This window comes from Helianthus annuus, chromosome 1 (assembly GCF_002127325.2).
Source record: "Helianthus annuus cultivar XRQ/B chromosome 1, HanXRQr2.0-SUNRISE, whole genome shotgun sequence".
Taxonomy (NCBI): Eukaryota; Viridiplantae; Streptophyta; class Magnoliopsida; order Asterales; family Asteraceae; genus Helianthus; species Helianthus annuus.
Window position 1 is genome coordinate 88,251,987 of NC_035433.2, and position 72,089 is coordinate 88,324,075.

Sequence of the window (72,089 nt, forward strand, 5' to 3'; positions counted from 1 at the left end):
TCGAGGAATGGTCTGAAGTCAGAGTTCAAAGGCACACTTTGCCAGTCAAATGTCCTGGTCAGCCTTGGATGTTTGAGTATGATGACTTTTTCAATTCGATCAATGTTCAAGCCGTTGAAGAAAGTGCTGCGGCAAGGATCTTTTTCGAGAGTGACAATGCAACAGTTTCACCGATGGTTCGTCCAATTCTTGTCAATCAAGAACCATCTTCGGTGAACAACAACGCTCTCGACAATGAGGATTTTCACGATGCTGCCGAATTGAACGAATCTTCAGAGGATGATGAATTTCTAGATGCAGATCAAGAAGTCCCTACAACAGCAGTTCATGGTACTTCAGAGGGTACTCCTCCAGTGGATGCCCCTAGAACAGCTGAAGCTACTGCATCATCCTCTTCGTCAATTCCGGGCATTGATTTGGTTGTTAATCTCAATCTCAACAACCCGGGTACAAATATTCCAGTTCGAGATAATCCTGAAACAAGGATTCATAATACCCATCCTCAACAAAACATCATCGGAAATGTGCAAAGTGACATTCAAACGAGAAACATGTTGCGGAACAACAACAATGCAGGTTTATATGCAGCTATTCGAGAATCCGGGCAACAAAATGATTGGTCTTTCGCGTGTTATGTTTCACAGGAAGAACCAAGAACTTGGAAAGAAGCCATGAAAGATAACTCTTGGGTGGAAGCAATGCAGGAAGAATTGCAACAATTCCAGAAGCTAGGTGTCTGGAAACTCGTAGAGAAACCTGCTGGTTACAAGAAGATTGGTACCCGTTGGGTGTTTAAATGCAAAAAGGATGACCGCGGAGTTGTTATCCGGAACAAAGCACGCTTAGTCGTTCAAGGTTTTCGTCAGATAGAAGGAATCGACTACAACGAAGTGTATGCACCAGTTGCACGTCTTGAAGCAATTCGAATCTTTCTAGCCTATGCGTCCTTCAAAGGATTCAAGGTTTATCAGATGGACGTGAAAAGTGCATTCTTACATGGTGTGGTTGAAGAAGAGGTGTACGTCGAACAGCCTCCAGGTTTTGAAGATCCTATCCATCCCGATCGGGTTTGGTTGCTCAACAAAGCTCTCTATGGTCTTCATCAAGCACCGCGAGCTTGGTACGCAACCTTATCAAATTATCTACTGGAGAATGGTTTTCGAAGGGGTCTTATCGACTGTACTCTTTTCATCAAAGAACAAGATGGAGATCTTCTTCTGGTACAGGTATATGTTGATGATATTATTTTTGGTTCTACTAATGATGTTTTGTGTAGGAATTTCGAGCGCATTATGCAGGATAAATTCGAGATGAGTGCTATGGGGGAAATGACCTTCTTTTTGGGCCTACAAGTGCAACAAACTGAGTCTGGGATATTTATCCATCAGACTAAATATGTTGGTGACATCTTGAGTCGGTTCCAGATGTCTGATGCAACGCCCATTGGTACCCCATTGCCCCAAAATCACGGAATTACTCCAGACTTGAAGGGTGAAGCTGTTAACCCCTCTTACTATCGCGCGATGATCGGATCTCTTATGTACCTCACAGCATCAAGACCAGACATAATGTACCCCACGTGCCTGCTGGCCAGATATCAAGTCAATCCGAAGGCCTCACATCTTGCAGCTGTTAAAAGGATTTTTCGTTATTTGAAGGGTTGCCCTGACACCGGTCTATGGTACCCTAGGGATAATAACTTCGACTTGATCGCATTCAGTGATTCTGATTTCGGCGGATGCAAAATCGACGGCAAATCCACAACGGCTGGATGTCAGTTTTTGGGAAATCGCCTAGTCACATGGCAGTGCAAGAAGCAGACATGCGTCGCTACATCAACATGCGAAGCTGAATACATTGCTGCCTCAAGTTGTTGCTCCCAAGTCCTTTGGATCCAACAACAATTACGCGACTACGGTTTTGAATTCCTAACTACTCCTATTTACGTTGATAATTCTGCTGCATTACAGATCACTAGAAATCATGTGCAGCACTCAAAGACCAAACACATCGAAATCAAATATCACTTCATACGTGATTGCTTTGAGAAAAGGCTAATCGATGTTGTTAAGGTCCACACCGATGACCAACGTGCCGACCTTTTTACCAAAGCATTTGACAAATCAAGATTTGACTTTTTATTATTGGTAAACGGCATCAAGGTCAAGCAAGAGTAAAACCAACATCGGAAAATCATTTTTGTAAATACCTTCGTGTTTTTAAATTTATCTTAGTTTATTGATTTTAGGGGGAGTAAATCCAAAATTTGAAAAATCCAAAAACATTGAAAAATTTGAAAAACACAAAAACAATAGAAAAACAAAAATGAGTTTCCTGGCGAGCAAAAGAGAAAATGATAGTACATCAGTGGTCTATCCAAACCTCTTTAAACCTTAAATGAAAAACGATAAGCAGCTCTATATAAGATGTATCGGTAGGCTCACAATCATTTTAAAGTGTGCAGGGTGATATAAATCTTAAACCGACTGAAGACCAGGTGGGAACCATTCATTGGCATATGGTCTTAGTACCGAAATTTCGTTTGAGAGATTGCCGAGGTTCTGAGATATTCGGTCTTTATGCTGCTTATCATCTGGGTATCATGGTTGTATTTTTTACCGAAAAATAACGGGGACGCAAGTCTAGATCTTCCATGATACTATACATACGTGTACATATTGCATTCGACCTCAATAAGTGATAAACAATCACATGTCCAAACAAATAAGTGATAATATATCACATTTATCCGGGAGTCAAGTTCGTCTCTCTGTTGTACGAAAGTACTGACCTGTTCACGGACTTGCTCCTGTGCCCTCATGCATCGAAATTCAAGTTCCTCATCAATAAGTGATTATATCACATAGGGCTTGTTTTCAAATCAAAATAAGTGAGAATCTCACATCATATACGGTCAAACAGATGATAATCGGTATACTCACCGGTAAGATGAACCCTCGTGCATACCTTGATACGGGAATGTGTCGTGATGTGGATGAACACCGGTCGGTAAGTATAAATCATACCTTAACGTATCCCCTCGCCATGATTACATCTGATAAGTTGAGCTTAAGTGGACAACAATACCGATAATTGTTATAGGATGCTTATCTTAATGTTAATTAATTGAACAACAAGAGCGTTTTGGCATGACCGTACACTGATATGATTCTCTTACCCTCAAAACTCGCAAAAAGAATGTCTTTATATATTTATTTACTGCTTTCCGTCTTTACATTTGAGATATTCAAAAATACCAAAAAGATTTTAGGTGTGTTTTAATATAAACTTTCTAAAAGCCAAAAAGATTTTATTTTTATTTTATTTTCGATCGTACGATGTTGGATCTCGAGTCTTCGTTACCTGAAACCTGAACGAAAACCGAATTGACTAAATCTTTATAAACGGTCGAAATTTGCAAGTTTTTGAAAGTTAGAATCTAAAATTGACAAATTTGTTAAACTTTCAAACTGTCGGACGGTGTTTGATTGGAACATGGTCATACGTGTGTCATTTGGTTATACTAACTATATTCCAAGCAGTTGTTCTCATTATGCGTTTAGATTTCTTGCATGTGCAGATTCTAAAGGCAAGGAGAACATGGTCGATGACAAGCTTTGGAATGAAGACACGACGTGAAGGCACTCAAAAGATAAAGATGGTCGAGTTGCCGCTGACCATCATCAACACCACAAGGATCTCAAGCACTAATGATGAAGTCATTCACGAGCATAACTCAAGGGGGAGCTTATGTTAAGGGGGAGTTTGTCAACACATTTTCTACATGATACGGGTAGTTTGTTGATACACTTTCTGCTTTCAAGACGTGAAGACTTTGAAGATCCTCCGACATAGAAGACATGAAAGATGAACCTCACGAGTAGCGTCCAAGGGGGAGTTTGTTGATACATGTTTGTGGACGCGACTCGACTCGGTTCGACTTGGCTCGGTTCGACTCGGTTAGGTTCGGCTCAAGCCCGACGTCACGACATTCCTCCGTCGTGCGCCCCAGAGTTCGACACGTGAAGTACAGGGAGCCGAGAACGTTTCCCGCTTGACACATCATCATGACATCATCATGATGATGTCATAACTTTGACTATCACAAGTTGGACTAGCTTTGCAATCTGAACTTATGGATTCATGGACGTGCATGTGGTTTTCTTTGGGCCAATCAGAAACAAGCAACATGGGCTAAGCAGCTTTGGCGAAACTCACCTTTGGGCCCAAGCCCAGTTTGGCGAAACAGATGTATCTTGGCGAAACAAGACTGTTTCGTCAAACTTGATTGAGTTTCGTCAATGACTATGTGTTTCCTCAAGCTCCTGATTCGCCAAGCTGTGATTCGTCAAGTGAGAGTCTGATTCGTAGTGTCTGTGCTATAAATAGTCTGTCTGTGGATAAGAAATGTAACAGAACACATAGAGAGAACACAGAGAGCATTCTGTTGAGAGCACACACACGAGTGTTTTAGAGGGTTTGCAAAACACATTTGTAAACATAGCTTTGTAACCGAACCTTTCATTCGTATTAATACAAGTGGTGTTAATCGGTGAAGATTGTGTGTTGTGTTTGTGCGTGTTCTATCTCGGTTTGCCTTTCCGGTTGGATTCCGCACAACCGGGTTGGTTAGTATACAAGGATTAGGCGACTAGATCCTCCTAGCCGGACCTACAACGTTTTCTGAAACGTTCGATGAAAAAAGAAAGTATTTTAAAAAATTACAAGAGTCTTCGAGAAAGGATATCGAGAGGTGTTTTGGGGTTCTACAACAACGATGGCATTTTCTCAGAAATCCTTGTCGCATGTGGCATAAGGATAGAATACGAATGACCATGTATGCTTGCATCATTTTGCATAATATGATCATTGAGGATGATGGAAGAGCGATATGCCAAAACTATATTCCCGAAGATTTAGTCGAAGGAACCCAAGCAACAATGGAAGAGAGACTCGCAAATGCTCAGCTATTGCGATCTAGAGAAATACATAACACGTTGAAGGCGGATTTGGTTGAGCATGCTTGGGCGATTCGCCCAATTCGATTCAACAGTGATCACGACGAAGATTCCGAGGAAGAAGAGGTTGAGGAATTCGAAGACAGGAACTTTGAAGACGTAGGTTTGGATGCTGGAGAAAACGAAGAGTAAGAAGGAGAGAACGAAAATGAAACCGAAGAATAAATTTATTTTTTAGGTGTAATTTTTTTTTCTTTAACTTTTTTTTAATTTTAATGTATTGTTTTTTATTTAATGGAATGTTTTTTAATTTTATAAAACTTATAAATTAATTAAAAAATGAAAATTAAATTAATTGAGTAATGATGACAAATGGGCTTTATGACTACGGCCTCAAATTGCATAACGCCCCATAAAGCCCCTTGCTGACGTGTCATGCCACATGTCGCATAACGCCCCCAAAAGGGCTTTATGACTACACATGGCCTTAAAAGAGCACCCAAATTTGAGTAATGACCTGACGATTAATAAATAACATATCCAATCGAGACACTTAATATACCAAAGAAAACACTCAAATTTACAATACAAAATAACAATACTAATTTCATTTTCAGATACGGCTCCACAAGAATTGGAAGGTAAGGTTTATTAATAGCATCAATCTCTATATTACCAGTCATTATAAATTGTCTTTTAAAAATAAAATAGCAAATTAGCAACATGAAGTTAAGTAATTTATGACCATAAGTCAAAATTTTGGAGATTGTAATGTAACGAACATGAGAGATATACACGTGTCTAATACTCATGATGTATTGACGTATTGTATATTACTTTTTGTTACTTGGTTATTTGTATATTATTTTACAAAGAGTAAATTACAAGTTTTGTCCTTTATGTTTACATCAAATTTTACGCGCTGTCCTTTAGTGCAAAATTTGACAGGCCCTTTCAAAATCTTGCACGTTTTGTCCTTTAACCCAAACCCAGTTAGATTTTTTGGTTAAATCTAGTCATGTGCAAAGCACATGAGGGTACTATTGTAATTTCACCATTTAAGGGACTATTGTGTAATTAATACTTAGATTGGGACTATTTTATAAAAATAGAAAAGATATTAAATTAAAAACCACTCTCTCTCTTCCTCCCTCACTCTCTCTCTCTCGCTCTCTTCTCTCTCCATCTGTGGTCCACAGACTGTGGAGGAAAAATATTAAAAACCACAGACTGTGGAGGAGATGCAGTACTCCGGTGGAAGGGTAGGGGTACTCCGGTGGAGATACAGTACTCAGCAGCGGGACTCCGGTGGAAGGGCAGGGGTAGTGGTGTCACAGGGGTGGTGGTATACGATGGCTTGCGGCAGAGAGGAACGAATCCGATGGATCGTCTTCCATCTTCTAAATCCCTTTCGAGTTTATCCTTCGCCTTCGGTTCAGTTCTCACTTCGTCAAATCTGTTCTGTCCCTTCCACTTTTCCCTTTCCAGTTTGAATTTAGGAATTAGGCATTTGGGCTTATGTATTGGGTATAATGATTTGAGTATTATTGAGTTTTATCTGGCTCAACTTAGCTAATTTGTAATAATGGTTATTAATTATTGAGGCTAAGAAGCAATACAGAAGCCTACATATAATCAAGAAAATTGGCGATGGAGATATCGGAACCGTTTATCTTGCTGAACTTATCGACTCGAATTGCTTTTTTGCTTTGAAAATTCTGGATAATGAGTTATTGGGCCTCAAGAAAAAAGCTACACGGGCTCAAACCGAAAGAGAGATTTTGCAATTGCTTGATCACCCGTTTCTTCCTACTTTATTTTCGCATTTTACGACAGATAAATACTCGTGTTTGGTTATTGAGTATTGTCCCGGTGGCGATTTACACGTGCTCCGACAAAAACAGTCGAACAAACGTTTCTCTGAACAAGCAAGCCAGGTAAGAACTTAAGGTTTTCTTTGTTTGGACTTTCGATTGTTTCGTTATATGATAATTTTCGTTTTGGGTTCTCAATGTAGGTTTTATGTTGCTGAAATCCTTCTTGCTTTAGAATACTTGCATACTAATTACACAATAGCCCCTTGAATGGTGAAATTACAATAGTACCCTCATGTGCCTTGCACATGACTAGATTTAACCAAAAAATTTAACTGGGTTTGGGCTAAAGGACAAAACGTGCAAGATTTTGAAAGGTAAAGGACACCGCCTGTCAAATTTCGCGCTAAAGGACAGCGCCTGAAATTTGATGTAAACATAAAGGACAAAACTTGTAATTTACTCTTTTACAAATGTTAATTGTTATTTGTTGGGTTGGTTAGGTGATTAATGAACGGTATTCGTATACTATTTTACAAATATTTATTTTCGGTTATAGTTGTTTTATTCGTATATGGGTCGGTTCCATTTTCACCAATAACCGTATCTGAAACCACCAATTTGTTTTAAAGGATTTTAAAGGCGATCGATTTTTGTTAATTCAGTTTGCATCAACCCCGCTGATTCCCAACCCGTCTACCCATACATCTTACTTCCTTTATTTACAATTTGCATCATATATTACCTATGCATAATATCATACTTTTCATTAAATAATAACGGAAAGGTAATGGGAGTTCAAAATATTAGCAGAAGTTGCTTGCTTTCTTTCAAATGATACTAAGAAATTATAAAATCAATAGCCAGCACAATTATTCTTTTGTATCATAAACCTAAAGTTATTTTCCAGTGCGTACATAGTAAAAATAAAAGTGGCAAATAAACTATAAAAATACAGCATAACTTACCTGATAATTACGTCCGTGTTGGTGCTGCGCAACTGGGAAAGAGTGGCTCCTTCTCTAAGTACCTCAAAATAATGGCAAATGAAGAATAAATGCATTTGTTAATCCAATTTTATACTTTATTTCAGCAAATTGCACAAAGGCGGGTGGGGTGTATTTGAAATTGCTTGAATTATATTGATTATAAGACCAAAATCAGCTCAGCTAAACTCTTTTGGAATTGTTAATCTCATTATTTTTTTAATGAAAAAAGCTAAAAAACACCCAAACCAACTAAAAAAGCACTAATTTTCAAGGAAAATTACCTGTTTATTTTTTACATCGACTTGCTTTAAACCAATCTTTCATCATTTTTCTCCTCTGTCTTTCAATCTATTTCAACCTCCGCCTCCTTCCAGCAGTACTCTGCTCCCGTCTTCGCTGTACAGGCATTGATTGGATGGCTGAAAAGCTCAAAGACGCAATCAGGATTGTCTAATACAGTGGGTTTCTTTCTCTTCAATGGTCATTAAAAACTATATCTCCTCCTACTTGTTGATTTGAGGCAGGTCAGGAAGAAACCAATGATGCAGATGCAAGTGGCGGTGTTTAAAAGGAACAGTCATAGAACTCCAACCAACTAAAACCTAATTAAGCATTCCCCTTTATAAAGCCTTACTGAGCAAATAAAATATTACCCATTTGCACTAAAAGCACCGCTAATTAAGAGGTCTAGAAAAGCAAATGTACATGTTTGTCCGCTCTTTGAGTTCTGACACCATCTCCAGAGCTCGAATCTTCATCTCTTCAACCTGTTTAGCACATAAAAGAAAATAGATGAGTTTATACCTCGTCACATCTAGGAGCAACAAATGGAATCCGTCTTTCAGTCACATATCGAGCTTACCCATCTAATCCGTTACCCAAACTGAACCATGTAGCCACATATTGTAGCTTCATAATCAGCCTAAGCACCAGCAATGTTGACCCACTTGTGAGAAAAACAAACCATTTTGAATAAACGCATTACAATTTTTTTACTCCAAAACAAATTTTAAATAGCTAACCATAATTACCAGGGTCAATTTTATTTTCCTTTAAGCAAAACCTCTATAATTCAGCAGCTAACGTCAAACAAAGTGCACATCAAATTACTATGAATGTACGGAATCGATATTCATTACTGGAAATATAAAACAACAAAAACGGATCAAATCAACTGAACATGTAATTATCCTTAATTAAACATAAAAATATAAAAAAATAATACCAAAGTTTAAACAAAGTATACCCCAAAGTTGAAATGAAGCATAACCCAATAACATCAAAAGCACCTAAACAATAAAAAAGATCATCAAATACAAACATCCGAGTGTAATCTAATGTTGGGAATGTCTAAAAAACAATGCGTACACACCTGAATCTAGTGAACTGGCATCTACGATGGGATGACGTTTCTTTACCTCATTCTTTTAGAGACCAAGCTCTTTGCTAAACCTAGATTCAAAATGCTTCGAAAAAAACTTATCTAAAATGATCGTTATTCACGAAACACGTAAGGAAACAGGAGAACATGACCATAATGAAAAGCTAATCAACAGTGGTCACCTGTTGCCATTCTCCATCAATATTTCCGTTCCATAAAGTCACATTATTATTGCCAGCAGCAACCACCAAGTCATACAACACCTTATGATTTGTGCTAAACAAACTATAAAAATTAACCAAATTAGACTCTCTAAACTAGACACTACAAAGCTTTAATTCTAGACTCGACCTAAAACCACACAATCGGCAAGTGTACCGATCAATGTAGTATAACCCTAGGAAGTCCGGATATCGAACCACAGGACTCTATGTATCACGCAAATTAGACTCTAACAGACACTGACAGACACGACTTAACTTGTTTAATTGTTTGGGGGGGGGGGTTACGGAAAATCTAGGAAATCTAAATTAAACTACTAACTTAAACTAGAATTGAACTAATACGAAATAAGACTGAGGACTTTCCTTATAGAAAACGAGACCACCTAGACAAGACTCCTGGATCGTTTTTAAGAGATTACCAATTAAATTAACTGCATGAATTATGGAACCGGGATCATATGATACTAAACCTATTAAGAACCAACTAAGCCCCTCGACCCTTCTCAAGGAGAAACCTGTGGAATTACCTAGGCCGTTAATCCTATCGGTTATTAGACTTCTTCCCAGTTGTCTAATTATTGTGTAAGTACCCTAATGTTGACCTACTCTTTCCCAATCATAGATCTAGGGTAGTTTGGAGTAATTAATTTGACTTGATAGACTAATAAAACCGACAGGTAAACCAAGACATGACCTTTTCCAAGGACTATCTAAAGCAATTCGCCGGGTAAGACCTACCAATAGTCCTTCACTTCCCAGATATTAGGACTAGTAGAACACTAAGACTTAGCAAATTATTACCATTTACTTCTAGAGATTACCGGCCGATTCTCCCTAAAGAGCTAAGGTTTTCTTACGTGATATAGACACTCACCGAAATCCTAAACCCTAATATGACTCTATGTTGTGATATAGACCGTCACTAAGAATCATATGAAGCAAATAATGACAATAAACCGAATCAAAGCACTCATGTACATCAAATCATTAAACCAAACCGTTTACTAAACACAATTAATCCATAAAAATCATGCAATTAATAAAACCGGTAAAATCTTTACATCAATCCATTCATCAAGTCTAGGTGGCTTAAATGTTTGGCCAAGCATACTAAAACGTGAAAACAAAACAAAGATGTCTAACAACAAATTCATCATAACAAGTTTCAAAGAAAGAAATCGACAAAACAAGGGATTAGAAAACCCGATAGATCCTTCGATTCTTCGCCCTTGACTCGTACCGATGATTCCAAAGCCTTGAGATCTCCGATTGTGTGCCAAGAATGCTCCAAGTCGCCCCAAAGAAGTCTGAATTCGTAATTAGGGTTTCAATTGAGTTTTCTTCCGAATTAATCTTCAAACCCTAGCTGGAAATCAATAATTCTCGAACTTACACCCCTCGCGCGACGCCAAGGAGGTCTCGCGTCACGCGGCGCCTCCAAATCCTGATTTTCTTATTTTTTTTATTTAATTTCGATTTCCAGCTTCTCCGACGCGCGTACGAATCCCGGTTTTCTTCTAAACTGCTCGTTTTTACTCGTTTTTCATCACTTTAAGCTACGGGACCTGAAATCAAAGCTTAATTTCAGCAGTATCACAATTCTAACCTAAAACAGACTCAAAACGACTGAAAACTGACCAAAATATACACTATAAACATATGTACTTTACAGTACATCACCTTACCATTCCAATTGTCACCTTCTTTTCCAAATTGCGAACCAACTGAGACCTAAAACCCTAGCAATCGGAACTAAAACAAAGAATAAATACGAAGATTTATTAGAACAAGAAGCTTTTAAAATTCATCCAAACACCGTCTCATCTCCTTGAAGCTTTTAAAATTCATACAAACACGGTCTCATACTGCCTTTTTTACAAGCCAAACAGAAATTTATTCATAATCAAAACACAAGGTCCTCTTTAACCAAAACCTAATCAAGGAACCCCATAATACATCAAAACAATACAACCACCAAAAAAAGTCAACAACAAACAAATTACAAATGAAAATTTATAACACCAAAATTTATCTGGTCACCAAAGGCTAACCCTTGCATCTTGAATCTCTTGGTAACCCACCAGTTAGTCGTCTCCTTGGCATCTTCAACCACCTTAAACGTTAAAGTGTTTGTGCCCGTAAATAATGCTGTGAAGAAAACTGGACAAATGGGTCAAACGGGTTGAAGTTATTTAAAGTGATGATGCTATTAAGATTTTAATACTTACCTGCAGCATTTTTAAGGGTAAAAATCATTACTTTCATGTCCAGTTTTGGTGCTATTAAGGTGAATAAATGAATATTAACAATTAAAAAGACCTGATACAAAATATACACTATAATGTTACAGAAACAATGAAATCAAAGAAAAGATTACCTATATTTTAACCAGGAGAAGCATGATCATCCAACGACGCTTCATCAACGAACATTCGAACAAAATTTAACAAAAAGCTAATCTTTTTAGGGTTCCTCATATATGAATCTAGCACAATTCCAGAATGACTTATCTGCAAATCTTAACAGAAATAGAGTTGAGAAAACGTTGGTGATAAGAAATTAGGGCCTAAATTGTTGGAAATATGCATAAGCTTGTACACAAATTGCATCAGTTTCAAGAGATGGGTTTAGGGATTCAGGGCTCACCTAGGGTTCATCAATTTCAGGAGTCATTCTCATAATGGTGAAATAACTGTAACAAACTATACCAGATTCTGAATTAGTCTTTGAAACGCTTCAATTTGTCCTGCTACACCTGCGACTCCATTAACAACTTCATCCTTTGAAGCTCCAAATCCTTGGTAAACCACATCCTCTGCTTTTAAACTCCACCATCCGCCATTGTTTGGCCTTTTAACCCTAGCAGACACCTTTAAAATCTCTCAATCGCCATTGTCGGTTAATGCTACGGATCGTCGCCCGCCTCATCAAGTTCCCCTTTTCATAAGGGTTTCTGTTCGGATTCCTAAAGATTAATACGTTTAGGGAATTGACTGCCCATCAGACAGAGAGAAGATGAATGAATTGTCTAAATTACCCCCGCCAGCGTCTTAAATTATGTGCACTTGACCACTTTACCCCTCCCAAATGCCTTTTACTCTTTTGTACATGTTGTTTCGAAACTTGTACGTATGGTAAAATTACCATCTTGTACATCACTTCTCCTTTTTATAATAGTATAGATTATTATACATATTACACATATTAATTTGAATTCTTTATGAATAGTACTTCAAATTTGAATTTGAATATAATTTCATCGTAAATTACTATAAGCCTTCTTGATTATATATTGTACATATTAATTTGAAGTCTTTATGATAAACATTTCAAATTTGAATTTAATTTAATTATAAACCACTATTGGATCGCTTAGATCAAACATTATTTAAAAAAAAATTAACCTTCCAAATGAAAAAAGTTAACTGAGATTCACCATTAATACAATATTTATGAGATAATTAACGTAAGATGCTTTCTAAATATTTAGTTGTTCATTAAAAACAAACTCATATTTTTATGTTTTTGGTTTTGATAATACTTATATAACTTCTTCTACGAAGATATATCCGATATTTATATCAATACCATAATGAATCCAATCAATATCATCTTAACAACATCAGTACTAGTACCGGTACTGGTGTTCGTTTTTATGGTTCCAGCTGATGTAAAAAGTGTGTTGATTGTTATACCGAGTGCATGTATCGTATCAATACAGTAATGAGTTGAACCGATATCAATTGAATGCCAGTGGTAACATACCGCCGCAATGCGGCGAGCATATACCCTAGCTTTATATTATTAACAACAAATTATTAATCATAATTCATAAGGGAAAATACCCTAAAACTCTTATACTTTCTCATTTTTCCTTCAAAAGTCCATAAAAAATTTTGCATTTAAAAAAAACCAACATACTTTATGTGTTGTCTCACAAAAGTCTCTTCATATGTTACATTTGAACAAAATTATGACAAAACTTTTTTTTTAATTGCTACATGAAGTTATGTTTCAACCTAAGATGTAACACCCCAAATTCCATGAGATTTTAATTTAAGCTAACTATAAATAAGCAAGAATAGTTTTGGTTACATTAATATAAATAGTAATCTTGAAGGGCCAAACATGTAAAGTGGTAAAAACTTAAAACATTAAAAGAAAACAAAAAATTAAAACACACACGCATGTGTGTGTGTTGTGCGATCGAGCAGAGGCAGGAGGAAAGGGGTGAAACCCTAGTTTCACCAAGTTCATCAAATTCAGTAGAAGTCTCAAGGAAAATCGGATGCATGAACCCCAAATTGCAAACATCTAACCTTGTTCAGTAAAGTGGTAAGTCGAATTCTTTGATTTGGTGATCATGAAATTATGAGAACATGTGTGTGATTTGAAGTTATGAATGCAAGATAAGACAAGAATCATGTATGATTTTAGCATTTTGATTGAAATATAGGAAAAACCCATTTGGGTAAGAAGTTAGCATGAGTAGAATGATCAAGTAGGATTAGGTATGTGAAGTTTTGATATATGATCTTGATTATAATACAAGAATGATAAGTAAATTGGTGTAGAATAAAAGAATCATGTAAACTTAAATGATTATTGAAAATAATCATGTTCAATTAGTAGAATGTCATGTTTTATATGCTTGTACAATATTCTTTAAATGCGAAACCCGCCAAGTGTTCGATGAAATGCTCAAGAGAACAAGTTTGTGGGTTACTAGTAAGAATGATGTCGGGTTCAAGGTTAGGGTTAAAATAGCTAATTTTTAAGGATGTTGTTAATCGTGAATTATGAGTTGACTAGTACGGAAGGAATTGTTTGTGTTGTGTGCATATATGATCTTGTGGTTGTATATGTGTTACTATGTGAGTAGGGAATGAAAAGATATGATTCTAGTTCATACTTTGTGTTGTTGGAAATTGAACATGTATATATGTTAGATTCGCCATATAGAAGGTGTCTTATGCTTGAATTTGAATGTATTGAAGATTTGAGGAGAAACCCACTTGTTCAAGTAGCGTGGTAATCTTGTAGTTGTATAAGTTAAGTAATTTTGATGAATGAATGATTATGTACTAATGTATCGTTAGCTAATCATGTTGTAGGATGTATGAATCATGTGAAATTGGTTGAATGATTGAGTTTTTGTAGTTTACTAATGGGTTATGCATAAAACTCATGTACATGATGCTTAAAATGTTGTATGCCCATCAAGTGTTTGACAAAATGCCTCAATGATAAGCCATGTAGTTTTGAATAGATTGGGAAGTGATATGATGCATAAGGATAACATAATATACATAAATTATGAAACATGGTATGAAGTAGGAATGATGCGTGAATGTAATTGTTATGTAAATAAACGGCGCAATCTAAAATGAGATTGGATTATATATAGGATTAAGGTTAAAAGGTAAATTTTGTATGCAAGAACTTATGTGTTATGTACTAGCTAATTTACGTGTCATGTACGCTAGTAATGAAGTATGATGATACATATCCTATATGTGCACTAATAAACTAATGAAAGTCAAATATTGTATGCTTGATAGCCGAACGAATGAATGTATGTAAGCTAACCGTGTTACGAATGTGATGACATGTACGGATAGGAGTCATGTCAACAAGAGCACAAACGAGGAAGTGCCACGGGTCGAAGGTAAACATGGAAGCTATGTGCAAATTCGGACGCACGAGGTAAGTAAACTCCCGGACTCCCTCTCTAGTAGTAAAAGAGATTAATTGTATGATAATTGTTAGAAGTTATGTTGAAATGCGTTATTGATGATGATATCAAGTAAGTAGTATTAAGTAAGTGATTTCCGAATCACTTCTTACTTTATTTAAGCAAAGTTATGTGCTAGTTACTTAAGCATGATAATCGAAGCCTATTAAGATTTGGTTATTTAGAAGCAAAGGTTTTCGCTATGTAGATCAACGGGTCAAAATAAGGAAGTTTTACTAATGAAGTTCAATTACGTATAATTGATTGAAATGAATGAGATTAACGCATACCGGGAAGCGGGTTCAAAACCCCATGTATGGAACTCCGGATAGTGTAAACCCTTTTATAGTTATAATGTTCATGTGAGTTTTGAGTATAAACAAGTGAGTTGTTTGGTAAAAACATGAACGGGTCAAATAATTAGTAAATGAATATTAAGTCGAAAGCATATAAGTTAAGAATTTCCTTAATCCGTGTGTTGGATTTCAGGTTCACCTGATAGAATGTTAATTTACAATCATGTAGGAAGAAACGTGACGCAAAACGGATGAAAAATGAGAGAGTTATGTCCGTTTCGGTAAGAATTAATGGCTAGGAAAAGTGCAGAGCTAACACGGCCGAGTGGTGAGCTGACACGGCCGGGTGAAGGTTCTGTCAAAAATATTATTTATGTGATTTATGCAGCGTAGGCTTCAGTATATTATCCGTGGACTACGGTGGGCCTCCCAAACATGATTTCGAGTGTTCCCTTGACGATTATAAGTTGTAAACCCAAGTCTAAGCCTCATGTAATTTATATAAGAGTATGATAGATGTATGTAATGAAGTTGGACATGTATTACATGTAAATGGTATACAAGAATGCATACGGAACACGTATGTATGAATACATGATTGTAGGTATGATTGAATGTATATTAGGTATGTAGATGTGTATGATTGTAAATATGTATGTGTGCAAGTATGTGCGAATGCATGATTTGGATGCATTTGAGAATTAACGTTACTAACAATGCCCTTGAGTTTGGGATGTAATGCAGGAATGAGAATGTCGGATTCTTATGAAGTTGAAGCCGAACTCGGAACAAGAGACTTAGAGAGAATAGTCGAATGAATCGAAGCTATATTGTCGAATATTATACGAAAGTTAACTGTGTGAGAATAGTGTTGTATGAGGTTGTCAATGACTAATGATTAAGTTGTATGTGATGTTCACAGGTACCATACGGATTTCTTCTTCTACTAACGAAGATGAGCGGACGAAGATCGAGTCAAGAGCAAGGATTGTACGGGAAGGATCAGTCACATAGTTTAACAAATGTAGGTCCGAAGTATTAATATAATGGAACGTGGTAAATACTTTTTAATGAGTGTATGACATTTGGTATTCGAACTTTCCTGTAAGTACTATGTCTATTAAAGAACGAAATTTTGGGTTCATATTTTCCGTTGTGTTGTATTTTTAAGTTATTACAAGTTAGTCTTACAGGGAATTGTTCATAATACGCACGGGTCATGCCCGATTTTTGTTAAATTATAGTATGATAATATCACATTTAGGAAGGTGAAACCTTGGGCGTTTCATAAGATATGTTTGAAAATTCATAGGTCATTGCTAAAAATCCGAAAACAATTAAAAAACGAAAAGTGAACAAAGAAACGATTAAAACCGAACCGAATAAAATGAATTCGGTTTATATGTAGCCCAATAAAACGAGTAATCAAAGTAAACCACACTTTATATTTAGTCGAATGAATCCAATTATATGAATTCGTTGTATTCGGTTGAAACCGAAAACCAAACCCAATTCAAATGCGGTTTGTAATATAGTTTTAAAGTACTTAAATTCCGTTTACTCTGGTTCGATTTTGGCTTAACCCAAAAAGTTTCAGACTGAATAAAAGGAACCAAATAATCGAAAAGAACCGGACCTGTCTAACAGTTTCAAGCTGTTTAAATTATTATTATAACTTTGTTTAAATTTAACATGTGAAGAGACTTTAATATCCAAAGAATTATTAAGAGGATTTTGTGATACGAAAAAGAAAGTATGTTGGTTTTTCGTATTCGAAAAATGAGAAAACATGTCTATTTTTTTATGATAACATTTGAATGTTTCAAAGTAAAAACAACCTTTTGAAGAGACTATTTCTCATGGGCCTAAACCACAAACACGGCCCATAAATCATATTCCCCGGTCCACACTCCACTCCACACCACCACCCCCAACCAACACCCACACACCCTCTCTTCATCACCGAACCCTAGCTAACCACCAACCGATCACCATGGCTTCCGACGACGAACACCACACCACCACCGCCTACGAACAAGATCTCGACGACGAAGAACAATCTGACGACGAAATCGACGAACAACAACAACAACAACAACACCACCAAAACATCGACGAAGAAGACGACGTCGTTTCAATCGACGACGACGAAGAAGAAGAAGACGACGCCGTTTCCGACGATTCCACCTCCTCCGCCGCCGGCGAGGTCACGATCGCCGTCGCCGGCAGTCTTCCTACCGTAACCACACCGATCGCCGCCACTCCTACCACCGCAACCACCACAACCGCCTCAATCGTACGGTCAGATGCAATTATAGAACCGAAAAAACCGTTAGATGATTCCAGACGGTTATTTCAACGGTTATGGACCGATGAGGATGAAATTGAGCTGTTACAGGGGTTTTTGGAGTATACGACGCAGCGAGGGGCAAATTCGTCACATCATCATGATACGACGGCATTTTATGACCAGATTAGAGGTAAATTGCAGTTAGAATTTAATAAGAATCAGTTAGTTGAGAAGCTTAGGAGGTTGAAGAAGAAGTATAGGAATGTTTTAGCTAAAACTAGTGGTGGTAAAGAGTATGTGTTTAAAAGTCCTCATGATCAGGCTACTTTTGATCTGTGTTGTAAGATTTGGAATGAACCAGTAGCCGTTTCAGCCGTTTCGGTCCCCGTTATGGCTGATGGTGGTGGATTTGATGATGATGAGGCTCAAAACCCTAACCCTAACCATAGCACTGGTTATAATTTGAGTGAGCATAATGGGAATGGAATTGGTGATCCGAATAGCTCGGAGAAGAAAGCGCCTAGGCCGCGAAAGCGATCACGATTGTCTGCGATTAAGATTGAAGAGAATTATACTCAGCAGCAGCAGTATGGGCAGGGAATGGGAGCCGGAGCCGGAGCGGGGGCTGGGGCGTCGAATTCGAATGCGGCAGTTTCGAATTTGGTTGAAGAGACTGTGAAGAGTTGTTTGTTGCCATTGTTTAAGGAATTGGTTAATAATTCGCCAAATGGGGGGTTAGGGTTAGGGTTAGGGTTAGGAGGAATGGGTGGGAATACTTTTGGCAGCTCGATGAATTTCCCGATTGGGGATATGAGTGATGAGAAATGGAGGAAGCAACACATATTGGAATTGGAGGTTTATTCAAAGAGGTTAGGATTGATGCAGGACCAAATAAAGTCTAAGTTGGAGGAGCTTAGATCAATGGGGAGTATATGAAATTCTGAACATATGGATGCTATCAGTGAGTGCTTTCTAGAGGTCATATATTTATTTTTCCGCTTTTAAGTTTATTAGTTTAATGGTCATATAAATTGAAGCATGCTGAGGTTGGCTATTCTGATATGTTTAGTGACTATCTTCTCTGCTTATAAGATTTCTTGTTAAATAATGTTAGTTTAAATGTTTAGCCTTTTCTTTTTTAACTGTTTTATGGAATCAATGAAAACAGCAAAGTTAAAGAGATTGAACAGAGTTAACATGAGAAATGTGCATCAATCTTCTTCTATGTGCCTTCGCCTTTGTTTAAACTCTCATGCATTGTATAAATATTTTGTGCCTTTGTTTGAACTTTTATTACAATACATGTGTGTGTGTGTGTGTGTGTGTGTTATCTTCTAGTCAGAGTGGTAGGTAAAGGGCATGTTTGGCTAAGCTTTTTGAAACAACTTATTGGCTTTTTGGAAAGTCAAAGCTCCAAAATGATGTTTGGCAATGAGGGTGTATGTGAGGGGAAAAGTCAGTATGGAGTGACTTATTGGCTTTTTCCCCTCAGATACACCCTCGTTGCCAAACATCATTTTGGAGCTTTGACTTTTCAAAAAGCCAAGAAGTGAATAAATTGTTTCAAAAAGCTTAGCCAAACACCATAAAGTTAAAGAATTTATGTTCTTGTCACTTTTCCAAAATATCTAAAAATATTGTAACTTGACATTGCCTCATCAGTAACGTAATGAAATGAAATTCATCAAATTATTCTCTAAAATGTAAACATGTTTAGACTTTCGTACACTATTTCTGACTACATACTGTTTCCCTCATAAAGCCATACCTCAGTTATTCCATGAAATTGAAATCCAAAACTTGCCAAAAGTGGGAAAACAAAGAATCTAGAAAAGATTTCTCCTTTTTGCCCATTTTTGCTTTTTTACAACATAAGATCAACCATCATATCATCTTTCCACTCATAAATGGAGTGAAAGATCAAGCTTTTGAGTATCTTTACTCTCACTCATCACAACCATATTTCTTGGTGAATTCAAGAACTTTTGATGCTCATCTTCTTGATCAAACTGATGATAAGTATTCTGATGGAAGTAGTTGTCTCTGTAGAACATAACATTATCGAATCGAGTCGTATCCGATCCAAACTGTTGACCTTGAAACTGACAGAAGTTATAAAGAGATGGATTAAGATACCCAATATGATTTGTTGGAGCAAACAGCAATGGAGGTTGAGGAATCAAAGAAGTAAAATTATTGCATCGAATATTATTCGCCGCTCTTTTAGCTTTTCTTGTTGCTGTTCTTTCTTTCTTGTGAGCATTTTGATGTCCCCCCAAAGCTTGAGAGCTGTAGAACTTTCTAGAACAAAATTGACATGGGAACGACTTCATCGTTTTCTGTTCATCATTGACAACAACATTTCCACCTTCCATTTGTTTTGGCCTGAAAAAATAAGAATTCACTATTTTAAGCAAAACTCATAAAAGAGATTAAATTAAATCAAAGATAGTAAAAAGTGAGACCTTTGAAGATAATAAAGTGTGATCAGCAGGGAAAATGAAACAAAAAGATACAGTTTTTTTCAGAGTTAAAGATGGGTAGAAGATGAACAAGAGTGAGTTCAGAAACTAGTTATTGTGATTGGAAAATGTGAAGGTGAGTAGTTAATATATATACATGCATGTACATACATATATATTTATATATATCTAGAAGGAGATGGAGCACAGAGAGGGGTGTTCTGTATGGGCTTGGGAACAGAAGAGATAAGAGAGGGATAGGTGAATAAGTGTACACCGATACGTTTCTGCATGCAACTGCGAAGATATCTCTCTCTCTATATATATAATATTATACATATACACACAGTGAGAGAGAGAGAGAGGGGTAAAGAAGGGAATTGGGAAGTGGAATCTAACGTCTTCGTTCTTTATTCACTTAAAGTTTCTGACAGTTTATGGGTTTACATGGGCACTTGGCTCTCTTTTGCAGTATATAAGTTGTGTTTGTCAAAATAAATAAAATTAAATTTATAAAGTTATATATTTTATAGATGTCTTCTTAGCCAGGTTTTCAAACCTGGACGGAGTCCGGTTTAGTTCAGGAACAATGGACTGCCATAGTGCCATACTGCCATGTGATGTGCCACCAGGGGTGGATCTACCTTGTTAGAAGGGGTAACCTTCGTTGCCCCTTGACACTCCGGCGGTAGTGTAACTTTTTTCGATCTCGTTACCTTTTTTTTTTAAAACGTTGCCCCTATAATGATTTTTTAGATCCGTCACTGTGTACCACACAGGTTCTTTTTAGTTTCACGTTAGACTGTGTGTTGTAGGGGGCTCCAAACGTAAAGAAGGTGGAGCCACGTAGATGTCGTATAGCGTTCCCTGTTGTGGTTACCACGCCGCTAGCACCCTCCTCACCTCCACTTGTTTCGATCACCTTCTTTGTATAACATACGTTCAATGACTGATTGATTTTTATATTAAAATTGGAGTTAATTACTGTTTTCGTCCCTGTGGTTTGTCAAAAATCACTATTTCAGTCCATTAGTTTAAAAATTGCGATTTCAGTCCCTGTAGTTTCACTTTCGTAACCATTTCAGTCCACCCCGTAACCATTTCAGTCCCTGTACTTAACAGAATAATGGATTGAAATGGTTACGAAAGTGAAACCACATGGACTGAAATGGTTACAAAAGTGAAACAGCAGGTACTGAAATCGCAATTTTTAAACTAATGGACTGAAATAGTGATTTTTGACAAACCACAGGGACGAAAACTTAAAATTGAATGGTTAAAAGTTACCTTGTCTATGATATTATTTTTTTATAATAATTAAAAAACCTTAATCTTGGCTTAAAGTTTTGATTAAAAGATTTGCTTTGGTTGTTGTGGAATGAAAGAGGCTACAATCCTACTTTGTGAAGCTAAAGCTTAAATAAACACCAGCAATTCATTAATTGAGATTTCAGTTTCATCTTTTTGGGGATTTTTTATTTTCAAACATAACTTTGAGTTGCTCAACCATTTCTCATAGTGTCATTACAACTATCATCAATAAGAAAATTATTACATTTTAGCATTCAAACTGTTAAGGTGTATCGTAAAAGTTTCCCTCCTTAAGTGGGTTAGTGAGTGTTCTAGTCCCATGGTAAATATTAGTATAGATTTACAAAGTGCGTAATTTTTTCTTAAAAAAATATTAAATCACATAAAGAACAAATAAGAGTCCAGTTCGTTCGAGAAACCGAATCATTTCTCACGGAGCGATATGAAAATTGTTTTGAGTTTATTTATCTGTTTGTAAATGCCCCAGACACCCTTTATAATATCTACGCCGTATAATACATCCTTTGGTTGGGTTGCAAATTGTTTTGAGTGGATGAGAAGGATATTTATTTAAAGTATGTGCTTTAGATTATGAGTTGGAAACTGCAAAAATGACAGGCTTCCTCACCGCTATTGTCTTGCAACTACTGGTTCTCAACTTCTATTGGCTGCCTGCTCTCTTCTGCCGCCCCTTCATTGCAACTGTTTTCTGTCTTGCTTTTAATCTCTTATTACTTTTTTTCTTTTTTTTATTAAATAATCAAATATATAAAAAGAGAATCAGGGATGTGTTTTTTTGTTAATCAAAGTTACGGGAGCTACTAGGGATCGGATCGCTAAAAAGCTCAAACGAGCCGAGCTGTGCCTTAACGAGTCTTAGCTTGAACCTGAAATATGACTTGTTTAGTTATTGAGCCCGAGCCTGAGCTTTACAGACAAAGCTCGTTTAGGCTCGTGAGTCTAAACGAGCCCAAACAATTTTTATATTATTTTTTATATATAGTATACCTACTATTTAACTTTGGTGAGCCGAGCTTTGGCTCGTTTAAATTTGTTTTCAGATTACCTCTAGCCGAGCCAAACTCGAGCTCTTGTGTTTTACTTTCGAGCCGAGCTCGATCTCGAAACAGTAGGTTAGAACTGAGCCAAGCTTGAGCTTCATAAAAGCATGACGAGCCGAGCTCACTCCTAGTAGGGCTCGGGCTCAACTCGTTTACACCTCTAATCAAAGTTACATGAGGTTGAATGTAACTTAGGGTAATACCACCTGTGTTTAAAAAAGCGCGCTTGAAGCGAGCTTGAAGCGATGAAGCGCTGGAAAAAACGCTTTTTTGGCTCTGAAGCGTTACATTACGTGAAGCGAGCTTTAAGCGGCGAAGCGATGAAGTTGTGAAGCGACGCTCCAGCCAATCAGATCACCATTTGGGCCATTTTTTAAGCCCAACAGTCTTTACAAGGTACATATCGACCTTATATCGACGATATAGCGACTTCCTATGTGAAATCCGGTGACAAATTCCGGCGACGGAGTTGCTTTCAGCCGGAAACAAGGAAGAAGGGGGAAGAAGAAGAAGAGAGATGCGGCTGCGTATCTTTTAGGCTGTTAGGGTTTTTATAAGTTAAGGTTTTTAAACATTTAACCTCTCTATCTTTCATTAGTTTACATTCAGTCCCTGAAACTTCTAACTTTTTACTTAAAAAGTGTAAAGATAGTTTGTCTATTTAAACATTTAACCCCCTCTATCTTCAGTAGTTTACATTTGGTCCTTAAACTTTTTAATTTATGCATAAAAGTACAAAATTAACATTATAAAATACATATATTTAATATGGATAGCTATCTTTTATACATATATATAAAATTAACATTATATATAATTATATATAATATGGAGCGCTTCGTATACGTGAAGCTCTCGCTTCGAGCTTCTTGAAGCTTTGCTTAAAGCTTTTGGAACCAAAACGCTTCAGAGCGCTTCGCGCTTTTTTAAACCAAGAATACCACGTAAAATATAAAGAACTACGTTAGGTATAAATAGATGAGTGAATTCCATGTTATCCCTTTTCAAGACTACATGGAGTGCCACATGGAGAGGGAAGGGCAAAGCCCCTCCACGCAATCTACACCACCCAACCGCCATTAGCTAAGGGCGTTGCCCCTTTCCATTGCCCATTGCCTTTCACTACCCCTTTCCCTTTTTGATGTAGAAGACAAAACTCACATGGTCTACGTGACGTCTATGTGACAGAATGGGAGCTTTGCCTTTGCCCTTGTACTCGTGACACCGTATAGTCTAAACCTTCTTAATTTTATATATACCAAACGAATTTAAAAATATTAAATATAAATATTTCTGTTCACAATACTTATTTAGAGAGTGGTTAACATACATTAGGCGTAATCGTACATTAAGTACGGGACAATCCTGACCGTCATATCAGGGATTAAAAGCGTGATTAATTGGATGCGTGATTATTTAATACATGCGTGATTATTTTCAGTAGCTTATATCCATGCGTGATAATCTGATACATGAGTTCCATGCGTGATAAATCAGTTCCATGCGTGATAAATCAGTCCCATGCGTGATAATCAGTTCCATGCGTGATAATCGCATATATCTGACGGTCAGAAATAGTCGCGTACGTGAAGTATGATAAGGGCTTTTGTACATTATACTTTCTCTACTTATTTAAAAGTAATATAAAATTATGTAGGTTTAGAATGGTGTATATAAAACTTCTCAAAAAAAAAAAAAAAAAAAAAGGTAACCGACTCGATGTTTTACAAAAAGGTACTCAAAAGGGATATCATATAATAATTGGAGACGTTTCGAGGTGTCGAATATCTAATTTTATGTAATGTTATAATCTATTTGGCTATCATAACGAGGTGGCTGGCTTAGTAGCTTAGTAACCATTTGAGTATGTAATTTGTGTAATGAGACTTTTGGGTGATGAATGAAGTTTTTTGTCGTTCAAAAAAAATTAACCACTCATATTCCAAAAAAATGTGTGTAAACCCATGAGTATCCATTTTAGAAGTATGAATCATAAACCGAAAATGTTCCCAAGAAACCTGTTTTGATCCCTGTGCATAATCAACCTAGTGTTTATTTAAATACAATGAAAATGATTCAAAATACATCTGGACTATACAAACAACACAACAAATTAGCGCACACAAATCCAACAACCAATGTTATTCCTATGACGTGAAAACGTATACAAATGCATACATACCTGCGACCATGTATCGAGAGACAAAGACACATCATTTAATCTGGATTTTGGAGTTGGGAACAGCCGAAACAACTCAATATTGAAAATGAACTTGGATGTTGGGGTGGTTGTGGAGATGATTGTTTGGGAGGTTTTGGATATGGTTTTTTGGTTTGTGGAAGCTTTGTGTCGGACACTTGTTGGGGAAGATGTTTTAAGAAGGCTTTAAGCGCACTTTCTACCCCGTCCTCATTCTCCACTGCCTATGCAAGTTCCACCGCTTGCCAGTTGCTCCTTCACCTGTAACATTTCAAGAATCGGCAAACTATGAAGAAAATGTCTTTGAATTGATTATGAAAGAAAACGATTTCAACCTATAACATGTTGACACTTCATCAAAGATGTTTTCCTTTTTCGAAAAGTTTAAGGGTATTTTTTTTATTCTCCATATTTTAGACTGAGTTGATATAAAGTAGCCCTACATTTATTATCCCTTTTTAGTTTTTACTCTACAATACAATGTTCCATTTATTATCAACTACATATGCTCTTTCTTATGAATAGGTATGAATAGGTCAAACTAGGTTATCTTTTTTCTAACGCGTCAAATGGGTCAAATGGCAAATTTAGCTAAAATGTGAATGGGGCAAATGGTAATCTAGCTAAAATGTAAATAGGGCAAATGGTTCAAACGTGTTGAAACTAACACTAGACTGTAGTTTCAATGCATACAAAGTCCTTAGATTATTATGGTAAAATTTAAGGTCAAAGAGCATAGAACACTAATCAGATATGTAAAATTTCTATCAGGGTTAACCAACATTTTTGTGCCACAAAGATAATGATCATTCATAAAAAAACGTACAATAACTTATATAACATAACAAAACTTATAACTTTTTATTACTAAAAAACATTATTTTAATACTGCGATAAAGTAACTTAAATAACATACAAAACCTAATACTAAACTCCTTTTAGCCATACGGTGACTATATTTTTGGTTCTCTCTTTTGTTTGCTATAGTAAGTGCACAAAAACCAACCGAGTTCCCACTCGTCGCAACGTACGTGTCTCATGCTAGTTACTATATAAAGGTTTTTTTTTTTCTCCATTATAATTTCACAAAAAAAATTAAGATACCTAACACAAGTTTTAATGTGTAATATACAATTTATTAAAGAATGAAAATGATTTATTCCTATTTAACCCCTATTAATTAATAGCTTTCAAATCTTTATTAATTTCACTCATTTATAGCATGTGTAAGGTACAATTTATATGAATTAAGTTTAATTTTATAACTTTAGATAAAACGGGGGTAGATACACCGTTGGGAACAACTAAGCAACAAAATAATATTCTTTCGGTTATGAAATTTTCAAAAAACATGTAATAGATGTCAAAAACGCTGCAGTATAAATGATGGGCGAATCTCGTGGATATGGGGCAGTGGGTCTTCTTTTACTCAATCAGAAACAACAAAGGTGTGGGAAGATTGTGTAAAGTTGCTGGAAAATGTAAAGTTAAATATGAAACCAGACACGTGGTTATGGAAAAATGATGTATAAACCCAAGAGTATCGATATGAACAATCCTAAAAGAATATGTATAAACCCAAGGGTATCGATATTAGAAGTATAAATCATCATCATTAAACCCCACCAATAGCAAAGCTAAGGTAGAGTCTGAGGAGGGTAAGATGTAGACAGTCTTACCTCTACCCCGTAGGAGTAGAGAGACTGCTTCCAATGAGACCCCGACTCGATAGTAGTTTTGTATCAAGCCTTAGACATGAGGCATATAATACTCGGCAATCAGGACAAAGGCCGATTTGTGCATGTACCCCTTGTCTTCGGCTATCAATGCCACAACATGATGCATAATTAGTCATCCGCCGCTTTTAACGTTATTTTCACGAAATCAGTAAAATAACGTTAAAATTAGTGCAATTTCACTTTTGCCCCCTGAGGGCCCACACATTGTCAACTACGACAAAGACCAATGTCGTCGGCAATAGTGCCTGCCGGCTATTGGGTCACATGGGCGGCAGGGGGAATAGTGTCAGGCAGCGCCTGACACTCCTCTATTGGCCCAACAAATTTACGATTTTATCCCGCTTTAAAATTACGCTTTTACCATCAGTTCAAAAAATATACCCCCACTAAAAAATAAATTTGCGTTTTTGCACCCAGCTAAATATTTCGATTTTGCCCCCGGTTCAAAATTACGATTTTGCCCCGTTTCAATTTACAGTTTTGCCATTAGCTTTTTTCCCTTAAAAATACGATTTTGCAATCAGTTCAAAATTATGTTCTTACCCCCATTTAAAAATAAATTAGCGCTTTTGCTCCGAGCTAAAAATTTCAATTTTCTCCTAGGTTCAAAATTACGATTTTGCCCCGTATAAATTTATACTTTTGCCATTAGTTTTTTTCTCACAGCCAAGTTACGATTTTGCTCTCAACTTATATTTACATTTTCTCCATCGTTTTTGTTTGTTTTCCTGGTGAAATTACAATTTTGCCTCCAGTGGAAAATTACAGTCATGCCGGCAGCTTCCTGGCACTCCCCCATAGGTCCATTTAATTTACGATTTTATCCCTAAATTAAAATTATGATTTCGCCCTCAGTTAAAAATTACGTTTTCCCCATCGTTTTAGTTTTTTTAGCAAAATTATAAAGGTTTTTTGTTTTAATTGGTTTACTCGATTTAATTTTTTTCCGTGTCAACGAGCTGCCTAACACTGGCTCATTAGTCCTGAAAAATTACAGTTTTGCCCTGAGCCCAAAATTACGGTCTTATCATCGTTTTTTTTTTTTTTCATAGCAAAATTATAGTAGTCTTTTTTTAATTGATTGAGAATTATTCGGCCATCGCCCCGCAACACGGGTGGGGCATCCACTAGTATAAGTATAAATCATAAACCAAAAATGTTCCAAGGAATCTGTTTCCATCCCTGTGCATAATCAGCCTAGTTATTATTTAAATACAATAAAAATGATTCAAAATACATATGGGCTATACAAATAACACAACAAATTAGCACACACAAATCCAACAATAAATGTTGTTCCTATGAATGCATACATACCAGCAAGCATGCATGGAGAGGCAAACACACAACATTTTATCTGTATTTTGGATTTAGGAACAGCCGAAACAACTCGATATTGAAAATGAACTCGAATGTTTGGGTGGTTGTGGAGATGATTGTTTGGGTGGTTTTGAAGATGGTTGTTTGGTTGGAGGTAGTTTTGAGGTTTTGGCTTTGGTTTGTGGAGGCTTTGCGTCGGGCATTTGTTGGGGAAGATGTTTTAAGAAGGCTTTAACCGCACCTTCTACCCCGTCCTCATTCTCCATTGCCTTAGCAAGTTCCACCGCTCGCTCCTTCACCTGTAACATTTCAAAAATCGGGATATGATGACAAAATGTCCTTAAATTGATTAAAAAGAAAACGATCTTAACCTATAACGTGTTGACACCTCATTATACGTGTTTTCCTTTTTGGAAAGTTTAAGGGTATTTTATTTTTATCATTCTAACATGTTTTTAGACCAAGTTGATATAAAGTAGCTCCCACATATATTATCCCTTTGTTACTCTACAATACAATGTTCCTTTTATTATCAACAAATTTACATTCTCTTTCTTATGAATAGGTCAAACTAGGTTATAATTTTTTAAAAGTGTCAAATGCGTCATATGGCAAATTTTGCTAAAATGTAAACACGTCAAATGGTTCGAACATGTTGAAAGTAGCACAAAACTGCAATGCATACAAATTCCTACATTGCGTTATTTAGAACATTAGATCATTATTGTAACTTGTAAGGGCGAAGAGCATAAAAAAGTAATCAACTTTGGTCAAACATAAAAAAGGGAATCATCGAACATTAAAAAAGAAAGAGTTAATTGCTCAGATGGTCCCTGTGGTTTCACGTTTAGTCCCCAACTTTTGGAAATAGCAGGTATGCTCCCTATGGTTTGTCATTTTGTTACTCGGATAGTCCCCTGAGTAAAGGGACTATCCGAGTAACAAAATGACAAACCATAGGGAGCATACCTGCTATTTCCAAACTAACTGACATCTACTCAGGGGACTATCCGAGTAACAAAATAACAAACCATAGGGAGCATACCTGCTATTTTCAAAAGGCAGGGACTAAACGTGAAAAAACATGAAACCACAGGACCATCCGGGCAATTAACTCAAAAAGAAAAAAAGAAAGTAATTTAAGGTATGGTCAACTTTGAAAGCTGGTAACTCGTAGCTGTAACAATAATATGAGGAGTTAGTTACCTTAGGATCTAGCATAAACTTAATGGCATCAACAAGCTTGTTAAGTGAAAACTGATCTACTGGTATCGGTGGCGGGCCTACACCTCTGCTGTGAACTCGATCTCCCCAAAAGGGTTGATCACCAAAGAATGGTACAATTGTGGTTGGACACTGCAGTACAGAAAGACAATCAGAAAAAAAGAAAAAAAAAAAAACTTGTTAACCACTTGTTTTCAAACGGCAGAACTTGTTAATGAATATTACCGCAGCCTTAAGACCAGCAGCTGTAGTCCCAGCACCCCCATGGTGTACCTGAAAGTATAAGAACAGTCAACTCTAGTAACATGAAACGACAAACAATACAGAAGTGTTCAGTAATACAACATTTTTAAGAAATCAGATCATATATGAAAATATGTGGAATGGCTCGAAATCCTACGGATTAGTGTTTAAATGTGTTCTAGATGGAAGTTTTAGTAAGATAAACAAATTCGGTAGAAATTTCGGCAGTATAACAACGTCATCACAGATTCATTAATACCGAAAGAGTTTACATCTTTAAGCTCAGGGAGAGAACACGCAGTTCGGTCTCCATCAAACCTAAAAACTCATCTTATCAACGCCTATACTCATGCGTTCAGAGCAGTGGCGAAGCTTGAGATTTCCGACCGAGGGGGACGAAAGTCACCGAACCTAAAAATTTCTATAAAACCGGGGGGTCGAAAACGTCTATACCCTATACGAAAACTACATACTCTCCACTACTGAGCGAAAAGTTCGAGGGTCAGCCGCCCCTTAGAAGCTTCGCCATGGGTTGGGAGCTTCAATGCATGACTCATGCGTTCTACTACAATCAACATATGACTATTTGGTTAAACGCATCACTCATGCATTGACTAAACTCATGCGTTAACATCTATCTAAAATATACATATACAACACACTATATCTAGCCTATTCGCACAGTAACGGACACACAAACATGCATCAACATTATAACATGTTTGCGATATTAAAGGTGTAAATTCTTAGATTATGCAAATGGATGGAGTATCAGGTGACATATGTTAAGGATTGCGAGTAGAGGTGGCAAATGGGGATTGCTATGGGTTGGGTTGACCAAAAATACTTCGTCCAATTGTTACTGTTTTTTTTTTGTAAATAATGTGTGTAAAATATGTTTACAGTAATTTTTATTACGAAAATAATCTAATATAGTGTTGCATCTGATTCAGATGACAGTATCTAATATAGTGTTGCATCGATGTAACACGGCAAACAGCATTGAAATTGGTTATGAAAACTCACCACAGCTGCACACTGTAAGAAAAGCCAGTCATGAGGTATGTTGTCTAACGGGTATACAAAATCCTTCGGCTCTTTCACTGGAGACACAAATGCAAAACGAGACAATCGTCTTTTTAGACATAGTTCCAAAAGCCAGAACAGAACACATATCATGAAAAGCGTAGACATTTTAAACATCAGCACGTAAGAAATGAACTTACAGTTACCAAGACCACCCCATCCTTTATTGATGATGCCTCTTTGTCCAGTAATTTCTAGAGCTTTAACAATTGTTTGTGTCATTTTCTCAGGCTCTTGAACAGGCTGACAATTGATAAGTTAAATTGTTTAACCTCACTATTATTGAATAAATTTGACCTTAAACACTTTTCTCCAAAAAAACTTAAAACTATTTGTAAATAATCATATCGCCACAGAATTTAAGCTGTTTCGATTACAATCCAAACTTTTGAGAAAAAGAAATAGGTTTATGCATTACAAATACACTTTGGGCAACCGGCAACCTTTGACCAATATCTTCTTATTTCACCCATTTGACCAGACATAACCCAAATCGACCCATTCATCAGTAAACGGGTCGACTTTTTTGCATGTACTACTAACAAAAAAACTAGTGAGAAAAAAATTAAAGAGTTAAATGCTCGGATAGTCCCTGTGGTTTGCCCCTTTTTCACCTTTAGTCCCTAACCTTCTAAAATTACAGCTATAGTCCCTAACTTTTCAATTTTCGTTCCCGGATAGTCCCTGTGCCTAACATCAGTTAGTTTTCTCAGTTAAGAGGGTGTGAAATGACAAAAATACCCCTTCCTTAAAAAGGCCAAACCACAGGGACTATCCGGGCATCTTCTTCATCAAACTAAATCATTACTTCACTTTCCGGCCACTCTGTTTTTCCGACTCTTCGACAAACCACAGGGACTATCCGGGCATTTAGCTCAAAATTAAAATAATCTCTCCTAAGGCTGCATATAATTCATATTCTATATGATTATAACAAATCCTGCATGTGAATGTGTGGAAGATGTTTGATTATTGTATCCAAGTTGTTGAATCGTATATTACAGCAAATAAAAGGTAAGTTTTGGACACTGCAATGCGTGTACAATTTATTTACTTTATTGTTTATTGTGACTTCAGTATGCTTCTTTTTAATAAAGATTATATATATAAAAAAATTGATAGCATATGTATCATAAATCTATGAGAAAATACTCACAAGGCTTCCGAACCCAATGTAGATAGGCTTTGGACCAGCGTTAAGCCATTTTACAAGGTCTTCAGGAGGTTGGTAGTTTGATGCAAGATCGAGAAAGCAAAATCCAACTACATCAATTTTAGGCCCCCAATCTGCATTATATCAAAAATTAATCCCATAAAATGAGGCCTCGAATACATGCTGTTAAGGCATACATGCAACCTACTTAAAAAGCAATTTTTTATAATAATAAAATTTAAGAACATGCGATATCAATGCTAATAATAGAACTCGTATGTTCATAACCTATTGTCATATGTCAGTATGTCACAAGTATAGAAGAACATCCAAATGGTCCAAAGACGAAAACTTAGAAAAAATGAAACATGAGAGAGAAGGACCACACCAATGAACGATAAAAATAGAATACAAACAACTGACGCATGGTTCAACAATGAATCAGTTGTGTCTTGTTTATCCGAGTCAGAATCATGGTTGCAAAAGTCGCTAGGCGCTCCCTAGTCGGTCGACCGGGGAGTTGAGAGTACTCGGCCTAGGCGGAGAGTACTCGGGGAGTACTCGGACATGTTATATTATAAAGAAACTAGTTCTTGGAAATTAAATACATGTCAAATAACATAAATTTACTAATATCTATAACAAAATACGTGAAAATAATATCCATTCTTTAATATGATAGGCGTAGAAATTAAATTTTATTATTTTTAAAGTCAAACTCGGCCCAAGTTGACCTACTAGATACGATTTTGGCATCGGTTGACCGCGTTTGACCGATTCCAAGTAATTAGGCGGAGTCAAAGAAAGTCGCCTCGGCAGCCTACCTTGTAGCGACTACTCGTACTCGGCCTTGGCCCTTGGAAACCTTGTTTTACAACCATGGTCAGAAACAATCATACATTCGTTAACATTCAAGTTACATTTAAAGCAATGGATAATGAAGTGTGTTGAAAGTTGAAACTAAAGATAAATTACAGTGTATTTATGCAAACATGTAATTTTATCAAATTTCTAAAAACTTTTATAGAATATTTTAAACTTTATAAAAGTGACTTATAAATGATAAAAATCACTGGAAAGAATCTTAACTATGGTAAGAGGTGTTCTATTTGGGAAAATGGCTAACTCGTTCAGAATGATCCAGCGCCTTGATCAAAGGTCTGTTGCAAATAGAGCAAACTGAGCTAATGCTTTTGACCAATTGTTTTATATGCAAAGTTTAAGGTCTTTACTAAAACCAATTCAAAATTTGACTAAACACTACAGCTAATAATTTGTGTGAGAAAGTTTCTCAAGTCAGATTCCACCAGTTGGGTGTGGAGGCTTCTCGAAGGGAAGCTGGCCCTAACCGTAATCGGATAAAATTAGACACGTTACCTAATTTATGTTTTTCTTGTTCCCAAAGTTATTTACCTTACCCTAATTGTGTATTATAAATAGATGGGTAAGGCAGCATTATATGTTTTCATCACCACCAAAAGAGATAAAAGTATCCTAGTTGCAGCCCGTGGACATAGCCATGTAGGTCAGATTAGACCAAACCATGTTAAATCCCCGTGTTCTTTAATTTCTGTATTGTGATCGTGTGCGAATATCCAACACTACCATGGATCAACAGTGTGTGCTTTGTCAACTATTCGAAAAGGTTCTCTCACAATTCTATACAAGCAACCTTTTCTCAACCTTGGTTCCTAAAGTTGGTTAAATGATCAATAATCTTGTCTTTTTATTGAAAACAATCACTTATTGGGGTAAAATGAATGCCCATTGAATAACCCGTGGTAATTTATTGGACAATACGCTAGTGTTGATTCGAACTAGAATTTAACATTAGACTGTTTAGTCATGGAGGTAGAAAAACGGGTGGGTTGAGCAGATTAGATAACGGGTAAAGATGAGTTATGGTTAACACAGGTATTTTTATGTGTGGAACGAAACAGGTTGAGTTGGGCTGACTTGCCGATAATTTTGGTCTGACTTTATATTTTTGTACTAAACCAGTGTATTGAATTAGATTATCACCTATTTCAAACAAAACAATCTAGGACGTAAATTAATACATGTTTAGAACCTCTTGACCCGTTTAACCTGTTCAATAGGTCTACATGTTTCACTTTCAGCTAATAATTATAATAGTATTTTGACCTGCCGCGCGTTTCGGCGGCGTTGAAACTTAAAGTAACTCGAACTTATACCGTCTAATATTTGAGTCGTTCTCGAACAAAATTTACGTCAAAACGTAGACCAACTGAAAACGCACATGAAAATAAGCACGAAAACGTATAATATTTGACCTAACTCATTACCGAGAAAATTTACGTAGAAACGTAAACCAACTTGGATTTATAACGAAACGTACTTAAAATAAGCACGTAAGAAAATAGTGTTTTTTACATTAAAAAATGGTTCCACGCGTTGCAGCGGAGTAGAAACGTAAAGTAACTCGAATTTATACCGCCTAGTAAAAACGTATTATATCTGACCCGACTCGTTTCCGAACAAAACGTAGATCAACAAAAAAACGTACACAAAAATAAGCAAGAAAACGTTTTATTATATTTGACCCACGTGCATAAAAATAAGCACATAAAACTCGAGGGGGTCAAAGTGACATTTTACGAAGTATTTAGAAAACTGAGGGAGTGTAAGTGGCAATGCTAAAAGTTGAAGGGTTGAATACACAAAAAGAAGAAAAAAAACCATGGATGGCATTGTTGTAAATATGACAAAAAAACTATAAAAAATAGAGGTTGTAGACACCCTCTTTTATAATGATAATGATAATAACCATTGGACCCATTTTCAACCAAAAGAAGTTCATATTGATTGTGCAAGCCCAGCTCCATGTGGCCTTATCATCTTAACTACAGTCTAAAAGGAAAAGATCTACGGGATAATCATTAAGCAATACACCAGGGTTTAGAATACCCTAAACCAGCTTTAACTGAACTAATAATGTGTCAAGTAGAGTGCATGCAAATCACCTTTTGGTTTGGGAACAAGATGAGGACTCCAAATGTACCCATGTGGAATATTAGCCTCAGAGGCTTGAGAGCCACTTAAATACGTGACAGGCCGCAACTTTAACTTTTTCTTCCTAACATCATTTATCATGTCCCGAATTCCAAGCCAAATCAAAGAGTCAACTATTTGATATGACAGCTGCAACAACACATAAAATTATTTATGTAACTGTGCAGAAGTTACGTTAACAGAAAATAATTTTTTGATGTGGTAATTCAACCAATGAACTTACTCTATATCCAGCCGGTTGCTTGACACGAGATAGAGGATGAGGAAATTCACTTGTAGGCCTGATATGCAAAGTTAAAGTCACTTGTAAATCATACTAAGAAATCTTAACTACCCAGAAAACAATTTAAAAGAATACACTAAAAGCTAGAATCTCAAAGGGGTCAAATGAGTCGAGTCAAAAACTTTAGCTTAAAGGAGAACGGGTCAAAGGTTGAAAGTCACCTAAATCATTTAGGTTATTATCATCATAGTTTTGTTTTTTGGTATCATAACTAAAGCATAAATCATTTACACGGTAAATTATAAACAGACAACAGAATGTGTATCCTGGTCAGCCAATCAGACCCAGCCCGGCCTAAAAATGACCATATTCAACCCAAACTCGTTTGACCCGCTAGCCGACCCCCCCACCCCTGCTTGTCACCTCTACTAAGAGCCAAACTAAGTAAGATGTGTGATTGTTTATTAGACAGTTCTCTAACATGGCCCATTAACAGCTACTCGTGTATCAACCATTATGTTCCAAAAAAAAGCTGCCTGATGCAGTACCAGACAAGAACTTACGTCCAAGGCATTGTAAAAAATATATGAATGGGTATTTTCAGTGCCTCGGCAACATGTGTATGTCCTGAAACATAATCAAACCAATTAATGAGTATTTAATAAACAATATAATGCAATGTAATGTCATGGTTAAAAAGTGTAAAGGGATGTTCATTTAAGAAAACATAGTTATCACTGTATAAAAGATTAAGCAAGTCAGGTAGTTACCGTATGCTGGGGGATTGGCTATAATTGCATCAGCTTTAAACGGGATTCCAGTATCAATATCAGGTTCTTTGCATGCTGCAAGTAACGAAAAAATAATGTCTTTCATCTGACTCCTCTGAACAGGAATTTCTGAAGGACCAGAAGGCAAGAATCCTTTGTTTTTAACCATGTCTGCACATCATACACACACAAAAAAAAACTTGTCGATGAACGCAGGATATGAGAATTACACACATGCTTGTTTATCCCCATGAGATAATCTTGTGTAGAACTAAAATACTACGAGTAATCTAATCATAGCATGTATTAGCAATGCCCTTAGAGTTTTGATATCCACGAGATTCCGAAGCAAATCGGAAGATACTTATTAGTCACGTGTTTAGGGTCATCAATTTAAGAAAAAAAGGAGAGATAGATGCAATATCAACATACATTCAGCAAGAACTTTTGGATCGCCACCTAGGGGATAGAACTCCAATCCTGCAGTCAGTACAAATTCCTTGAAATTTGAATGCGTCGCTAGTCTAACGCGGTGACCATATTCCTGAAATAAAATCATCAGTGGAACATCATTTAACACGTATCATTTCACTCCATTACTAAATCATAATAAAGAAAACAATAAAAGAGAGAGAAGAAACTAAGTTAAGTACACCGATTAAATACAGACCAAAATTAACAAACATGATAGATGAAGAAATGTGAAAAAAGAAGAGCTTTTTTATCATAACATACCAACGTACATTTACTTTTGTCCAACGTGTCCATAATTTTCACTTTTGTTAAAAACTTATAATAGAAGATGAATTTAAGGGACCACCTGCAAACGCTTTCCGATTGCAACAAATGGTTGCACATCACCACGGGTTCCAACAATAAGAACTACTACTTGTAATGGTCTAAAATACCGAGGTTCTGATTCATTGGGATCTTCAGCGCATGCACCATAAATTTCACATGCATCCCCTAAAGCATTCAGTTCAGCATCTCCAGGTACCTCAAATTCAACAGTACCGTCGTCTTTTACTGTAGCAATTTTGTTCAATATTTGTAGCTGCAAGATTTAATATGTTCAAACAGAAATCACAAACATGAAAGTGTAGATGATCAAACAATTGCCAAATGGAAACACAATTTACCTTCTGATTTGCGGATAATTTTTCAGTAAATGACTGAGGTGTCTCTTCAGCAAGCATATTACTACGTCTAGGTCTTTCGGTTTTTGATTTTTCCAGCCTAAACGGGTCGGAAGACGACTCTGTCTTTCCAGCACTTCCTAATAGAAAACTCGAGATTTCTGATTGTAATTTACGCAATGTAGGCAAACTCCTGCCATCAGACCCTGCCACAGAAATAGCATATGGTTGTTTAAGTATCATCAACCGTACAAAATTCTAATAATTTGACACAAGTGAATTCAGCAACTTGGGGCTATTAGATGGTGCTTTGATGTTCTTCTCTTTACTTCTGGTTATTCCTAAGTTTATAGCATCTCTTAGATAATTATATTACAACCTACCCGAACAACAACGGTAATTTAGTTACAAGACCAGTTAACTGATTAAGTTTTGGTATCACTAAGAAAAAGATTACTAAAAAAAAGAAATAAGCAAGAGGGCAATACAGACAACTACTTTTACAGCTATCCATTTCAAGACTCGAGAAATAGTTAGTTTTTCAGTGATAACGTATAGTAGTAATGAGATCTTATTTTGAAGCGTGGTATTAATGAGTAATTAATAAACCAATCCTGGTCTTGAATGTAGAGTGAGTGCAATGCTTCTATCTATTTGACCTGATTATTTGAGATCCAAATAAAATCCGTGTCTTCTAGAGAAAACATATGAAGTCAAGACTCTGAAACTGTTTCCAGTCAGACATAACTACCAATCCACGTTTTGTCCCCTCAAACTCGGTTTCACTAGTTCAAATTATAATTCAGAAACTTGGAGTGGTGCCATTCTATTAAAGCCCTCTAAACAAAAACCTTAAGTAAATTGGAAGACATGTGCTAGTGCTATACAAGAGAAGAACAAGGATCGCTGCCAAATAAAAATCATTTAAAATTATTCACGTCTAGTAGCTGAACTACATCGAATACTTTCTTCTCATTATCTATTATTGTGGTTAGGGGTGTTCAGAATTCGATTCAGATTCGAAAAAATCGAAATTCGACTCGATTCGAATTCGAATATCATAGTTCGAATTCGAGTTGATTCGTTTTCGAGTCTAGCAATCGAATACGAATTTATGATTTTAAATTCGATTGTAGTAGTTTTAAAATATGAAAGTAAAATAATTTATTATTTAGGGTGAATTTGAATTAAATCGAATTTATTCGAATTCGGTTCGTATTCTATTCGAAGTCGAGTTTCGAATACGAAACGAATCGAATACGAATTCAGGTAAAAATAATAAAAATTCAAAAAAAATCGAAAATTCATTATTCGATTTGATGAACACCCCTAATTGTGGTTCATCCTATCCTACAACATTCACCAACAAAACAAAAACAAAAACCTAAAATTAGCAGAACTGAATAAAGTAATAATCTCATCGGGTGAAATCCGGTACTAAACTTACAAATAACTAGAGTAATTAATACTCTAAAGTTTTGAACTAGAGTGATTACACTACAATAAATCAATCAGAGTAATAAAAAACTACTCTCAAAAACCGTAGGTTAACAATAGGTACTATACTAATTATTTGTAAGCACCTTAAATCTCATATTCTCATTACAACAGCATTTATTTCACAGAAGTTAATTAGTCATCCTAATTCTATTATTATCATACGTATGCCCTAAGTAATCAATGATTTCGAATTTACTCAATAACCTAAACATTCCTCTCGATTTCCTACTACAACTAGCCACACAAACAAATCATCAACACAACAACAAACAACAAACAATTAAAATCAATAAACCTGAATAATCGCCGTTAGCAACCGCACCACCAGCAACAGCATCGTTTACTTTAACCTCTACTTCAGCTCCACTGCTGCTGCTACCAGCAACTTCCTTCTCAACCTTTCCAGAACCTTCTCCTGAACTCGAATAAGAAGAGCTCACCTGATCTTCCTTACGTACCGGTTCCGGCGATTTCTCCATCATCAACGGAACCACAACTTCTCCGATGCGAATACAGATGATTCTTCCGTTGCTTCCGATCCAGATCCAGTAAATACAGCTGCAAAAACCTCAAGTTCCGGTGAGTTTCTAGAGAAGAAAGATGAAACTCCGGCCTATCGTTGGAGTTACGGTGAGATGCTCCGATTCCGATTGTCGAACTGTGTGTGTGTGTGTGAGAGAGAGAGATGAATAACTGGAAGAACGAACAGTTACGGTCAACTTCGAGCGCGAAGGGGTATATTTGTAAATTTGGTTACGTAGAATCTTTTCGTCCAGAACATAAACCATTTTTTTTGGTTAAATTATTGTATTTTATTTGAGTTAAATGTCATTTTAGTCCTTGTAGTTTGGTCAAATAGCATGTTTAGTCTAAATGTTTCATTTTTCGTATGTGAATTCAAAAGGGTTTTACTGTTGCCATTTTAGTCTACTAGGTTAATTTCATTCATTTTTTCTGTTAACGAGAAGGGCAATTCGGTCATTTTATATGTAATTCTGTTAAATAGAAGGACAATTCCGTCATATAAAATGACCGAATTGCCCTTCTCGTTAACAGAAAAAATGGCAACGGTGAAACCTTTTTTGACCAACAAGCGAAAAATGAAACCTTTTGACTAAACTGACAAAATGGCTCAAACCACAAGGGCTGAAATGGCATTTAACTGAATTTATTTTATTATATTTTCAAATATGTTTGGAAATAATAATAACTAGATTTAAGCTCCTCCTGCGTTGCGGCGGGACGTAAAACTATGCTAAATAGCACTAATGTCACACCATCGTCAGCGACTACCAACATTGAGTCGATCCAGTACTCACACGTTGCGACGAACTTGTCAAACGAAAAAAATAAATGTACAACATTGAACCACACATGCATGTTGCGTCGTGTTAACTCGCATAATTTTGAACGAAACAAAAAAAAACGTTAAACGACACATGCACGTCGCGCCGTCTTAACTCGCAAAATTTAGAACGAAACGTAAAACTATAATTTCGAAAGATGAAAAGTATAGAGACCAAAGTTGAAGGTAAAAATATTCTAAGGTTAAATTGAAAATAATGAAATTTTTGAGTTAAAAGTGAAAAAAAAAAAAAAAAAAACAATTTATATTGGTTAAATTTGCAAAATATAAAAAGCTTTTGGGTTAAGGTTAAAAAATCAACTTTTTTTTTAAAACCCAAAAACATAAACATAAAGTATAACACCTTATCTACAAAATTGTTTCTAATTTATGGAATGTAAATAGTAAAAAAAGCTTTTTGACCTTTTTCGCTAAATTGTTTTGACCGTTACAGGTCGGTCAAAGATCGACACAATATATATATTTTTTAATCCATATTAATGTACTTGTCACATTTTTAATAACCTTTTTAATCTCTGCTCCCTTTTTCAACGAAATAATTACCTAACATTTTAATACCCTTTTTAATCTCTGCTCCCTTTTTCAACAAAATAATTACCTAACACAAGCGATCTACACAATTGAAAGAGTTTACGTCTTTACCGGCAAATTATGACACGACATACCACATGTTAAATACAAGTCACTTTCATATCTTTGAGATAATTGTATGGGAAAGACGATTGTCACATTTCCACAACTAGACATATTTAACCGATCAAATATAGACATTGGCTAAATTTGAAATATGTGGTGCCTCTAAAATAGATTTAAAAAAAAAAACACTCAAAAGGCTATGCAAATATTTATAACATAAAAAAAAGTTTACATTACCTTTTTGTTATTTAAATCATCCACATTATATTATTAGGGTGGAGATCAATTAGGAAGTTTATATTCGCTAAGAAGTATAGGAAGCAATCTTAGCCGTTCATCTGTTATTTTTAAAATTTTGGACGCATGGGCATTTTCGTCATTTTACATTATCATATCTTCTTTCTAATAGTATACTAGATTTTGTTACCTCTTCTCTTACTTCATCAATTTCATAAAAGAATTGAGATTCCTTAACCTTAAATCGCAATCGATCGCAAATTCAACTTTTTTCAAGCAATAATCTTGTTTCGCTTATCAATTCGATAACGTCAATGTCTTCTGCAGACTTTGTTGGTAAGTTTAGCTTCAATTTTGAGTAACTTTTTGTTATTTTGCCGAATTTCAATGTTTTACGTTTTATAATTCGTCTTTCCGTTATTAATATTTGATTTTTCATATGTTTTATTGTTATTGTAGTATAATTTAACTTAATTTGTTCGTTTTGTTTGTTCATCAGTTATTGCGTTTTAATGAACTTGTTGCGTTTTATAATTTTATTCACATTATATGCATACAGACTTTAAATTCGTAATTGTTCTAATATAAAGCACATAACTGTCATTGAGTACAATTTAACAGTTTTTTATTGTTTTACACATTGTTTTGTTTGTTTATCATTTGTTGCGTTTTACTGAACTTATTGCGTTTTATGCTTTTAACCACATCAGATGATATACAAACTTTAAAGGTTTGTATTTTTTCAATTTTGAATTACATATTTTAAGATTAACTCTAAAAACATGATTATATAAGAGGTATTGCATTTTATAATTATTTTGTTAATTGTTTCAGATCACATTTCCAAATGGGAGGAACGTGTATGCTTAAACAGTGGAAGAAAGTTTTACAAACCTAAAGTCAGTGGATCCATTAGACCTTCTGTTGGAATGTTTTTTAAATCATTTGATGAGGCTTTTGCGTTTTATCAGAGATATGCACTTGCTGTAGGTTTTTCTGCAAGAAAAAATACCTCTTGGAAAAATGGTGGTGGTTTAGTGAAAATAAGATATATTGTGTGCTCAAAAGAAGAATTTCATGTTAGCAAAGAAATAGATTCTGGTTCAGTTGATGAGAATAGTAAAAAGATTGTTAGACGTAATAGAGGTTCAAAAAGAGTTGAATGCAATGCTCATGTGAAATTAATATTAGAGAACAATAATATGTTTAAAATCTACTACTTTGAAGAAGAACATAATCATATCTTTGTTGAAGATGAAGATATTCATTTCTTGCCTGCTGCCAGAAGTATTGATTATGTTAAAGAAAGTTTTATATCTGGATTGTCTGCAATCAATATTGGGTCTGTTAAAGCATTCAATATTATGAAAACAATGTCTGGTGGTTTTGGTGAAGTTGGTGCTAGTAAAGTTGATTGTAAGAACTATAGAAGGGATTTGAATCTTTACATAGGAGAGTATGATGCAGAAATGGTAGTTAGGCGTCTTATTAGGAAAAAAGAATGTTCTCCTGGTTTCATATGTGATTATGTTATTGGTGATGATAGTAGATTGAAAGGACTTTTCTAGGCTGATGAGCAATCCAAAAACAAATTATACAGTATTTGGTGACATAGTAGGTTTTGATGCTACTTATAAACCAAACAAGTAAGTTTTTTTCATTTATTGCGTTATATATCCTATTGCGTTATATACTCCTTTTTTCTTTTGTTTTCTAATGCTTTTTTAATTTGTTTTATGTAGATATGATTTGGTTTTTGTACCATTTACTGGGATTGATAATCATTTTAGGAATGTCACATTTGATGGTGCATTACTTGGTTCTGAGACTGCAGGTTCTTATCGATGGCTTTTAAGGTGCTTTGTTAATGCTTTTGGAAATGAGCCTAAAGTTGTTGTTACTGATCAAGATGCTGCAATGAAGAGAGCTATTAAGGATGTTCTTCCAAGAAGTAGACATAGGTTATGTATGTGGCATATATGGGAGAAATTGAAGACAAAGGTATTAAACTGCGTTTTATGATCTATTAAACTGCAATTTTTATATAGGTTTTTTTGTTGGGTTTTATGTATTATACAACAAGATCCCCAAACATTTTTATCAATATAATTGTGTTTTAATATATCAACACAATTGTGTTTTATCAATAATGTATTAGTTTTATCATTTTCATAATATTGCGTTTTATTAGAAGAATAAATGAAAATATGTTATGATATTATAAACTGCAACTTTTTATATAGTTTAAATTATTGCGTTTTATGTTTAATAATTTTATTGCTTTTTATACAGGTTGGTCCTGTTTTGTCATCCAATATTGACTTTAATACAAGAATGACTCGTGTTGTTTGGGATGATACTATTATTCCAGAAGATTTTGAAACTGAGTGGCATTCAATAATGTCTACTTTTGGATTGGAAAATCATGAATGGTTAAAAGATATGTACGATCTTCGATTTGATTGGATACCCTCTTATTACCATGGAGAGAATTTGGCTGGTCTTATGCGTACTACGTCTAGATGTGAAAGCGAGAATTACTTCTTTGGTCAGTTTTGTAATCCAAGATGTACACTTGTTGAATTTTTCACTCATTTTGAGACTGCAATGGATTTTCAAAGGCATGAACATAGGAGGAATGATCATGATACAAGGTATATTCAGTCTAAGACCTGGAGTGATTTTGTATTGGAGAAATAAGTATCAGAAATATATACCAAAACAATTTTTAAAGATATTCAGATTGAAATTGATGCTTCCATTACAAAGTGTATATCAAAACTCTCATGATACTATGGGTGATGTTCAATATTATGAAATAAAGGATTTCAAACAGCCATGCACATCTTTATTCAAGGTATTTTTTTTTAAATTAATATTGTTTTAAACATCTATTGCGTTTTATTTTTTCCACCATTTGTTGCGTTTTATCATAAAGTTTATTGCGTTTTAACATTATATGATCATATACTAAATTTCTTTATTATATTTATTATTCATTGCATTTTATATTACATTTCATTAATTTTGTATAGTTTTTTAATTTTATTTACAGGTTGAATACAGTAAACAGGAAGATGGTTTAAGTATAAGTTGTACTTGCAAACGGTTTGAACAATTTGGTATATTGTGCCGGCATATATTTTATGTTATACGGTATGATGATATAACTGTTTTTCCTAGAAGATATGTTCTTAGATGAGATATGTTGTTTCGAATGGCTCAATTCATTGCAATATTCGGTTTGATGAAATTGGTAGGAATAGTGAAATTGATAAAGTTTTTAGAGAAATCGTTGTAGCAAATAAATATGTGGTTAATAGGTTGGTTGGGGATTTAGATGAGTTGTGTCGTTAAAGAGATCATATTAAAGGTTATATTGATTAAGCGGATGAGGTTATGGTTGTTGCGACCTCCTAGTCGCAAAGATAGGTTTGCTGATATTGGAGGGAGCATTGAAAAGTCGGATTCTATGATTCGTGTCCAGATAAAAATAAGGACAAAAGGATACAGTGTACAAAAAAAGGATTAAGTCTAATCGTGAGATTGCAATTCAAAAATCATCAAAGATCCAGAAATCGTGTCGTGTATGTGGTGGAAAAGGACATAACAGTCGCACGTGTAAAGAGAAGGTTTCTTCTAATGCTATAGGTTCTAGCAATACAATGTAAGTATGTATAAAAATTCTGATAGAACAAAAAAGAAAAAAAATTATTGCGTTTTATGATGTATAGGTTTCAGCTCTTTTTGTTATTGCGTTTTGTGATATCCTACATAAGTATCAGCTATTTTTTGGTTAATTGCGTTTTATAATAACAACAGTCTATTGTTATTGTGTTTTATACATACAACATTATAATGCAAGGGTACCCTATAAATATTGCGTTTTATGATAACACATATCAAATTAAAAATGAAAAGCAAGTGGATATCTTAAATATTGTGTTTTATAGATGATGAAAGTTTAAAACAAAGATGATGATTACAAACCACAAAACTAAATAAAAATTACAAGCAAGATCAGATTCATGGATCAAAGTTTGTTTCTTCTTCAGATGAGTACCTTAAGCTTCCATTAGGGATTTCCTCATCACTTTCAGATTCCGTCCAAAGTTCAACCTATGAGACAACTGCCTTTTGAAGCTTCTCTGCAAATTTGCTTCCAGAGTTGTTGATGATTGGTATTTCAGATAACTGCTTCAAAAAGGTTATATCCTTACTGGAAGATATGTCCTTTGGGTCGTATATCTCTACATCACCATCGTCCCAAGTCACTGAAACTTTGAAAGTTTCCTCTATGAACTCCCAAGATGTAACTTGGGTTTCATTAACTGCAGTTTGATTCGGATTTCCATATCTTTTGTGTAGAATTATGAATAGTGCTGTTGTCTGATTTATGTAACAAGCAGGTGGTATTCCTATTTCATTCATCCTTCTTAACACATTCTCATTGCAGTTTTGAAGAACAGACGCAATGGAATAGTATCTTATTTTTTGCCATCAAGAAATTGAAGAACGATTTGTTCTCTTTGAACCCACCAAACTGAGAGTTGTTGATTAGCCATTTAGGGTTTTTTGTGTGTGTTTGTGGTTGGGTATTTTGGTGTATGAGGAATGTGAATATAATTTAGGGTTTTTGTTCTTATATAATGGATTTGTAGAGGGATTGTATCAAGTGTCGTAATAATAAAAATGATTATATTTTTAGTTTTTTCTTTGAATTGATTGTTCAATCATACAGTATTTTATCAGGAATCCAAAAGGCTTTTTAAGGCTTTTTGTCTTATCAATTTCTTTTGTCATTAAGCTGTCAGTTTTTTTTTTGCCTTATCATTTCCTCATTTATTATTATTTTATTTTATAACATTGCGTTTTAGAAAGAGTATAAAATAGTAGTTTTTTGATTGTCATTATTGTCATTAAGCCTTTATTTTTTATGGGTTACAAAAACAGTAAAAAAACATTTATTGCGTTATAAAGATGTATTGCGTTATATGTTTTGGACATCAATAATTAGGAAACTGTTTGTATTGCGTTTTAGAATAAATAACTTAAGTCAAACAACAAATAAAGAGACAATGTTGACTTATAGCATATTATTAAAATGTTGCGTTTTATAATATGACAAAAAGAAAACAAGTGTATAAAATAAAATATTGCCTTTTAGCATAATAGCATTTCAATATATATGTACCCTTTCTTTTAAACATATTATTTAAAATTTTTATTGATAAATTGTACAAATTTTAAAAATATCAATTAAATCTTGAAGCATTGCGTTATATGATGATAAATGAAAAATAAAGACATTGCATTGCGTTTTAAAATAACAAGCAATAAGAAGCATTTTTAACTCTAATTATATGTTTTAAACAAAATATACCAACAAAATAATGCGTTATATGATAAATTAGAATAAAAGACAAAATATTGCGTTTTATAATAAGTAGCATATATAAATCAAAGTAAACCAGCAAAAGCAAGCCTCTTTTTAATCCTCTCTAAACTAGTGTCATAAGATTGTTTTTTAAGCTTTGCACTGAGGTTCCGAAACTTCTTTGAATCCTCAATAACAAAATCTTTGCGTTCGTTGATATCGTGCAATAATATCTTTGTGATAAACTTTCTTCTTAAATCTTCAAGTTGTGATTTCTGCTTGCTGACATGTGTTTTACCCTTGTCGATAATTGCAGGTTCTTCATCTTCCTCATGAAACCCACAATCCCATTTTTCGGCTTCTTCACTATTATAACATTCCATATGACGCATACACAATATTCCACAGTCAATGTCGTTATTTTTTGTCCTCTATTTCATCTCCATTCTAACAGGTTTTATGCCCTTTTATATTATCTGCATTTTGATGACCAACAGATTTGAGGTAACCTGCTAAAGCATTCCTCTACAGAAAAAAAAAACAAAAAGACTAGGTGGTTTATATTGGGTTTTAAAAGCATAAGTCGGAAAACTTACTGTCTTTAAAGGCACATCCCCATATTTTTGTTTATTTGTGACCGCTTTCGCACTGTTGTCAATGATGAATATTTCTTTATCTTCAAGATTGAATGAGATCACATAGAAATGCTCTACTTGGAGAATCGGGACAATGATAATTTTAAAATTGTTTATGCTTTTTAACTTTGCACCTTGAAGAATCTTTTCTATGTTCTCGGTGAACTCTTCTATCATTTTTTCTTTCTTTTCATTCAATGATAAATCCTGCATAATAATAAACAAATTAAATTATTAATTGCGTTTTATGAAGGTAATAAAACATACAGTTGCGTTTTATAAAACTATATTCAAACAAACTATACATTGCGTTTTATGAAAGAAATAAACTGACAATTGCGTTTTATATAACTTTATTCAATCATACTACAAAAAACTTCATTAAACATATATTATTTGTATAAAACAGACAAATTGCGTTTTATAGATCTTACCAGCATTCTAATAGTACAGAAAAATCTTGGAGTTTTGTTGTCTTTCGATCTTCTTTTTTCTTCTTCGTTCAAAATATATGCCCAACAATTGATTACTTCTCCTGTTATTTCCAATCCTGGCCTCATTGTTTCTGCAGCATATCTCGACAGAAATACATGATCGTTAATTTCAAAAAGAGTGTCCCTGCAAAAAAAAAATAATAATTAAATTATAATATTTTGATTTTTTGTTTTGTGTTAGTGTATATAAATGATTTTGTACGTTATTTCTCCTTCTGCATGGAAAGCATATCCCGATATGTTGTTTTCGTGTGCCGTTCTTGCTTCGTTCATTGTTATTTGTCTTTGATAGTATGGTGAACATAATGCTTCTGCAACATTTTTCTGTCGATCTGGTCGTACTATCTTTGTGATTATTTCTTCTGTTTTGTTGATATCAGTTGTTGGTTGTTCTTCCTGAACAGGTTTTGCAGGTGTTTTATAGGATCTTCTTGTGGGTTCAGGAATGATGTGTTTTGAATCAGATTACTGATTTCTTTTTCAGTGTTTTGTTCTTCAATTCTATCAAACATTGTTTGTATCCCAGTAATTTGAACAGAAGTTTCAACTTCTTTTTCGCTTGTTTTATTTTCAGATTCTGTTTGATTTTCGGATTGTGTAGCGTGGCGAGTAGTATCATCTTTCACTTCATTTTCATCCACATTTGAAGACAACTGAGAAATTTTCAAATCAAAGGATGGTACCTCATCATTTTGATTTTTTTTATTTGATTTTTTTCTGCTTCATCTGTCTTTTCGATTATCTCCAACATTAATGATGGAGTTTCTTCGCTAAAAGATGATTGTACCAATAAAGGGTTTTCAATGTGTGTTTGCAGACTTGATGTAGGTTCTTTCTCAATGATTTTTTCTGGATTTGAGGATTGGTCTTCAACTGTGTTATCTTCATTGCGTTTTGTAGCATCATCATTGCGTTTTACAGTCAATGGAGATGAAATGAGTTGATTTTCCGTGTCTTCATTTTGGCTCAAATTTAGAAATCTTGATGGTGTTTCGATCAGAGTTGAATCAATACTAACTTTCTTGTGCTTTTTAGCTTGATCGTTGAATTTTTCAATCAATGAAGCCCATTCATTTACTTTGTTACGAACAATTTCACTATTTGGATATTCTTCAATGATCTCATCTATGTGTGATTGGATGTTTTCGAAAACTTCTTCAAATCCTTTAAAATGAAAATCTAAAGCAGTCACAACATATTCTTCATTTGATTTTTTTCCTTCAATGTTCTTCATATTTTCATCGCCACTTTTTGTTGAATGAATGTCAGAAAGACCTTCACTTTGATTTTGTGGTGGCATGAAATTACGCAATCGGCATTGACTGTCTACCCACAATTTATCTTTATTTCCTTTTGATGGTTTTATGAAGAATTGCCCCCATGATCCTCCACTTTCTGTTTGTGTTTTTTCAGTTTCAATGGTTTTAAGTTGGCTGTTTTGAGCATCATCTTATTCAATCCAGTCTATTGCAACTTTAAGTAAGGTGTTTCCATCTTTTATCTCTTCTGAGTTGATTTGGATGTCTGGTTGTTCTTGAACATCGTCTTCATCTTTTTCTTCAGATTCATCTTGACAAATTTCTTCATTTTCATTGTCGGATTCAGATGGATAAATATAAAATTCATCCTCCTCCTCCTCTTTCTTTTTTTCTTTATTCTTTCTTACATTTTTCTCTTTTTTCTTTTTATCCTTTACAAGATCTCTCTCCTCATTTAGCGCAACAATTTCTAATTCATCTTCAAATTCTTGCAATGTTGTAGAGTCAATTTTATCTAGAGAGAACTCTTCAGTGTGTTCAGCATCTTCAAATCCTTTTTTTTGTAAGCATATAGAATCTGTATGAATCATTGCGTTTTAAAACAATACTCAATACTAATTTTGTTGCGTTTTATAATATAAATCATTGTAAACAACTTACACAACTAATTTTTTGTAACTTTATATATATTGCATTTTAAAGAAGCATTGCGTTTTAATCAAGCATATTTTGAACAAAGCATATCAACATGTTATTGCGTTTTGTACCTTTATAAACGTTGCGTTTTAAACAAACCAACAAATAATATAAACAAGTCATTGGTTTTTGTAACTTTATATACATTGCACTTTAATCAAACATATTTTAAACAAATAATATAAACAAGCAGCCTAAACAAGCATTCAACATAATATGTAGCAATAATGCAAGATCAGATTTCATACCGCTAACAATCCAATAGGTCCATTGCTTTTTAATTCATAACAATCCAATAGGTCCATTGCTTTTTAATTCAAACTAATATGTTGCGTTTTATAATATAAATCATTGTAAACAACTTACCCAACTAATTTTTTGTAACTTTATATATATTGTGTTTTAAACAAGCATTGCGTTTTAATCAAGCATATTTTGAACAAAGCATATAAACATGTCATTGCCTTTTGCTTTATAAACGTTGCGTTTTAAACAAACCAACAAATAATATAAACAAGTCATTGCGTTTTAATCAAACATATTTTAAACAAAGAATATAAACAAGCAGGCTAATCAAGCATTCAGCATAATATGTAGCAATAATGCAAGATCAGATTTCATACCGCTAACAATCCAATAGGTCCATTGAAGAGCTAGTCATTTCCAGGCCATTGTCTTCTTGTACGCCTTAAAACATTCAGAATATATTCACACCAATTAAAATCTTGGGTTTTTTTTGTCATTTTTCATCGATGGCAAGAATCTTTGGTTAACATTACTACTTTGCATTGCCTCTGCCATGACCGTAAAAAATATAACCAAGAAGTTTAGTTTGAACAGTCTTCCAAGCTCATTTCTTGATTTTAAATATTTAATCAAGTTGGCAGCATACATTCTCTTCAAAATATCTTTGCTGAATTGACCGCGTCAGAATTTAATTATAGGATCAGTTTCTTTTGGTCTCAATTTTTCCTCAATCTTTGTTTTTCCATTTGGTATTTGAAATACCTTTTGGATCAATTCAGCTGTGATCTTAATCTTTTCATCTCCAGTATTTATCTCATCATTTTCAGCATCAAAGTTTTTTACCAGCCAATATCCGAATTTATGTGGAACTGATTGCAACTTGAATGATAGTATGCTGCCAAACCCTATTTCTCTAACAACTTGAGTGCACATCTTATGTTGATTTTTTTCCGTCGTAATCGTAATATGGTTGTTCTTCTAGTTGTTCTTCTGGCTGTTCTTCTGTTTTATCTTTCTTCAATGATCTCTTTGTTTTTGGTTCTGCCTTTTCCTTCTTCTGATATTTTGTCTGTTTCACTCTTGGTGGTGGATCAACAAAATCATCATCTGACACATTCAAGTGTTTTAGAAACATATATTTTTCAAAGAAATTATGTTTAATGCGTTTTATGTTACCTGAATTTACTTGTTGTTGTTCAGAAGTATGCAGAACTATAGCTCGACTAGAATTTTCATCTTTTGAAACAGAATCTGTATCTTCTGAAGATTCTATCACCACTTTCTTTCTTCTCCTTTTTTTTTCCTCTTGTTTTTTATCTTTAAACAGAATAATGAAACAATTTCAATTAACAAATTTAAGATAAAACGCATTAGCTAACACTATAAAGATAAAAAGCAGTAGTTCACAGGTTTAAGATAAAACGCAATACTTTACATCATATTAAATTAATTCAGCAAATTAACATTACATAATCTTATTTTGTTTTTTTATAATATTTTAAATTAAAACGCATTAGTCAAGAAATAAAAATGCATTTGATACAGTATTAAGATAAAATGCAATAGTTAACAACACATGTATCTCAGCAAATACAAAGATAAGATAAAACGCAATGTTTTAATATTCGATTACAATTATCATAAAAATAATCTCTTTGTTTCTGCTAATTTTTTTAAGATAAAACACATTAGTTCACAATATATAAATCCCATAAAAACATTAGCACCTTAGGTCATAGTTTTAACATAAAACGCAACGCAGTCTCTAATAACAAACCTAATTAAGCACTTTCAAAAATAAGATAGGGATAAGATATCACTCATAAACAATTTTTGGGAAGGGATAAGGTATATTAGGTCTATTGCGCTTTATAAAACGTAAGTTGAATACAGTTAAAAACCAAAAATATACCATTATCAGAAATCTCTTTGCGTTTTCTACTAGTTTGTTGTTTCATTGTTGATTTTCGGCTAATGTTTCCTTGTTGATCGATGTTTTCTTCAACTGATGATGTTTTTGGCTTCTTTGATGATTTAGGGTTTTGAGATACAGATTTCTTTTCAGAAACTCGAAGGTAAACCTTCAAATTATCTCTCGATGACGCCATGAACTTCAATGGAGTTTGATTTTCTCAAATTTCTGTATGTGTGTGTTCGTTCAATGGAAGCGTAAAACGTAATGAACTTTTTTTCGAAGGGTTTCTGTGTATATTGAACAGCGGTTACATTTACAATTTGATGATAATACCCTTGAATGCCCGGAGAACGTGTTTAAATGACAGTTTTTAATTTGATTTTAATCTCGACCGTTAATTGTGCAATTGGACGATCATAATTGCTTCTTATTCTTCCTAGTGAAATAAACTTCCTATTATATCTTAACCCTATATTATTATAATGATAATTATATAATAACTATTTATGAAATTAAGAGTTAATAGATCGACCTGAACTATTTTAAGTCGATGATGTAGTTGCAGCTTGATCTCATATTTGTTCGGCAACCACCTACCAATGTAAAGTAAGAGATGTAAGTCTGATCTAGTGAGGTTTTTCTCATCGCAATTTGATCTTTCAATATAATTTTGAGTAAATTACTTTTTGAGTCCTCGTGTTTTATTCGTTTTAACCATTTGAGCCCAAAATCAAAATGTTTAACGCTTTGAGTCCCTAGACGTTTTTTTATAACCATTTGAGTCCTTTTTAGTCCAAAGTTTAACCTTTTGAGTCCAATTTTTTTTTAACAAAATTGGACTCAAACCGTTATAAAATAAACAAAATTGGACTCAAAACGTTATAAAATAAATGACTAGGGACTGAGAACGTTTAACTTTTTTATTTTGGATTCAAGTGGTTAAAACCACTAAAACACAGAGACTCAAAAAATATTTACCTATCTTAAAAGATGTTTAGTAATGACCCATTGAAAATATTAATTTACCTAAAACCACCTATGGTAATTTGTAAAACATCCAAACTGACCTGTTGAACACTAAGATCACCTGTAGTGAAGGGTTTTGGGCGTTTTTTTCCCAAAAAACGCCCCACAACGCCGTGTAACCGCCCCCATGGGTGTTATTTTAAAAAAATGGGCTGAGGCATGCTTAAAAAACGCTGGTGCATGCTTCCTCCACTTTTGTTTGTCCAATAAGAAGCTTCCAACTAATATTATTTGTTTTATTTTTTTAAAGATAATAATTGGGTAATCATTGATGGGGCATTATTGGGCATTATCCCACTACACTCATTTATGAAAAACACCCCATAATGTCCCTTTGCTGACTGGACTAACACGTGTCGCAAAACACCCATTGGTGGGGGCATTATTCATGTGTACCCACTACACATGGTCTAAGGTTGTGGGGTGTGGGGTGTCGAGGGCTTTGGTTTAGGGCATTGGTCGACAATTGGCAGCTGTGGGGTCACATGGTGTGGTGCGGCGTGGCGGGGCTACCGGCTGGGTGTGGGTTGGCGTGGTCAGCCATGCTTAATTTGTTAGGTTTTTTTTAAACTATTTAAAATTTCATTTACCTAAAATAGAATATTACATTCAATTTTTTAAAAACTGCAAATAAAATTAAGAAAAACTACATAAAATAAAAAAAAACTACATAAAAAAAAAGATTAAATTTTTCAAGATTGTAAAAAAGGGGTAGTATTTATAAGGTATATTTTTTTTAATTAAACTAGTCGTTAGCTAACTGCTACCCCAAACGGTCTAAAATTCACCAACCAATCCTAGCTAGCCAGCTCGCACCGTCCCCCGTCCAATGCCGGGCTTCAAAGCGACGCTGGCTGAGTAACGCCGTGGAAAACGCTGACACGGAGTGGGTTAGCCAACATTGTCTGGCACCCCCACCCCATAAACGCCCTCACTCCCCGCAGCCTAAGTTTGACATATTCTTTTCTTAACCTCGCCTCCTCAACTATAAGCATTGACACTAACACATACTCAACTTTCTAAAAACTTTGTAAGGTGTCATTTTAACCCTCTCAGGTTTTATGTGTATTTTTTTTTATGTAAATGTCGGTATAAATTTAGGTTAGTTTATGTTTCTACGTAACTTTTTTCTTAAAATGAATCATGTCAAATATATGATACCTTTTTTGTGTTTTTTATAGACGTTTTCAATTGTTTTCAGTCGATAAACAATTGCAAAAAAATAAGTACGCTCAAATCACATTAAAATAAACTGATCGACCCCGTAACGCGAGGAGTTAATTCTAGTGATATTTATTCGAGCGAGCTTATACCCGCTCGAACATGACTAGATTTTATACAAACAAATGATGTTCAAACTGATTTTCAGCTAGTTACGTCTCACAAGATTTCATGCAAGTAAAACCTTAGGTCAGTCGGTATGGTTGCGGGGACCTTACTCGGGGAATTGTTTCACCGATCGGTGAACCACCCCTAGTGTTTGAATGGGGAGTGGGAGTAGGAGAGAGAGTGTTTTTTCGGTGTATACTCAACGAAGGTGAAGAAGAACAAAGGGAGGAGAGAGAGAGAGAGAGGAGAGAAGGACCAATCAAAATTTTTTATTTTTTAATTGAGTGGGTGTTTGAACCATACCTAGTGTTTGAGTAGAAAATGGGGAGTGAAGGGGGGAGTTGACATGACTTTATATCATTGGCTAGAGAAAACTCAAACATTCTAACTCACCCTAACCATACCGACCACCCTTAAATTATCAGGGTGAGAGGGGCACTCCCCTAAGAGGGGAGTCCCCTCTCTTACGCATAACCAATCCTCGTGTGCCACGTCAAATCCCCTCTTAAACTCTCCTAACTCCCTAAATTGATGGCGGCACTCCCCTCTTAGGGGACTTGGTTTTTTTTTTTTTTTGTTTTTTTATTTGTTGTAATTATGCATGTTTATAAAAAAATATTAATAAAAATTAAATAAAATTTAACAAAAGAGATTTCAAAGTAGAAAATAAAAATAAAAATTAAATTCAAACTAGTTTTTCATTGTCTCGCGTTGTTTCGATATGAGCTCGCGAGCCTCTGACTCTCTTTTCTTCCTCAATTCAATCGCCTCCAATTCCATCGCGTGCTTCGCTTCTTTCATGGCGGTGTACTCTTTGAATTGTGCCGCCAACTCGGCCGAGCTTCCCTCGGACGATGTCGCTTGACGCTTGTCTCGCCGTTGTGTTCTTTGTGGCGAGGGGTCTTCGTTCATATCGGGTATGGAAGGGTCCACGTCAACGGGCTTTCTTTTGTGTGCCGAACCTTCTCTTTCCTCACCCAACAATGGGACTTGGGCCCATTTGTCGTGTTTTCGAACGACCTCCCACGCCTCGACATGTTGAAAACCGTTCGGAAATCTCTCTTTAAATTCTTTTAAAGCGACTTTCATCACGCCGAGATCTTTACATCCGCTTCCTCGTGTGCGATCCTACATATTATAAAATAATAAGTGTTAAAAAAATATGAACTTAATAAAGAAAATTAAAAAATATACAATGTTAAAAAATATAATTTTTACCGCTTGTTGGTATAGGCCGTTGAAAAAGTTTATTTTCGTCATCATCGGGCCCCATTTAGACGGTACTTGATGCACGGTCCGGTTATTTCTACCGACGGTGGCGTTAAAATGATCTAAAATCTTACGCAAAAAACTATCGCGGTTTTGTTGATTGCCCTTCTTTTTGTTGGTAGAGCAATGTACCCACGCCTTCGCCAACGCCTCTTCTTGGACCTTTGTCCATTTTTCGCTCGCCATTTTTCCCTTTTTATCCCTAGCGTCATCTTCTTCGTTGCCCGCGTCTTCATCCACATTATATTCATCGTCCTCGTCCTCGTCCTCGTCGCCCAAATTTTGAGTTTCGGGCACTACCTCATCGTCCTCGTCGTCGTAAATAGGTAAAGGACGTTCAACATTTCCTCGTGTAGATGGAACTTGTGGGGAACGAAAACCATATGGGTCGAAGGCGGGGGATTGAGGAGGAGCATCCATTGATAACAAATTTTGAAAATAGCCGAAATTGGGTTGAAGGTTGGGTGGTTGGGTGTTGTAAAAGGAGGGGTATGAAGGTTGTTGGAAAAAAAAGGGGATTGTGAAGTATATCCGAAAGGGGGTTGTGGTTGTGCACTTGCACCTCTCGAACCACCACGAGACGGTTGCGAGCCCCGTCCCTTAGTTTTTTTCTTGGCTTCGCGGGGTTGGTTCTCCATTGCTCGGTTTGAAGTGGGTGTGGTTTGAGAGTATAAAAAATGAGTGAAGTGGGTGTGGTTTGAGAGTATAAAAATGAGTGAAGGGTGTGGTTATTTATATTTGTTTAAAAAGTGAATTTTTTTTTTAAAAAAAATTCGACCGTTTAAAATTTGAACGTTCCTCAAAAGTCGTGCCATTCAACGCGGTGAACAACCACCGAAACCCCTCCCCGAATCGGGTCTCCGTGGTGATGGCGGCGGTGTTCCCAATCGAGGAATGGGGTCACCGAACCACTCCCCACTTGGTGCCCCGTTCACCCTAACATATGACCCGCTCAATTTCAAATAATTAAATTAAAATTTATACTATGAACCTTTAAGAAAAAATCAACACACATACACATATATAATGATATTCGTTTTAAAAGAGTAAATGTTTAAAACTGGCTCATACTTTATTTATTTTTTTAAACTTTTTTATATACAAATATGTATGCTAGATGCATAACAAAATCACTAAATTAAGAGTTAATTACATAGTTAGTCGCTATGGTTTACACAAACTAACAATCGAATGTACTAATAGTTTAAAATCACTTTCTGAGGTACCAACTTTCCATTTTTTAACATGTGGGGGTATTAATTACATATTAGCTTGTTACTTTGTGTAAACCACAAGTACTAACTATGTAATTAACCTTAAATTAATTTCTCTTTATTTTTTTTTAATTTTTTGATTTTTTTTATTTTTATACATTCTCGAACGTATGTTTAAAATCTTAGCATATCAAAACGTCTCATCATTGAATACTTTTTTCTGCCTTTAACTTGAAAGAGAAACCAAATGTTGTATGTGGATCCCCACATGTTTTTGCATATGATTATTTATAGACACCATGTCATTGATCATTACTCTTTCATAAAGTATCTAATAATTCAAAGATATATTATTGGTATGAGAATGCCCAGTAAGTGGGGCGGCCACAGCCGTTGACGATCATTTTTGATATTTTTTAAATTCATGTAGAATGATTAGAAAATAATATGGAATGATTAGAAAATAAAATGTTATATTAAAGAAGTGTTTACATGAGGCTAAAGCCCAATGAACCGCGCTCAAGTCAACTTGGATCTTTATTAAGAAAAACATGTATGATACTGCACGTTATATCCTTTAGCCCTAACCTAATCAGATTTTTTGGTTAAGTTTGGTCATGTGCCTTGCACATGAGGGCATTATTGTCATTTCACCTTCTCAGGAGCTATTTTGTAAAAGATTATTTTTCAGGGACTATTTGTAAAAAATCAAAGCTAAAAGAAAATATAAAATCTCTCTCTCTAAGTCTGAACTAACCCCTCTCTCTCTCTCTAAATCAGGATTTCGGGTTTAAATTTTCCTCAAGTCATTTGGAATCTTGTAAGGGGGCTTCCTATTAAGACTTTAGAGGTTTTGGACTTGTGTGATACAAGATCTCCAGTAACGACTTCTTGTTGGGCCTATGATCATTTGGGCCCAATTTCTTTTGTAAGGTCTATGATAAATATCAAGGTGTAATGCATAGTTGTAGTTTTGTAGATATCAAGATTTTCCATATGCAATGGAAAATCTCAATCATATGTTAATAAGATATAAGTCCATTTAAGTAATTCATAAAGCTTGGGTCATGGGTGTTACTTGTTAGTTGCAAGTGAATTATATTCGCAAATCCACCATATCATATAAATATAAATAATTATAAACATAAATAAGCTAAATTCCCTCGAGTATTTCCATCAGTCCTCTATTTTTTTCCACACCAACGACATACTTAATCACCATAAGGGGTAGGGGCGTCCATCACTCACCACTCACTCATCACTCACAACATCCAATCAAGTTCCGCCACGTTATCGAGCTTTATTCCATCATTCGTGGTGAATTTTAGTGGAAATGCACATCAGTCACCACACCCAACAATTTTCCCTCACATTCTCTTCAATATTCAACTGTCAGATTGTTCCAACGTTCACTTTTTTGATTTTACAACGCGTTAAACAATCCATGCGTTATAAAGGGTGGCGGCGGCGGTGTTGTTTTGTGATCCACGCGTGGTGGAGGGCTATTACGGGGCACCCCGTCCTCCCTAACTAACCTAAAATGTACACATCGGTGTTCTAAAACGATTGTCATATATAAAATCTGAGTAAGATAAAAGATAAAGGGTAAAAACAATAAAACAATTAAATATTCTTTAATTCATCATATTATTTGTTTCATGTGATTACAAACTATAATTCAAGTCAACACAGATAACAACATGTGTAATGGGAGGGGAAGATAATGTACTCACCTTTGGATGTTTTACGTCATGTGACGGTCCAGTCAGCATGTGGGCATTATCAGTGGCGGAACCAGAACGATTTAGTTGGGGGGTCATCATAAGCTTATATTCTATACTGGTTCAAATTAAGGGGTCCATCTCTAAGTTTGTTCTTCAAAAACTCAAAATTTATAAATAAAAGTTCAAAAAGTTCCGGTGACCGAAGGGTCAACGGACCCTCTTGACCCCCCTCTGGTTCCGCCCCTGGGCACTATGGGGCATTATCTTAAAACGGGTGTAGTGGTATAATGCCCCAACCAATCATTACCCAATTATTATATATAAAAGTGAAATAAAAGTTGATTGGCCAAAGGAAAAGTTGGCAACGGTCTCTTATTGGCCAAAGGAAAAGTTGAAGGTGTTTAAAAAAAGCACGCTCCAGTATTTTTCTTCAAAAAAGGCCTCCTGGGACGGTTACCAGACATGTTTGGGCTTTTTTTGGGAAAAACGCCAAAAAACCCCATTACGAGTGGCCTAAGCAACTCATCCTAAGTCGCCACCTATCTCTTTAAGCAATCTTAACATCTTTAAAACTTTTTTTGTTATCGTAACTATCCTCAACATGCCCTCATTGTACCATCGTTATCTCTAATCTTATGGGATTCATCCTCACGTTATATATATTGCATCACCTTTATCATGTGGTCTCATTTACCGTCTTTCATAGTGAGCCATACAACGTCGTAAAATCAAGTGGTAATAGTTGCTACCATACATCAAAATTATTGTCATACGTTTATACAAAACAATGAAACATTATAGGCCAAGAGCTATCATAGTATCATACGTTTATAAAGAATACCACCAAGTACTATTATGCGTTTATACAAACAAAAAAAAGAGGCTATGATTTAGTCAGTACTGAATATGAATCAAGTATGTTGGTCACCAACTTTATATTAAACAATGAAAATGGACAAATATGAAATAAGGTCTATCCATATTCTAACATTGTTTGCTTAGGCTTCCAATAACGAACATGTAAAATCCGACACAAACGATTTGAAGACTGAAGAGGTATGGTCTCAATTCCCTGCCTACATGGCAGGGACCACACCTCACTTTCGATCATACATGGCGCCTACATCAGCAAAGCAACCCATAAGCTTCTAGAAGCTTCTGGAAAATGTGAAGGTGACACCAAAGATGCTCTATCCGACAAAAAGGACAGCACGTGTCACCAGTCGCAAAGCGCCACATAGGCCTGCGACAAATCAGGGGGCAGAACTGACACCGCCAGTACGATGTTTCCAGCATGGACAAACCTAAGCGCGCCACGTGTACCACTACACCGGCTATGGCAGAGGAGACCAAGAGGATATTCCCCTTGGTCGGACAGCTAGCGCGCAACCACAGCTGGCACAGCTGCTCCTCCCTTCTTCACCCTCCGGCTATAAATAGGACCTTTCATCATCCAGGTTGAATCATCTTGCCCTCCTCATTTACACACTCAACACACACTGTTTATTCTCCCTCAGAACAGTACTTATTCTCACGCCGGAGCCTGGTTAAGAGGGAAGCTCCCATATTCCCCTCTTAACGAGACTAACGGTGTTGCTGTTTTGCAGGATTTAGGTCATTTCAGCGAGTAAGAAAGGAGATTAAACCCACTAGAGAAACAACCCTGCAGTATAACCCTGGTGTTATCCTGTGTTTCATCATTGGCGCCATCCGCTTGTTGCAAAACCAATTTCGTCTCTTTTTCTTTTTGAAAGACACTCGTAAAAAATGGCTGAACAAAACCCTTCACACCACGTAGACGGAGAAGTTTCTTCCTTTGAACTCGTTTCGGACACAGCACACGTCCAAAGGAACCAAAGGAACGAAATCATCCAAGAAGGGCAGACAAATAATGATTTTCCTGTTATGAATATATTTATTATTAATGTGGTTATCAACACCAAAAATAGATTAGCTTTCTCTCCAAGTTTTGTACACCTATATATACCACTATTGTAATCATATCTATCAATGAAATATCAGTCTCTTTCTCCCTACATCTCTTTCTCTTATGGTTTGCTATTAGGTTAGTAGGTCGTTGTTTCACAACACGTTATCAGCACGAAAGTGCTCTCTCCAAAACCCTAATTTCTTGAGCCGCCACCGCCCTATTAATGTTGAAGATCATTGCGACACCACGGTAGACAATCAAGTTACCAAGCACCGTTTCTATTATCGTTGTTTTCTGCACGGGTTCCTACGGTTATGAAAGAACCTAACATCGTTCGTGGCATGCTCCTTCTCAATTCCTCCAGCTAGCGAACCCTTCTCTCTTGTAAGTTTTTTTTTTCTTATTTGCTTGCAAAGCTTTTAATTCACATATACCTAAAAAGCTATTAATTTCTGGTGACTACAATTGAGGTAAAACTTTTACATATAGTCACATTTATCTGCACAAGTTTTCTAATTCTCATATATTTGCATAGCAATCCCTCTGTTTTAGTTCCATGTACTTGTTTTTAGTATATAAATATATAATAGAGATATTTATATACTAAATCCTAATATTTATGATATTTGTTAGGATTTAATATTTAACCGTAATATTTTATTTATTACAGAAGATATATATTAGGCTTGTTTTTCCCAATATCTCTATTATATATTTGTCTGTGGTCATGAAACGTAGCTATATGTAACAAAAAAAAAAGATATATATTAAAAAATGATATTTTAATAAGATTATTATTTAATTGTTCCTGAATTTATATATTCATTAATAACCCTATGGACTATAATCAATATTGTTTAATCATTATTTCAGATTATTGAGACATATGGCCATAAATTACTTTTTTCTCTCGCGTTTTGATGCCACAACTATAAACAACTTCGTTGATAGTTAACCTGTTATTCAAAATGATTTTTATTATCAATTTTAGAATATCACACTTATTTATTCTTATATTATGACTGATACCCTATTATGACTATAGTACATAAAAATAAAATGAATAGTTAAATAAAACACTTGTAAATACCGTGCATTGATCCCTCTTTTTTATCCGAAATCGATGAGATTTTATTTTAGCCTACATAGATTATTGCGGTCGTTTTGCATTCATGGTATGTTCGGTTCCGTTGTAAGGTGAGTAGGTATTAACTTTTAATATTTCTGTTGCGTTAAATATTTTTCATTTAAATTTGAAAATAAAAAAATAGATATGAATTGTTGATTGGGCTATTCTTTAAAAAAAAGATATGTTTGGCTTGGAGATTGCTAAATGAAATATTTTTCTTTTATCAATTACGCTCCTTGATTCCATAGTGAACACAGAGTCAACATCATTGTTAATAGAAATTGATTTAAAATTTTATTTCCTTCGTAATAATTTATAGCATTCATTCATCTGTTTAGAAATAAACTAGTTATTCGCTTACTAATTCATAAGTGATTATTTTAAGTTGTTTATAAAAAAAATAGAATCTTTCAAGATTTATTTTGAATGCAAATATCCTCATAAAATTTTATTATAATAACAGATTATATGATATTAAAGTTGCTATGTGAGTGACTATCAATTTGTTGTAAGATATTATTACTAGTTTTTCATGTTTATATTTATACATGCGCACACATGCTAGAGAATGCCTAGATACACGCATTGTTTGGTTTATACATTTTTTTTAGTCTTAGTTTCTAATTGTTCGTTTATAACTCAAAAATCATGTATCTTTTGGTTTCATAAAAGATTAGAACTTTGGGTCAACTATTGCTATGGACTTGATTGCATTTATAAATAAGATTTGTGTAAATTTAGTTAAGATTCAAGTATGAATTTCCATATGCATGCATACAACTATAAATTATGAGTCAATACGTAACTATATGTAATTATGTATGTTTTCATGTTGCTTCTTATCATATATCAATTATGGCTTTATAGAATAGTAATATTTTTACTGATGATAAAAAAGATAGTGATGTGTAATGGTTTTTGTTGGCAAATTACCACTATTACAATGTTATGCCTTTTAAGTATTGATATATTGATAAAACATATATAAAGCCAGTGTTGGTTGTTGTATTATCATTCTCATTCTCGTGAAAGAATATAAATATGCTTAGAAATGACACTTGTATTGTCATACTTCGAAAATCTCATTATCATGTTGTAGATTAAGGTCATAAGATTTAAGAGCGACAAATGTTATATGACTCGGACATGTATTTACTTCTCAATCGTTGCTATGTGAAGAGAAGTTTTATTTTATAAGTGAAAATCGGATAAAACAAAGTTTGTTTGTCAAACCTAAAGCAACAATATCATTAAAATGGTATGAATGGTTTGAAGTAACTTTATGTTCGTATGTCCGGAAAATAATGAAACTCATGAAACTTGTGTGGTTTTACTCTGATCCATGAACTGAAAATACGTTGATCATTGTGATCATGGACATCATTGAGGAAATTGTAATGATGGTCATATTAATAATGAGATCGACCATTTGATCATGTTAATAATGAGATGGACCACAAAAGTGGCAAACTAAGGAGTGATTGCATAACGTGATGGTTTGAACTTTGAAGTTATAATATATTCTTTCGTATCATACGTTTTTGTATTACATACGAGAAAGTAATACACATACGATCATAAACCAGAAGTTTATGGATCATAATTATTTAATTAGTTGGCATGACCGGTTAGACCACACCGAGTCAATGATGATGTGAAACATAATGAAGAACTAAAAGATTCTTCAAGCTTATAATTAGCATGTAATGTTTGCTCTCAAGGGAAATTTTATATTTGCCAAATAAGGGAGGGTGTGTATCCCTAGATATTCTGGAAGTGATTAAAGAATATGCATATCCCAATATGATACCATTTAGTGTTTTAAATCGATGCATCGTCTAAATGGTTATCGAATACACAACTTAAGAATTGTGTGATTTATGGCTTCGCTAATGATATAGCAAGTACATTGTTCCAGATTGGCATATTTATTTCGGTTATAACTGTGAAATTTATTTTCAAGTTATTAAGATCACTAAAATAAGTGGTTTTTTTGTTGAAGACAATCATTAAACGTCTACAACTTATTGCAAAGTTAATGATTACGAGAGCAAAAGTTCACGTTTCTATTTTAGTACATGTAATTTTACATGCAACAACATTAACTCACATCAAGCCAACATGTTGTAATAGTTTCTCCCCATTATAGTTGGTTTTTGGTCAGGAACCAAAGATGTCCCTTCTAAGATTTTGGTTGTGCGGTATATGTTGAAAATGATCCACCACTACGCACAAAGATGGAACCTTAAAAGATGGTTGGGAATATATGATAACGAATAGGGCATTTCACGAGATATTTATTTATGGCTCAATTAATTGATATCCATCTAAATGGACTAACATTCCCAACATCAGGGGGAGATAAAAAGCAGTTGGAAAAGAAATGAGTTGGTATGAATTATCATTGATCCTCAAAACTAAAAGTGTGAACCATAAGTTCAAAGAATAACTCATATATAAAGATTAGCGAATCTATTACCAGACGTATTCACTGACCTTGAAAAGGTGACTATGTCACATATACCAACTGCTAATGCTCCAATTAAGATGAGTGTCTTAGAAGGACAACCACATGTTTGTAATGAGTCTATTGCACGTCTGAAGCGTGGTAGACTAGTCGATTCCAATAATAAAATTCCTCGAAAATTAGAGCAACTAATTAAGATGGTCAAGTCGAGGTTATATTAAAAAGGTCTCCTAAAGAGACAGTAGACATGATGGTTCAAGAAGAACCTCAGGTACCTGAAACTAAAGAGATCTCGATAAGTTGTATCATGTCTAAGATATACATGGAATCGAACTAAAATCGACGTCGTTATACTTTTGTATATAATTTAGCGCTTGTAATGATAAAATGATGAGGATCAAAATTTAAGATCTGCCTATGAGAAATGACTGGCCAAAATGGAAAGACGCAAATGAGACAAATTTAAATTCTCTAATGAAATGGAAAGTTTTCAGACCAAGAGTCCATACAATTGAATTTGTAAAGTATGTTGGATATTAATGGGGCTTTTATGCGAATCATGTGAAAATCAAATTAAATGAGATAAGGCAAATATGGTGTACAAGGATTTTCACAAAAACCCATGATTGATTATAATGAGACACATTCTCTAGTGGTGGATTTAATGACTTTCCAATATTTTATTAGTCTGGTAATATAAAGAGAGAATTGATATGCGTCTTATGAATGTTATGTATCACTTGATACTAAAAGTTTACATGAAAGTCCCTCAAGGATTTGAATTATCAAAAATCATGTAAAATGAGTTCTCGGGAACGATATGATCGTTGTATACAAATTCATATTTGAATACGTTGAATATAATTGGAACTCCTGACGAGTATCGTAAAGCATTTAAGTGCTTATAAGGTTAGTTGAAACATCTTAAGGATGTAATTCTTGTGCACCAATAACTATACATAGAAAACTTGTGTCTGGTTATTATGGCATCTTAATGTACAATGTATAAGCATGGTACAATATGGATTAAATATTCAAGACATCTTTGCATATGATATAGAAATCAATGAGGTGTATGTAATAGAACTCCTAAAGAGTGAATGCACATACATTGTTTTTCAAAGTTGAAAGAAGTATGTATATGATTGCAAATGCCTGAAGCATTGATTTCAAGTCCTCAAGAATGTATCTTTATAAAGTTAAAGATAGTATGAACTAAAATAGTCAAGTTGAGTGTTGTACAACTCAAGATATATTCTGATAAAGAGCAATATAAGTTTGATAATATTATCCATCTTTATCAAATGTTCTTTCTTAAAAGTTCACTATAATCACAATTTACAGTGATGATGTCTGAGCATCATCAAGAGAAACTGGCGAGCTTTTAGAAGGGGAATTTCTTTAATGACCCTAGCACAATCTAATCATTACTCGACTTGCAGTTCGAGTATATTTGTAATCATACTTTTATTCATCTATCAAACTACATCTAGAAGATGTTGGTGGGACATTTTAGTAGGTAGAGAGCTCAACCTTATAGTATGTTAAAGGTTGTTCAGACACTTTTATAAGAAATGATTATTATCATCTCCTATCAAAGTAGAGATTCTCATTTCAAAAGTACCATGGCTAAAGTGCAAATTGTGCATTAACTTAACTTTCTAGCTATGTATGATAATATATATATATTTTTTTATTTGAATTTATCAACATGATATAGCACATGTCCAATGAGGAGACATTTAAATGGTAAAGAAGATATGTCGATACCCTAAAGGTAAGAATGATATGTGTCTATATTTTACTAACCCATGAAAGCTAGTTCTGTTAGTCTTGTAGATATAAAGAATGTAACACAAATAGTCTTGGATCTTATGGTATTTGTTCGCAAGAGGAAGCACTAGAAGTCTCACAAGAAGATTTTACAACATTACTCGATATAAAGGATTGCACTTCAAGGCTTCAAACGACAAATCATTCTACAAAAGTTTTGAGCAACTTTCAAGGATGATGGACACACTTTACTTAAAAGATACATATTATAATGAGGGGGAGATTTATTCAAGTTGCACTCTTTTTCCCTTAACTAAGTTTTATCCCAATGGGTTTTCTGTAAGGTTTTTAATGAGGCAACATACTTGATCCAGAAGTATCGGGGGGAGATAATGCGCATTACACGCTGCACTCTTTTTCCCTTAGCTATGGTTTTGTCCCACCGGGTTTTCCTAGCAAGGTTTTTAACGAGGTAGCATCAAGCGTATTATGTTGATAACCAAGGGGGAGTGTTATGAATATATTTATTATTAATGTGGTTATCAACACCAAAAATAGATTAGCTTTCTCTCCAAGTTTTGTACACCTATATATACCACTATTGTAATCATATCTATCAATGAAATATTAGTCTCTTTCTCCCTACATCTCTTTCTCTTATGGTTTGCTATTAGGTTAGTAGGTCGTTGTTTCACAACATTTCCTAGTATTTTTGGAAGTGCATCCAGGGTTGTTAGCCAAACCACAACTGGACCCATATTCCAAGCCCCCACTAGGATAATCACTCAGACCACAAACGGAGCCACCTTCCAACCTCCACCAGCGATAGTCCAACACACACCTCCACCAGGAATGGTCCAACAAACACCTCCACCAGTGCAGACATCAAGCCATGGAGCTGGCCCCTCAGCTCCATCGGAACAAGCACAGCTGAATTTCTCTGCACTTTTAGGGCTACCCGAAGGAAAAACTCTGGCTTCCTGGTACGCCGAGCAAATGGCATCTATAAACCTTGTTTATACACAACTTAGCGCGCAACAAGCTTTTCTCCAAGCACAAGCTAACCAGTCAGCATTCGTTACCCCACCGCAACGGTCTCTGAGTACGCACACGACTCAGCAGATCAATGCGTGGAATTTACGCCCGAAGAAAGGACCTGTGCCACACATCAGAAAACCAAGCGCGTACGACACGCGCGACACTTATGGCGAAACAGAGAGCAACTATGTCCATAATCCACAAAGAAAGCCAATTCAAAGCCGTCTGGGCCCGCGCAACATGAACACCGAATGGGAAGACGAAGAAGAAGACCCAACGTATAAAGGGGAAAGCACAGTGTTCAGCAGGCTACATCCAGAACACGAGTCATACAAACCAACCAAGCGCGCAGGGTACAACCCAAAAGCAGAGCATGATTACACCTTGAGCTATCGTCCAGACGACATGGCTGAGAATTCAAAATTCATCAGAGAGATCGCCACAGCCGCTATTGACAAAACGAAACTTGTGACAACCCGCGCATTCGAGATCAGTGTCGTTCGTGAAGTCTTGTGATCCAAACCTTCCGTTATTATTCCTTTACTTGTGTTGAACGCGTTGTGCTAGAATGGCACTGGTTAATATTAGATTACTACATATTCATGATTTGGGCTGGTTACTAAGTCCTTATGCGCACATGTAACCTACCACTTCTCCTAATTAGATTAGAGATCAAAACGTTTATTTAATATTCTAATTGTGTTATCATTTGGTGTGTGGGCTTAGGCCCAGTTCGGCTATTCAAACAAACCGCCCCAACCTTCACATATATACGTAACATGGGTATTGAATAAACAAAACTTAGAACACAAGTCAAAACCCTAAAGCTCCCCTTGATCGCACGAGTTCTGTGGAGACCCCCCCTCGCAGCAGTAACCTCCTAGCAATCGATTAGTGTAACATCCTTATGTCTTGAATCAAGTTCTTGTGTCATGCATGCCTGGTGTACCAATACGTGATTATAATGGTTGTTTGTGTTCGTCCTAGATGTTGTGTATTGATGGATTGCATGAATAGACAACATAAAACTGAATATTGTGATGTATTTGTGTCATAGGGTGCATAAGAATGTGTCGGCCATACTAGTAAATTGAAAAGTCACGGCCCAATCAAATTCAAGTAATATGTGATATGATAGTATAAAGTAGGGAGGTTCAATAAGGGTTTATTTAAAAAGGTATCTTGGGTCTTGCAATTACATGTGATGATAGTGTAAGGTAGGGAGGTCCAATGAGAGTTTATGGCATTAATATTATATTACAGAACTTTAGCAACCAAGTTGCATTTAGTTACCGATTGTAGCAACTAATGACCTGTTCAGCTGATAGCATGTCTATTTTTGATGAGTTTTAAAAAAACAAAACTGACGCAAACTCTTATTTGTCATCTTAGTACATATGCCACATGTCCACTGATGTCACATTTAATTTATTTAAAGAATGAAAATGTCTAGATTGGACCGAACTTAATATGATACTATATGATTGGTCCGAGTAGCATGATGGGTCACACAAAAAGGTTACAATTTTTGTACAAAATTAATGCACAGAGAGTAATGTTTTTTTTATGATTGGGCCTTCAAGGGTATTGGGCTAGGCTGTGGTGGTTTCGGGTAAGAGAAAAGGGCTAGGCATGATAGCGGGCTACATAACAGGTGTAATGAATTTGTTTAGGTTGGGTCGCAGATTTTAGGGTGTTTCAACTGGGCCTATCAGTGAGCATCGGGTTAGAGTTTATTTGGCTTGTTTGTTTGTGAATAAAGTTGATTATGTGCCAATCCCTTTTTATGACTTTGGACCCTACTGAGATCATATAGGATATTAATTTGGTAATTGTACATATACTTGTGGGTGAGGGTAAAAGTGTCATAAGTGTGTGTAGATACGAACCTGTTATGAATCGGATATGTGTTAGATGATTACCTTTGGGTATTGAATTGCTAGTTTGAATGTATGACTCGAACTGCATGCTACACGTTCAATAAATGAGTGATACGTAAAAGCGGTGTACATGAGCAAATTGTGCATGGGATGCGTGAATTATGTGCGAATGAAACTGATTAATGTTGGTAATGACATTAGGAACTAATTGACTAACTGGGAACACATACTTTAATCTTACCGAGCAAACCAAGGTGAGTTCACTGCTCTTTTCTAAGCATGCGTCCCAGTGGTTTGGGACATCTGGTAAACGTTCCTGGGAGGAATGCTGGGTAAACTATTAAACTGGGATGTTGGTTATTAAACTCAATATCTATCATATAAGACCCCTTACATCTACCGACAGTTGCCGAGGAGGCAATGAGGTTATTAGTTGATAGCGCTATTAGGTTTGGCACCCTCACACCGTACCTGGGAGGACGGGCGTGAACTAATTTCCTTAAAGCATGACCAATGTTTTGATAGAGACACTGGGGTTGGGCAAACACATCTTGTAGCCATTTCGGTAATCGAGTTAATAACAACATCAAATCAATTGGTTAAACTGTTTTATACATGTATCTGGTAACTGTACTCGGTGACAAAACTTTGAACTCACCAGCGTCGTCTGACACACTTGTTTGCATGCTTGTAGGTCGTTAACTGTCTTGCATTGGAACTTGCTGTCTGGAGTAGCTGGAGTGGTCATGGGTCGACTGGATGGATTTATGTTATTGATTTCTTGATACAATACTTGGGTTTTGAAACTGTTTAATTTTGCTTCCGCTGAATACTTGGGTTTTCACTTAAACTGGTTGATGGTATTTTTATTAATAATTGAGAACTTTATTTTGAAACATGTCTGGGTTCAATGTAATTAGTGGCTCATTGTTGGTATGTCACACGCCTATCAGGGACCCTCCCTAGGTGGTATTTTGGGGGTGTGACAGTTTGGTATCAGAGCCACTGGTTATAGTGAACTTGGTTTTAAAACGTTTTTATAAAACCAGACTATAACCGAACAACTTCGAAAATTGACCATGACACTCAGCTCCAGATTGCAAGGTTCGTCTTCTGTTACTTTATGCATTACTTGTTTAGCAGTCACACACTCACAACCTACATGAAAACGATATATTAGATATTATGGTGACTTGAGAGTGTGACACAACCCTTCGACTTTTGTGGATCATAATCCTGTAGTACCCACTGCTTGACTATTTGAATGCGGGGGAAACCTTTAGCGCAAGTTAAGAGGCACTGAGATGAGCATGCAAATCGCCTTATTATAATAATGTGTGGTGCATGTAAGTCCCAGTGAGGCTTAACGAACGTGAGAAGGATTCTGCCCTATTATGTGTAAAATTGATAGTTGTAGATTTTAATGTGAAACTTGACTTTTACCTCGTTTCGACCCTTAAGATAGTTCCCTTCTCTTATTTAGAACCATGAGTGGACGTGGAGGAGGCCGAGGTGGTGGACGTGGCCACATTGCTATGACGCAGGCCGAATTAACCAACCTGATCAACACTCGTGTAGCTGAAGCTCTAGCGGCTTACCAGGCTGGTACGATATGTGCCAATTATTTTTCCATCCTTGTGTCGTATACTCGAATCTTACCTATGCGTGGTACTTTCTTTCATTTTAGGTCAACCCGCAAATCAAAACAATCCACCTGCTCCACCTGCTTGCACGTTCAAAATGTTCATGGATTGTAAGCCACAGACCTTCAGTGGGACTGAAGGGGTTGTAGGACTCCTGCGCTGGTTTGAGAAGGCAGAATCGGTATTTGCGATGTGTAACTGTCCTGCTGGGGACAAAGTGAAGTATGCTACGGGCACACTCGAGGATGGTGCCCTGACGTGGTGGAATGCCCAGGTTCAGATGTTGGGTATCGAAATGGCAAATGCCACCACTTGGGATGACTTTAAGGAGTTGATGAGGGAGGAGTATTGTCCCCGGGATGAGGTTCAGAAATTGGAGAACGAATATTATAATCTGAAAATGGAGGGATCTGAGATTGAAGCATACACGAGGAGGTCCAATGATTTAGCAACTTTGTGCCCTAACCTGTCTCGACCCCCACCCCGGCGAATCGAGTTGTATCTCAAGGGCTTAGCACCAGCTATTAAGGGGTACGTTACTGTTGCAAAGCTAGACAATCTGCCCCGTATCGTCCGTTTAGCACATAAGATTACTGACCAAGAGGTCGAACGTGGCAATTTGCCGCCACGTGTTTCTGCTACTACTTCGACTGCTACAACCACCACACCTGCTAGTGATAATAAACGCAAGTGGAGCGACACTAATAAAGCAACCAGTGCATGTCAATCTCAGAAAAGGCCTGATAACAGCAACAACCGTAGTTTCAGTCAGTCTTCTTCAGTTAATCAAGGCCAGGGCAGCAATCAGAATCAGGGTTCTTATGTGGGAAAGAAGCCACAGTGCAGCAAGTGTGGCTATCATCACTATGGGCAGTGTGTCCGAACTTGTCGTAGATGTGAGAAAGTGGGCCATGAGGCCAAAGACTGTAGAGCCCCACAGCCAAAGCAGCAGCAACGGCAGAATCAGCAGCACCAACGACAGCAAAGGCAACAACCTCAACAGAATCAGGGTTTTAAGAAAGGGTGTTTTCAGTGCGGGGACGAGGGCCACTTCAAGCGGGATTGCCCTCAGCTGAATCAGAATGCCAATAACGACAACAATGCTGGGAACAATAACAACAGAAACAACAACAATGGGGGCAATGGAGGAAAAGGTGCACACGGGAGGGTGTTCACTATTGGAGCTGGGGAAGCTAGGAATGATGGCAATGTAGTGACTGGTACGTTTTCGATAAACGACATATTTGCTTCTGTTTTATTCGACTCTGGTGCCGATTATAGTTACGTATCTTTGGAGTTCAGTAGTCGTTTAGGATTGAGTCCTACACCTCTTGTCACTAATCATATAGTAGAACTAGCTAATGGTAAATCGATAGAGGCTTCTCATGTTCTACTTGGTTGTAAACTCGATCTCCTGGGTCAAGTGTTCGACATTGACCTACTCCCTGTTACTCTTGGAAGTTTTGACGTAGTCGTTGGCATGGATTGGCTGTCCAAGCACCAGGCGGAAATTCTTTGCAAGGAGAAAATCGTGCGTATTCCTCTCCCTAACGGAGAATCCTTATTGGTTCAGGGACATCATAGTGGTGCCATGGTTGGTATTATCTCGGCAATGAAGGCTCAGAAGTGTTTACGCAAGGGCTACCCTGCTCTTTTAGCTCTTGTTACTGACTCGCAGTCTGATGAGAGAAGGATCGAGGATTTCCCAGTGGTTCGTGAATTTCCCGATGTATTTCCGGAAGAATTCCCTGGTTTACCTCCACATCGTCAGGTGGAATTTCAGATCGACCTCATGCCAGGAGGAGCCCCGATTGCTCGTGCTCCTTATCGTCTTGCGCCAGGAGAGTTACAGGAGTTGTCGAATCAACTCCAAGAGCTCTTGGATAGGGGTTTTATCCGACCTAGCTCTTCGCCTTGGGAAGCCCCAGTACTGTTTGTGAAGAAGAAGGATGGGTCCTTTCGGATGTGCATAGATTATCGTGAGCTCAACAAGGCGACAATCAAAAATCGCTACCCTTTACCACACATTGACGACTTGTTTGACCAGCTGCAAGGGTCAAGTTTTTATTCTAAGATCGACTTAAGGTCGGGCTATCATCAGGTACGAGTCAGGGAGGAGGATGTTCCAAAGACGGCTTTTCGAACGCGGTATGGCCACTACGAGTTTTTGGTTATGCCGTTTGGGATGACTAATGCGCCAGCGGTCTTCATGGATCTCATGAACCGCGTGTGTAAACCGTATCTCGACGACTTCGTTATTGTTTTCATCGACGACATCTTGATCTACTCCAAGAGCGAGGAGGACCACGAGCGACATCTACGTCTTATCTTGGAGCTCCTGAGGAAGGAGCAACTTTACGCGAAGTTTTCTAAGTGTGACTTCTGGATTCGAGAGGTACACTTCCTTGGGCATATTGTAAACGAAAAAGGGATACACGTGGATCCTGCTAAGATCGATGCTATTAGGAATTGGGCGGCACTGAAGAATCCTTCGGAGGTGCGACAATTTCTTGGTCTTGCAGGGTACTATCGTCGGTTTATTCAGGATTTCTCGAAAATCGCTCAACCTCTCACCTCCTTGACGCAGAAGAACGTAGTTTATTCTTGGGGAACAAAGCAGGAGGATGCTTTTCAGCTTTTGAAACAGAAACTATGCAGC

General features: G+C 35.7%; 5 protein-coding genes and 1 long non-coding RNA gene across 7 annotated transcripts; 3 read left to right on the forward strand and 3 right to left on the reverse strand.

The window, feature by feature from the left end:
* The first annotated feature begins 13,563 nt into the window (after positions 1-13,563).
* LOC110937775 lies at positions 13,564-16,545 on the forward strand. 2 transcript variants are annotated; one of them, XR_004892148.1, is made up of 3 exons: positions 13,564-13,701; positions 14,988-15,072; positions 15,626-16,545. It is a non-coding gene; the product is annotated as an uncharacterized LOC110937775 (long non-coding RNA). The 2 variants fall into 2 exon arrangements; XR_002591030.2 differs by having other exon boundaries at positions 16,319-16,545.
* Positions 16,546-17,283: 738 nt separating this feature from the next.
* Positions 17,284-18,917, forward strand: LOC110871217 (probable transcription factor At5g28040). The gene has a single exon (XM_022120105.2). It carries the CDS (start codon positions 17,390-17,392, stop codon positions 18,620-18,622), a length of 1,233 nt encoding a protein of 410 aa, XP_021975797.1. The 5' UTR covers positions 17,284-17,389; the 3' UTR covers positions 18,623-18,917.
* A 670-nt stretch (positions 18,918-19,587) lies between these two features.
* Positions 19,588-20,757, reverse strand: LOC110925450 (zinc finger protein KNUCKLES). Its single transcript, XM_022169425.1, has 2 exons — positions 20,708-20,757; positions 19,588-20,071 (listed from the first exon to the last, which is right to left on the reverse strand). Exons 1-2 carry the CDS (start codon positions 20,755-20,757, stop codon positions 19,588-19,590), a joined length of 534 nt encoding a protein of 177 aa, XP_022025117.1.
* A 6,843-nt stretch (positions 20,758-27,600) lies between these two features.
* Positions 27,601-38,859, reverse strand: LOC110871204 (sterol 3-beta-glucosyltransferase UGT80A2). The gene is made up of 14 exons (XM_022120101.2): positions 38,443-38,859; positions 36,651-36,853; positions 36,332-36,565; positions 35,944-36,055; positions 35,512-35,682; positions 35,305-35,368; positions 34,742-34,799; positions 34,470-34,647; positions 31,489-31,619; positions 30,473-30,575; positions 30,273-30,349; positions 29,229-29,276; positions 28,986-29,135; positions 27,601-28,078 (listed from the first exon to the last, which is right to left on the reverse strand). Exons 1-14 carry the CDS (start codon positions 38,627-38,629, stop codon positions 27,830-27,832), a joined length of 1,965 nt encoding a protein of 654 aa, XP_021975793.1. The 5' UTR covers positions 38,630-38,859; the 3' UTR covers positions 27,601-27,829.
* A 3,099-nt stretch (positions 38,860-41,958) lies between these two features.
* Positions 41,959-43,743, forward strand: LOC110925383 (protein FAR1-RELATED SEQUENCE 5-like). Its single transcript, XM_022169359.1, has 6 exons — positions 41,959-42,032; positions 42,129-42,387; positions 42,679-43,040; positions 43,129-43,243; positions 43,442-43,542; positions 43,647-43,743. The coding sequence occupies exons 1-6, from the start codon at positions 41,959-41,961 to the stop codon at positions 43,741-43,743; spliced, it is 1,008 nt and encodes a 335-aa protein (XP_022025051.1).
* Positions 43,744-50,027: 6,284 nt separating this feature from the next.
* Positions 50,028-51,201, reverse strand: LOC110925317 (protein FAM133-like). Its single transcript, XM_022169296.1, has 3 exons — positions 51,006-51,201; positions 50,270-50,410; positions 50,028-50,200 (listed from the first exon to the last, which is right to left on the reverse strand). Exons 1-3 carry the CDS (start codon positions 51,199-51,201, stop codon positions 50,028-50,030), a joined length of 510 nt encoding a protein of 169 aa, XP_022024988.1.
* Between the last annotated feature and the right edge of the window lie 20,888 nt (positions 51,202-72,089).

Excerpts from the sequence above, each read along its gene's own strand:
- LOC110925450 (XM_022169425.1), bottom strand. The coding sequence starts at position 20,757 with ATGGCACTATGGCAGTCCATTGTTCCTGAACTAAACCGGACTCCGTCC. Across the intron at positions 20,072-20,707 it reads CTAAACCGGACTCCGTCCAG|GCCAAAACAAATGGAAGGTG; the intron begins GTTTGAAAACCT and ends TTATTTTTTCAG.
- LOC110871217 (XM_022120105.2), top strand. The coding sequence starts at position 17,390 with ATGGCTTCCGACGACGAACACCACACCACCACCGCCTACGAACAAGAT.
- LOC110925317 (XM_022169296.1), bottom strand. The coding sequence starts at position 51,201 with ATGGCGTCATCGAGAGATAATTTGAAGGTTTACCTTCGAGTTTCTGAA. Across the intron at positions 50,411-51,005 it reads CAAAGAGATTTCTGATAATG|ATAAAAAACAAGAGGAAAAA; the intron begins GTATATTTTTGG and ends TTCTGTTTAAAG. Across the intron at positions 50,201-50,269 it reads ACAACAACAAGTAAATTCAG|ATGATGATTTTGTTGATCCA; the intron begins GTAACATAAAAC and ends TGAATGTGTCAG.
- LOC110871204 (XM_022120101.2), bottom strand. The coding sequence starts at position 38,629 with ATGATGGAGAAATCGCCGGAACCGGTACGTAAGGAAGATCAGGTGAGC. Across the intron at positions 35,683-35,943 it reads TCCAAAAGTTCTTGCTGAAT|ACATGGTTAAAAACAAAGGA; the intron begins GTATGTTGATAT and ends TATGATGTGCAG. Across the intron at positions 34,800-35,304 it reads TTTTTTACAATGCCTTGGAC|GCCTACAAGTGAATTTCCTC; the intron begins GTAAGTTCTTGT and ends TTTGCATATCAG.
- LOC110925383 (XM_022169359.1), top strand. The coding sequence starts at position 41,959 with ATGAGCAATCCAAAAACAAATTATACAGTATTTGGTGACATAGTAGGT. Across the intron at positions 42,033-42,128 it reads GCTACTTATAAACCAAACAA|ATATGATTTGGTTTTTGTAC; the intron begins GTAAGTTTTTTT and ends TGTTTTATGTAG. Across the intron at positions 42,388-42,678 it reads GGGAGAAATTGAAGACAAAG|GTTGGTCCTGTTTTGTCATC; the intron begins GTATTAAACTGC and ends CTTTTTATACAG.